The following is a 72089-nucleotide window of genomic DNA, read 5'->3' on the forward strand; positions in this document are numbered from 1 at the left end:
GATTATTGCTTCCTGTTATATTCATACGTGGATGTGTTATGTTTGTGTGCTTTTCTTCTCTTTGTTTTGTTGCCAAAACGATTAGTTTCTTGCCTCTTCTTGGGTATAGCTTGCCTCCTTATGTTGGGCTTTACCATTTATTATCCTTTGTAGTGCTGGATTTGTAGAAGATATTGTGTAAATTTGGTTTTGTCATGGAATATCTTGGTTTCTCCATCTATGTTAATTGAGAGTTTTGCAGGATACAGTAGCCTGGGCTGGCATTTGTGTTCTCTTAGGGTCTGTATGACATCAGTCCAGGATCTTCTGGCCTTCATAGTTTCTGGCGAAAAGTCTGGTGTGATTCTGATAGGTCTGCCTTTATATGTTATTGACCTTTTTCCCTTACTGCTTTTAATATTCTTTCCTTATTTTGTGCGTTTGGTGTGTTGACTATTATGTGACGGGAGGTGTTTCTTTTCTGGTCCAATCTATTTGGAGTTCTGTAGGCTTCTTGTATGCCTATGGGTATCTCTTTTTTTAGGTTAGGGAAGTTTTCTTCTATGATTTTGTTGAAGATATGTACTGGTCCTTTGAGCTGGGAGTCTTCACTCTCTTCTATACCTATTATCCTTAGGTTTGATCTTCTCATTGAGTCCTGGATTTCCTGTATGTTTTGGACCAGTAGCTTTTTCCGCTTTACATTATCTTTGACAGTTGAGTCAATGATTTCTATGGAATCTTCTGCTCCTGAGATTCTCTCTTCCATCTCTTGTATTCTGTTGGTAAAGCTTGTATCTACAGCTCCTTGTCTCTTCTTTTGGTTTTCTATATCCAGGGTTGTTTCCATGTGTTCTTTCTTGATTGCTTCTATTTCCATTTTTAATTCCTTCCACTGTTTGATTGTGTTTTCCTTTAATTCTTTCAGGGATTTTTTGTGTCTCCTCTCTATGGGCTTCTACTTGTTTATTTATGTTTTCCTGGAATTCTTTCATGCATTTTTTGCGATTCCTCTCTGTAGGCTTCTACTTGTTCTCTAAGGAGTTCATCATGTCTTTCTTGAAGTTCTCCAGCATCATGATCAAATATGATTTTGAATCTAGATCTTGCTTTTCTGGTGTGTTTGGATATTCCATGTTTGTTTTGATGGGAGAATTGGGCTCCGATGGTGCCATGTAGTCTTGGTTTCTGTTGCTTGGGTTCCTGCGCTTGCCTCTCGCCATCAAATTATCTCTAGTGTTACTTTGTTCTGCTATTTCTGACAGTGGCTAAACTGTCCTATAGGCCTGTGTGTCAGGAGTGCTGTAGACCTGTTTTCCTCTCTTTCAGTCAGTTATGGGGACAGAGTGTTCTGCTTTCGGGCGTGTAGTTTTTCCTTTCTACAGGTCTTCAGCTGTTCCTGTGGACCTGTGCCTTGAGTTCACCAGGCAGGTCACTTGCAGCAGAAAAGTTGGTCTTACCTGTGGCCCCGAGGCTCAAGTTCGCTCGTGGGGTTCTGCCCACGGGCTCTCCCTGATGGCAGCGACCAGGAAGATCTCGCAGCCTCTTCCGGGAGCCTCCGTGCCCAGGGTTCCAGATGGCCTCGGTGTTTTCCTCTGGAATCAGTAATGTGTGCAGAGAGCAGTCTCTTCTGGTTTCACAGGCGTGTCTGCCTCTCTGAAGGTTTAGCTCTCCCTCCCACGGGATTTGGGTGCAGAGAACTGTTTATCCGGTCTGTTTCCTTCAGGTTCCGGCAGTGTCTCAGGCAGGGCTCCTGCTGCTCCTGGGCCCTCCCCCACAGGAACCCAGAGGCCTTGTACAGTTTCCTCTTGGGTCAGGGATGTGGGCAGGGGTGGGCAGTGTTGGTGGTCTCTTCCGCTCTGCAGCCTCAGGAGTGCCCACCCGACCAGGCAGTAAGGTATCTCTCCCACGGGTTCTGGGAGCAGAGAGCTGCTGCGGGCCGGGATCCGCGGGTGTGGGCTGTAGTTCTTTATCTAGGGGTGGAACCATGCAGTATTTTCTCTGCTTGCATTGAATGTCAACTGGTGTTGTCATTTATTCTGGTTTTGTTCAAATGACCAAGAGATGGAGTAGTTCAGAGATATACAATTAGTCAATGTGCAGAAAATAATTGACTGTTGGGGTACCCAACCTCAACTGATATAGATGCACTGCAACTCTTACATTTAAGGCTCAGAGAAAATCATAAAAGAGTGGATAGAAAGATTATAAGAGCCAGATGCTAAGAACATTTGTTGATTTATCATATCCAATGAATATTACAGGGAAAATGCTTCCATGAACTTCCTAGTTTTAAATAATTTTTTATTGGATATTTTATTTACATTTCAAAAGTTATCCCCTCTCCTGGTTTCCCCTCTGCAAACCCTTATCCTATTCCCCCTCACCCCTGCTTCTATGAGGGTACTCTTTCACCCACCCACCCACCCACTTCTTTTTTTTTTTTTTTTTTTTTATCTTTATTAACTTGAGAATTTCTTATTTACATTTCCATTGTTATTCCCCTTCCTGGTTTCCAGGTCAACATCCCTCTAACCTCTCCTCCTCCCCTTCTATATGGGCTTCCCCTCCCCATCCTTCCCCCCTTACCACCTTCCCCCCAACATTCATTGGGGGTTCAGTCTTGGCAGGACCAAGGGCTTCCCCTTCCACTGGTGCTCTTACTAGGCTATTCATTGCTACCTATGAGGTTGGAGCCCATGGTCAGTCCATGTATAGTCTTTGGGTAGTGGCTTAGTCCCTGGAAGCTTTGGTTGGTTGGCATTGCTGTTCATATGGGGTCTCTATATGAACCCCCTTCAAGCTCTTCCAGTCCTTTCTCTGATTTCTTCAACAGGGGTCCCGTTCTCAGTTCAGTGGATTGCTGCTGGCATTCGCCTATGTATTTGCTGTATTCTGGCTGTCTCTCTCAGGAGATCTACATCCAGTTCCTGTCGGCCTGCACTTCTTTTCTTCACCCATCTTATCTAGTTTGGTGGCTGTATATGTATGGGCCACATGTGGGGCAGGCTCTGAATGGGTGTTCCTTCTGCCACCGTTCTAAACTTTGCCTCCCTATTCCCTCCCAAGGGTATTCTTGTTCCCCTTTTAAAGAAGAAGTGAAGCATTCTCATTTTGGTCATCCTTCTTGAGTTTCATGTGTTCTGTGCATCTAGGGTAATTCGAGCATTTGGGCTAATAGCCTTATCAATGAGTGCATACCATGTGCGTTTTTCTGTGATTGGGTTACCTCACTCAGGATGATATTTTCCAGTTCCATCTATTTGCCTATGAATTTCATAAAGTCATTGTTTTTGTTAGCCTAGTAATATTCCATTGTGTAGATGTACCACATTTTCTGTATCCATTCCTCTGTTGAAGGGCATCTGGGTTCTTTCCAGCTTCTGGCTATTATAAATAAGGTTGCTATGAACATAGTGGAGCATGTGTTTTTGTTATATGTTGGGGCATCTTTTGGGTATATGCCCAAGAGAGGTATAGGTGAGTCCTCAGGTAGTTCAATGTCCAATTTTCTGAGGAACCTCCAGACTGATTTCCAGAATGGTTGTACCAGTCTGCAATCCCACCAACAATGGAGGAGGAGCATTGGGCCTTCACAGAACCAAGGGCCTCCTCTCCCATTGATGCCAGATAAGGCCATTCTCTGTTACATATGCAGCTGGAGCTATGGGTCCTTCCATGTGTATTCTTTGGTTGGGGGTTTAGCCCCGCGAGCTCTGGGGGGGGGGGTGGTCTGGTGGTTGATATTGTTGCAAACCCCTTCAGCTTCTCAGTCCTTCCCCTAACTCCTTCAATGAGGTCTCCTAGCTTAGTCCAATGTTTGGCTGCAAGCATCTGCATTTGTATTGGTAAGGCTCTGTCAGCGTGTCTCACGAGACAGCTATGTCAGGCTCCTGTCAGCAAGCACTTCTTGGTATCAGCAATAGTGTCCGGGTTTGGTGGCCTCATATGGGATGGATCCCTTGGTGGTGGGGCAGTTTCTGAATGGCCTCTTCTTCAGTCTCTACTCTACTCTTTGTCCCTGTATTTCCCTTAGACAGGAGCAATTCTGGGTTAATATTTTTGAGATGGATGGGTGGCACCATCCCTCAAACAGGAGCCATGCCTAACCTCTGGATATGGTCTCTTCAGATTCTCCCTCTCTTTTGTTGGGTATTTCAGGTAATGTCATCCCTGTTGGATCTTGGGAGCCTCCTGTTTTCTGGCATCTGGAACTTTCTGGTGGCTACCCCCAGTTCCCCATCGCACCACTGTTACACAAATCTGTTCAATTTCCTGACCCTCTATACATTTCCCCTGGCTCCTTCCTGTTCCCTTTTCCCCATCCCCATCCTCCCTTCCTCCCAAGTTCCTCCCACCCTCTACCTTTCATGATTATTTTGTTCCGTCTTCTAAGTAGTACTGACACATCCACACTTTGGTCTTCCTTCTTGAGCTTCATATGATCTTTTAGTTGTATCATGAATATGCTGAGCTTTTTCCCTAATACCCACTTAACAGTTAGTGCATACATATGTGTTCTTTTGTGACTGGATTACCTCACTCAGGATATTTTCTAGTTCCATCCATTTGCCTGTGAATTTCATGAAGTCACTGTTTTTAATAGTTGAATAGTACTCCATTGTGTACATGTACCACATTTTCTCTATCCATTCCTCTGTTGAGGGACATCTGGGCTCTTTCCAGCTTCTGGCTATTATAAATAAGGCTGCTATGAACATAGTGGAGCATGTGTCCTTGTTATATGTTGGAGCATCTTTTGGGTATATACCCAGTATAGCTGGGTCCTCAGATAGTACTATGTCCAATTTTCTGAGGAACCTCCAGACTGATTTCCAGAGTGGTTGTACCAGCTTGCAATACCACCAACAATGGAGGAGAGTTCCTCTTCCCCTACATCCTCCCTATTATCTGATGACACCAGAGTTTTTTATCTTAGCCATTCTGACCGATGTGAGGTACAATCTTAGGGTTGTTTTGATTTGCATTCCCCTGATGACTAAGGATGTTGAACATTTCTTTATATGCTTCTTTGCCATTTGAGATTTCTCATTTGAGAATTCTTTAGCTCTGTATTCCATTTTTTAATAGGGTTATTTGGTTCTCTGGAGTCTAACTTCTTGAGTTCTTTGTATATATTGGATATTAGTTCTCTGTCACATGTAGTATTGGTCAAGATTTTTTCCCAATCTCTAGGTTTCCATTTTGTCTTGATGATAATGTCTGTTGCCTTACAGAAGATTTTTAATTTTTGAGATTCCATTTGTCTATAGTTGATTTTAGAATCTGGATCATTGGTGTTCTGGTCAGGAAATTATCTCCTGTTCCGTTGTGCTCGAGGCTCTTTACAAATTTCTCTTATAATAGATTCAGTGTCTCTGGTTTTGTGTGGAGGTCTTTGATCCACTTGGACTAAAGCTTTGTACAAGGAGATAAGAATGGGTCAATTTACATTCTTCTACATGCAGAAGAGGGGGATTGGAACCATGAAGATTGGCCCAAGGAAGCATGGAATGAACCTCATGGAGCTGTGAGCAAGATTTTTTATTTCCTAAGTTATTCTGTCAGCACCTGGTGACGGTGACAAGACAAGTTAACCAACACAGTCTTTAACGATCACCCCCACCTACACACCATCACCACGACCACCATTAACATTCTTATTGTCACATGCATTGTACTACACCTATCATTGCCACCATTATCACCATAACCATCACTACCCTCGCTAACACATCAGTATTGCCACTATGACAGCACACCTGTAATCAGTGTCACTACTACTATCACCACTACCACATCATCATCATTATGGCTATGGTCATCATTCACAGATCCATAGTGTGAATTTAAAATGGTAGATCGTATGTGCTATTCCATTTGAATATCTCACTCTTGAAATCAGGACAACTTGTTTGGTACTCACTATGTGCCTATTGCCATAGTGGGTATCAAGTGTGAAGGTCAGGCATGCTCATTTACTTCTAATATTAAAATTGAATAATTGAAAAAAATAGTGTATTGGATATTATAATTGTTTTCAACACTTGTAAAACCTTAAGACTATGCCATAAATCCCAGAAAGCATCATTGGTGGAGGTCACTGAGTCATAGTGTGAAAGACCACACAGAGTTCAGTGTAGAACAATTTTACATCTAGGTAAAGTTAATATTTGAAAATTTGAGTAATTTTTTGAGAACTATGTAATGCCTGCATCCAATATTTAACTGTCAAGAAATAAGACCAGATCATGAAAGATACTATTATCTAAGCAGAGGAACTTACAGCCATATTTAAGGCACAAAAATTCCCTGAATTATATGACAGAGGGGAGAACAAAGCAAAAGCTTTTTCATTAATTAATTTTACATCCCGGTTGCTGCCCCCTTCCAGGTTCCCCTCTCATTCAATTCCTCCTCCTACTCCCCCTCCCCTTCTGTGAGAGTGTGAGCCTCCCACCCTGGATATCTCTTGACCCTGGCTCATCAAGTCTCCAAAGCAGAACTTTTATGTTAACAAGAGTTTATAATTTTTGAACCTTATATACTTTGCAAAGCTTCTTACATGGATGAAGTAATATGAATTTTCACACCATCTTACAGAGGCTCAGTTTATTCTTTTGAGTACCTCATATCCCTACATACCTCTCCTGGCATCATGAGTATGTTCTGATGTGTGCAGTTTGAGCATAAGATAGAATTGCTTCTGGAAAACCAGAAAAGCATAATTCATCCAATAAAGAAAAGGGGAAAAAAAAGATGCTTACCACAAGGGAAATCATCCTGTATTTGGTATTGTTGTCAAGTTTGACTTACTTTTTTTCTAATATTAAATTCTTTGCCAATAAATTCTGTGGACTTTAATATTTAGCAATTTACAGAGTTCTGAATCATTGTTTTAAAATAAAACTGTAGTGGATCTTTTCATAAGTCTTCTAGTTGTGTTATTTCTGATTTTCTGTAATGATTATGATTTGCCCTGGCTGGCCTTGAACTCACTATATAGACAACATGGCCTTGAACTTACACAGAGATCTGGCTGCCTCTACCTCCCAAGTGCTGGGATTAAAGACGTGTGTCACCATGCTTGGTTCCTGTTTTCCTATTTTTTAACTGATACTAGAACAAATTGTTCCTGTTGTCATTAAAAGATGTTTCAGCAGAAGATTGGAGCTCTTTGTTTGTTAGGATGTCTTAATGAACTTGACATTTGAAGTTCAAAGCGCAGAAACTCTCATCTTAATATTTGAAAGTCTTTCTCTTAGTCTGTTTCTTGTTTCATTCAGATTAAGTTATTTGTTATTTACTGGTTCATCACTGTTGTGTTTTGAGTCATTTTTCTTGAAGTTGGCTTGGGGGCCCCATTGGAGACCCTGAGTTTCTTCTGAGGATCTATGATATCAATATTACTTTCATACTATCAAAACATTATTTGCTTTATGTATTGCATTCTTCGAAATGTGGACAGTAGAATTTCCCAGAAACTACGTAATCTCCTATATCCTAAGAGGTTGAATTCAGAAGTTGAGATGAGAATTTAGTTATCTACTAAGTCAGATATTAAAGAAATCCACAGAAATATGACAACCACACTCTCCTAAGCTTTAAAAAAATAACAAAATTTCACTAAAATGCCTATTTCTATTAACAAATAATCATGTAACAGTATAAAGTACTGATTTAAAATTTTAATGTAGAAATTTAATAAATTAATAAATGTGGCATTTATTAATTACTATAATCTACATAAAAAGTTTCTTTGGGTCCCTTAGAAATGATAAAAACATAACAGAGTTTTGAGGCTAACATGTTTGAGAAAAGTGGTTTAGGGAATTCACTGTAGACAATTCCTCATTGAGTTTAACAGGAGAGATATATATTTTGATAAGCCTGTTTTCCTGGCCATATTTTCAGAAAGAAAAAAGGGGAAAAAACCCAGGTACACTAGAAATTCATGTGTGCCGGGTCCTTGGTCTCCTGGTGTTGAGTACTGCTGTTGCACATCTGTTTCCATGGTAACTAAACTTAGCTGACACCTGTGGCCCATTAACAACCTTCCTTAGCTCTAGCAATTCCTTAGGGCAATGAGCGTCTGGGAATAATTAGGGAAGTTGGCAAGGAAGTTTCCTTGAGCAGGAAATTGGTTCCTCTGGAACTTGTTAAACATTAACTCTATAGCCAAAATCATGAAAACACTTACTGGAATTAACAATAGTGTTCAAGTCTTCTGGGAACACTTATGAAGAGCAAACAGTGTCAGGAATTAGGGACTTAGAGTTTATTCTTATAGGTTTAGACATCATCTTTAAGTCATGGTGAGGGAGCAATTAGTTTAAAACGATGTCTGACTTTTTAACAAAGACACACTCTCAAGTTTCTCCCTGGGGCTAACGTGGGTCTAGAGTAAGTATGAGAGACATAATTAAGGTCCATGTTAAATCCATATGTTCATGCAGTTTCTTTGGCCACAGTAATATTTACAAAGGCTTGCCAAGCCTGGAGAAGTGGGTCAGATTTACAGTCTTAGCCAGTTGAGAATGTCTAACACCTTAATCAGACTCAACTCAGTAAAGGTGATAGATATTTGCTCTAAGCCTTGAGCAGTATTAACATGTGAGTCTAAAGTAAAACAAAACAAATTTATAAACAAGCACAGAATATATTTCATTTTTTCTGAAAATAAAAACACTGAGGATTTAGAGAGAAAGAACATCCAAGCCAGAAGTCTCCACCACATTGATGCACCACACAGGCCATAGGTGAGCTCTCTACCCAGCAGGACAGTTTGGATCCCAGCTCTACAGTAGGCTAAGTCTAGCCCTACCTCTTGCAAACTGGTCTGTCTGTCAGACAGGGTGTTGATGCTCCAATTTCCTACGCACTTCAAATGGCAAACAGCTTCAGTTCTATCTGGAGGGTAAACGAACAGCTTACATCCAGTAGAACACAGGCGGATGCAGGAAATGCTTACGTGTGAAAACTCTGTAAGAAAGAGAGAAAATGCAAAAGCACAGAAATTAAGTAACGGGGCATCTGAGCATATATGGCATATGAGGGAGCACTTGGATGAGCACCTTGTGTCCCAACTCAGTGCTTGTCTCAGTGTTATAGTCTGGAGACTGTTCATTTTCATCATGAGGAAACTATGAGGTGAAGTGACAAAAATGGATATGGGATCATTTTCCTTTTAATTCCAAGCTTTCCCTGCCACAGCTGGTGCCCACCAAGTATTATTTTCTTCTTCAGCTAACATAGAAAAGGTATCATTTTATGTTAGACCTTAAAGAAGGGCCCCAGAATTGACATTGATCTTAACCTCTGTAGGATACTAGTAAAGAGCAAAAGCTCATAAAGAGCAAAAATCATGTAAGCAAGCACTCAAGACAGCATAAGTGTTTGAAGGTATATCATAAATCAATGGCTATATCGATGTACCTATGTACTACCTATTATATGTGTGCCTCTATCTGTCTGCCTATCTATCTATCTATCTATCTATCTATCTATCTATCTATCTATCTATCTATCTATCTATCATCTATCTATCCATCCATCCATTCATCTACCTAACTTCTCCAATCTATTTTGGCCTTAGGCTTGATAAGTAAAAATAAGAATATTTAAAAAAGTGGTATTTATATTAACCCTTGTAATTTGAATAGAAGGTTTACAGAGAGTGGGTGGCAAAGTCCTGGGTAAAAGCAAATGATTTCATGAAGAATAGAAAGGAATTTGAGATGGAGAACTTGGTAAGAGTATGGCACCAGAGAGGTATTACAACCAGATGTATTAGATCTTAGTAAGTCATTATGGGAACTACAGGAAAGGTTACATGGAAAGCCTAGAGAGATGACTGAGTGATTAAGAGTGCATTCATACTGCAGATGACTGGGGTTTAATTTTCAGCACCCATGACATATTGCTCACAACCACTTCTAACTCCAGCTCCAGGGGATGCAAGGTCTACTTTGTTGCCTACTTATAAAAAAACTTATAGAAGGCCATACTTTCTGTAACATATTTAATCAAATTTTTTCTATGTGTTCTGATTAAATGTTTAATTACATAAACCATTCTCATTTAAACATAAACATCAAGGATACAATTTCCAATTTATCTCCTCAAATAGGAAAAATTACTTGCCTTTATTTGATGACAGTAACTTATTTCTAATTATGCCACAAAAGGAGGTTCTATTAAAACGTCACGATATTGGGCTTGAGAGATGGCTTAGCAGTAAGAGCATTGACTGCTCTTCCAGAAGTCCTGAGTTCAATTCCCTGAAACCACATGGTGGCTCACAACCTTCTGTAATGGGATCTGCTGTTCTCTGGTATGAAGACAGCTACAGTGTACTCATATAAGTAAAATAAATAAATCTTAAAACCAGTAAGAGTCGAGTAATTTATAAGATTTTCTATTTTTTAGAAATATTGATTTTTAAGTGATTAAGAGTCTTTGTACTTTGTGTTATTTTAATTTATGGTTTTTGTTTACTTTGGTAAAATACTGCTCTACATGATTTCTACCTTTTCATGTTTAGTGTGGATAACGGATACTCTGTCACCTCTTCTTTTGAAAGTTTGAAAACAAGGTGTTTTTCTTCCTTCCTTTTTAAGGTCTGCTTATTTATTTGTTATTCTCAAAGACAGTTTTGACTAGACCAAGATTTAGAACTATAAATTCTCAGTGAGGACAGTCAATATCTTTAGGCAATTAGTTACAGGTACTTTTCTTTGGCTTCTTTCATTCTCTTGGACCAAAAGTTTAGTATAATTTGCAGCCTCTGCCTCATTTTTCTTGAACATGTCATTTCTTCAGCAGCAACTTCTGTGGCCATGGCTTCTCATAGAAAGTAGGAAGCTTGTGTTCATCATTCACTTTGGTGAATATATATATATATAATATATATATAAAATCTGAACTTTCCTAATGCTGTAGCCCTTTAATATAGTATATATATGCATATATAGGTGTATATATATATAGTATACATAATATATGTATATATAGTGTATATATATGTCTTAGTCAGGGTTTCTATTCCCGCACAGAGAAGCAAGTTGGGGAGGAAAGGGTTTATTCAGCTTACTTCCACGTTGCTGTTTCATCACCAAAGGAAGTCAGGACTGGAACTCAAGCAGGTCAGGAATCAGGAGCTGATGCAGAGGCCATGGAGGGATGTTACTTACTGGCTTGCTTCCCCTGGCTTGCTCAGCTTGCTCTCTTATAGAACCCACGGCCACCAGCCCAGGGACGGCACCACCCACAATCAGCTGGGTCCTCCCACCTTGATCACTAGTTGAGAAAATGCCTTACAGCTGGATCTCATGAAGGCATTTCCACAACCGAGGCTCCTTTCTGTGATAACTCCAGCTTGTGTCAAGTTGACACACAAAACTAGGCAGTACATCTACTATATTAAAGGGTTGCAGCATTAGGAAGATTGAGAATATATACATGCATATATATGTGTATATATATATATATATAACATATACATTATACATATACTATATTAATGGGTCACAATATTAAAAGGGTTGAGAACCACTCACCTAGAAGGTACCATGATAAAAAGTGAAGTGTTTTTCTTTTGCTCAGTCTCTACCTGGGATAGTTTCTGGGTTTGGTCCCTGACTGACATCCTTTAAGACAGTACGTAAATGTTCAGTTTAGTGAGGTTTCCTCCTGTAGCTGGTAACATCTCACAGAAACACAAGATGCTTCATGAATTTTCACGTCAACCTTGTGCTGTAGAGGGCACATTAACCTCTGGCATTTCAGTGAGCACTGATTGCTGTCATTTGAAATTTAGTGTGATTTCTTCTGTAGCCTAATGTGTGACTATTTCTGCAAGTGTGGTACCTCAAACTGAGCACACGCGCGCGCGCGCACACACACACACACACACACACACACAGACTTCATGTACTCATCTACTTTCTGTTTGTCACAGGGTCCATCAATGCACTTGATCATCTGGCAGTAGTTCCCCTTCTCCTTCTTCTGGCTATAGACCTCCAGTCTATCTGTTCCTCTTGACTGATCCAGGATGTCATCCTTGGCTGTTTCCACCTAGGCAAGGTCTGATTGTTGCTGAAACTTGGATAGTCTGGGTGATTCAAAACAAACAAACAAACATAACATTCAAGCAATATTAAAATTGGTAAAACAATATTTAATAGGCATGGAACTTTCAAAAGGGGAATTAAAAATAATAAATTACTACTATTATGAATCCTGACAGCTCATGAAAATACTACTTCTGAAAGTTCCTTTAAAGTTGATTTTCATGGGCATAGTTGTGCCATAACTTTGTTCTTTTCTATTTTTAAAGCTTCTTAAGTCTGTTGATGGCCATAATTCCAGTGACTTTTCTCAAGGATTTAGGAATGTTCAATGAGACCCAGGTTACAATAAACTCTGTGTCCCAGAGTTTCTTGTGCATTGGGACTATGCATTATCATCTAAATATGGCTGGTGCACAGGGACCACTTCTAAAGGAGATGCAAATGGGGAGACAGACATAGTATCTCTCTGAAAGATCACTCTGGATAGGCTGCATTTCTTACTAAGAAGGTGTGGTCTCTCTTGTTTCTCCACTCTCTTCTCAATCAGGAACTGCAGGAAATAGAAGGCACACTTGCAAAGATTGTAGGAGCCAAAGGAATCCAGAATAATAGGAGAACACAGTCCACAGAATCAACTAAGCAGGGTTCATAGGGGCTCACAGAGACTGAAGGAACAATCATGGAACCTGCATGGGTCTGACCTATGACCTCCCCGTACATGCTGTGGTTGTTTAGCGTGGTGTTTCTTGGAGACTTCTAACAGTGGGAGTGGGTGCTGCTCTGATTCTTTTGCTTGCTCTTGGGAACTTTTCCTTCTTCTGAGTTGCCTCATCCAGCCTTAATATAAGGGTCTGTGCCTAATCTTATTGCATCAGGTTATGCCATGTTTGGTTGATATCCCTGGGAGACCTGCTCTTTTCTGAAGGGAAATAGAGGAGGAGAAGTGACTCTAGTGGGGAGGAGAGATGGGGCAACTGGGAGGAGTGGAGGGAGAGAAGATTGTGGTTAGGAGACACTGTATGAGATAAGGATAAATAAAAAGAAAAGATGTTAAAAATGAAGGCACAATTGAAGGGATTTTGGAGATGATATTTACAAATCCTTTCCACCAGGGTACAGTAACTCCCATCTTCTGAGGGGGATCCAGAGGGGAGGTAGAGGCACTCAGAAATTAGAAACAGCATTAGCCAAAAGCGAATGCTAACTCATTTGATCTGAAATGGAAAAGAGGAATGAATGCTACCACAGACAAGGAATCACAGCAGAGAGTTGCCTGACAAGATCAGCCGTGGCAAAGGAGCCAGCCCCTGGTAGAACCATGATGTAAGGAAGGACAGGGAGAAAGTCAGACAACACCTACTTTGATCTCTGGCCTCCCTCTAATCTCCTGTAGGTGTCATAAGTGTGATGGATACAACTGGCAGGGAGAGGCTTAGGAGTCTAGGTGGCACTCTTTGTATACATACAAACAGGCATGTGTGTATGTATGAGTGTATGTGCATTCATTTCCCCACGAGCCACTGTGACACAGAGAACCGGTCAGAGGAAGGCAAAGAAAACTTTAGGTTTAGGAGAATAACGAGCACATGCCCAAGATCTGTTCTAAACAACTGAAGCCTGGTGTCAGGTGAGTTTTAAAATCATAGCAGAAGAATCCACCAGGAACAGCTGGCTTGTGGGAATTGTTGGTATGAATGACACTGGCCACTGCAGATATAGTCACAGTTGTATTTATGTTTTGTGAGGACTCTGTGTTTTGGGGGCATTTACACTTTTCATTATTTAGCATATAGAATGTTTTTAATTGTGCTATTAAATCTGTGATATTTTATTTTGTTGACACTGCCTTTGTAGCCATAGTTAAAAAGTTTCTTGTCCTTAATGATTTAAGTTTTAATAAATGATGTGATGTTACATGAGTTTCCTGAACTGTGTAGAAATATCCATACATTTCTATGTGTGTGTGTATACACAATAAGCAGCCCATAACAATGGAATCTCAGATTCCCCCTGGCTTTCTGATGCGCTTAAACCATTTAGCTAAGAAAAAATAAGTGCTAGGAAGTGGGCTTGAACTAAATTATGTAGGGCAAGTGGGACTGCTTCTCCACAATGGAGGTAGGAAGATTATGTCTGGAGTAGGAGATCCTTTAGTGCATCTCGTGGTACCACCATGTTTTATGATTGAAGTCAATAGGAAACTCCAACGACCTAATCTAGATGGGTCACTCCTCCGGGAAAAGAATCAAGATCTGAGGTGCTTGTGGAGGGTAGAGGAAGAACATAATGAGTAGTAGAAGAAGGTGGTTATAAATACTAGCCAAGGCCCCATGATAAATTGTCAGAATGGGGATTATAACTGACATGAGTGTTTCTGTCATATTTTATTAGTAATGTGTTCGTACAGATATTTGTGTTTCCTTTTCTCAAATTCTTTATCTTGAAATGTAGCATCAGTAAGGAGAATATCATTGGTTATCATATTTGAATTGAGACACTAAAACAGAATGTCCTTTAGGAAGCATTGCCACCTATTTTAGAATTTGTGGTAGTGCATGGGATAGTCATATCATGTTAAGGGTAACTGTGACCTTATTATTGACATGGAAATCAAGCATGACATAAGGACATATGATTGAGTATCAAGTTGACCAGGGGTGGATTTTGGATAGCCATTCTTTGTGGTCAACTTGACTGCTAAAACTCAAATGGCTGTGTACACTTGTGAGGGAATTTTCTTTTTCTTTCTTTTTTTTCTTTATTAACTTGAATATTTCTTATTTACATTTTGATTGTTATTCCCTTTTCCGGTTTCTGGGCCAACATCCCCCTAACCTCTCCCTCTCCCCTTCTATATGGGTGTTCCCCTCCCCATTCTCCCCCCATTACCGCCCTCCTCTCAACAATCACGTTCACTGGGGGTTCAGTCTTAGCAGGACCAAGGGCTTCCCTTTCCCCTGGTGCTCTTACTAGGCTAGAGGGAATTTTCTTAATCAAATCATTTTAAGTGGGAAGACTCACCTTTAATCCAGATATTCAGAGGGGAGGATCCACCATTAGTTTGGGCCATACTTTCTGTATAAAGGATATGGAAGAAGGGAGCTTTTGCCCTTTACCTGTTTGTCCTGACTCTCTCTGAAAAATTCATTCCTTCACTGTTGTTAGAGCCTACTTTTCAGGGATTCTGGCATATACTGAATATCAGCTGAGATATCCAGTTTTATGAGCTGGATTATTGGACTTTCTATTGGTAGACAGCCATTGTTGGAATAGCTGGACTGCAGCCAGAAAATCCTTTTACTATATAATACATACATACAGACATATATACATACAAACATACATACACACAGGTATGTGTATTTATACCCCCACCTACGTGTATTCACTATATTAGTTCTGTTCCTTTGGATAACCCTAATACAGCTAAATGTGTATATATAAAATGTTTATATTTTTTCATATATGTAGTATCGTTGCAATGTGTTATTTTAACTGCTACATTACTATTATGATGTATCCTGAATCTAATAAGGGAAATCATTCCATTGTCCATTTTTACTGCTTAAAATCGTAACTCTTTTAAAGTTAACAGAGAAATTTGTGTAAATTATTTGTAAAAGCTATGATGTGAAGATTAGTAATAAATACACTGGGAATACCTGTACTTCTTTCAGTTAGACAAGTGGCAACCATGCCTATTTTGTTTATAATATTAAATTGTATGCACAATATTTTTTGCATTAATTCATACGCACTGCTAAGAATTCTTTCTTTACATTTTAGTAAAGTACCATGGACATCTTTTCATTCAAACACAGAAAATATTCCAATGTATGATGGCCCTGCATTTATTTATATGCTTTTCTTTTGATGAACAATTAGTGGTTTTTAGTTTTCCCCATTGTTAGATAGTATCATGAGATGAATATCCTTTAAGTTGTATAATTCATTTCCTTAGAAAAAGTTCATTTTTTGGGGTAAAAAGAAATTATATTTTAACTTTGATAAAGGTTGCCAGATAACTCTTCCGGAAAGACTTATTTCTCTGTGTCTGACATTGTCTTTCCCTTTCTCATCTTCAGCTCCTGGGGATTTCCATTATTACTAATGAATTTCCATTAGCTAACTTGAAGGGTGAAAATAATACTTCACTATGATTTTGTTTGTGTTTTGTTGCTCATGAATAAAAAGTTAAACTCCTGATCACATATGCACTGTATGCTTATATATATTTAGTGTACACTTATCTTCATTCTATGACACACACACACACACACACACACACACTTGCTTTTGTGTTTACATTTAGTAGGTATAGTGTTTCAAATGTTCCCCATGTTGTGGCAGTATTTCATATTGTTTTATATCTCACTAACCCACTATATAGATACACTGCGTTTTGCTTATGTATTGATCAACTGATAAATATTTAGGTTTTAAAATCTTTGTTATACTCTACTTCACTCACTGTAATATGTTAAAACTATTAGACTATTAAATATTACATACACACATGCATGGGTTGAAACCCATTTTTATATTTGTGGGTACTTTAATGAAAAATAAATACATAGTTACACAGGTTTAAACTACTTTATTTACTTGCTTTTCCTGGTTTTTTCAACATATCATGTACATATTTGAACGATTTATGTTATCATGTTCCCAGATGAATTTTAGTTTTGACATAATTTTAAGAGAAATCTTCGTAACATACAACTTCTAGAACACAGTTTTAAATTTTTCTATAGACTCATTCATACTTAGCTATGGTATAAGATAGAAATCTTTTCTCCCATAATGAACAATTGCTAGTCTTGTGCTACTTCTGAATAACATTTATTTTTTGCAATAGTGTCAAATATGTTCTTTACTTACATCAATTTCCAAAATATGCATTGGTTTGTAGATTGGTTCTATTTTATTTCATCAGTTGGTTTGTAAAGTCATTCTATTTTATTTTATCAACCTACTTTTCTGTGTCTGGGATAATACCATACATTTGATAATGCTGGTTAATTATATATTAGTTATAAACCAGACAAGATATTATTAGGTGAGATTAAATATGTAATTGCCTGTTACATATGAATTATTTCAATAAATATTAAGGACTATTTCATTAGGATTTTTTCAATTGGAGTATAATTTACATACCTCAATATTATCCTTTTAAGGTACTAGCCATCACTCTAATCAATTTCTGGAATAATTTTTAATAGTGTACAAGAACTCAACTCTTCATTTGCTGTTCTTGCCAACCCTGGATAAACACAAGTCCACTTTCTGTTTCTATGGACATTTATGCTCTGAATATTTCATTTAAACAGAACCAAACAATAAATTTTTGTTCTTATATTTGTTTTGAGATAAGTTCTTGCTGTTTAGTCCATGTTGTCTTCAAATTTGTGATCTTCCTGTCTCACCTTCCTGAGTAATAGGATTGGAGGCAGGCACCATCACATTTGGCTATTATAAGAGTGGCTTTTTCTTTATTTCACTTAGTATAGTGTTTTCCAAGTTTTCCCATGTTGTGAAAATACTTATATTGTCTTACATCTGAATAACTAATATATGTATATACTGCATTTTGATTATATGTTAATCAGCTGACACACAATTGGATTTTAAAATGTATGTTATACTATACTTCACCCACTGTAATACATTTGAATAATCAGACTATTAAATGAATGCCTGGATAATACTTTGAAGAGAAGACTGACCTTCATCCTGGTGAAATACTTCATAACTATTGTAGTCTATGGCTGTCCCAACACTTAGGAACTCTTGCTGTTCTTGTAGAGGAGCTGACTTCTGTTTTCAATATCCACGTCTGGTGGATTACAACACAGGTAACTCCGGCTCTAGGGAGTTTTCTTGTTTTCACAGGCACCTGCACTCAGACATGCAAATTCACACATGTGCACTGGCACAGGCACACAGACGTTTAAAAATGAAGCAAATCTTTAACAATATTATAGTCTACATAAAACGATGTGAACAGAATTATAAATAAATTGAATTTAATTTTTCAGAAGCAACAAAGCCCCAATTTCAGTAGGAATGGTCAGTTGTACTGCTGGAAACTCAATTTTCCAGTTGATAATTTCTTGCAAAGCAAACTGCATAACATAGTGACAAAGAGTCGTGTGCTGGAGGATGGAATGACCTTGCAAACTCTGGAATGTGATGTTGTAGAGAAATGATGGGAGTGGGCAGGGAGAGATTCAATGGGAAAGTATCTGGAGCTTAAAATCAATTGATATTGGTATGTTAAAAGATTATGCTGTTTTATCTCAATTTGGGCTGTCACTGGACCTCCTTTGCCTCAGGCTCTTCTCCATTTTTGTTCCTACAGTTCTTTCAGACAGGAACAATTCTGGGTCAGAGTTTTTGACTATGGGATGGCAACCTCATTCCTCCACTTGATGCCCTGTCTTTTTACTGGAGTTGGACTCTACAAGTTTCCTCTCCCCACTGTAGGGCATTTCCTCTAAGGTCCCTCCCTTTGAGTTCTGAGAGTCGCTCACTTCCCAGGTCTCTGGTACATTCTAGGGGGTCCCCTCCACCTCCTACCTCCTGAGGTCGCCTGTTTCCATTCTTTCTGCTGGCCCTCAGTGCTTCAGTCCTGTTCCCCCAACCCAATACCTGATCTTATTTCCCTCTTCCCCTCCCTGTTGCCTTTCCCAGCCAGGTCCCTTCCTCCATCTCCCCCTTCTGTGGTTGCTTTCTTCTCCCTCCCAAGTGGGATTGAAGCATCCTCACTTGGTCCCTTCGGCTTGTTAGCCTCCTTGGGCCCTAAGGCCTGACACTATCACTGATGCTATGGTCTGCTTACAAATAGGGTCCTATCATGACTGCCTACCGAAAGGCCCAACAAGCAGCTGAAAGAGTCAAATGCAGATATTTACACCCAACCAATGGACAGAAGCTGGTGACCTCTGTGGCTGAATTTGGAAAAATGTGGAAGAAGCTGAGGAGGAGGGCGACCCCATAAGAAGACCAGCAGTCTCAACTGACCTGGACCCCATGATCTCTCAGACACTGAACCACCATCCAGGCAGCATCCACCAGTTGATATGAGGCCTCCGACACATACACAGCAGAGGTCTTCCAGGTCTGGACTCAGTCAGAGAAGATGCACCTAACCCTTGAGAGACTTGGGGCCTCAGGGAGTGGGCAGGTGTGGGGACATCCTTTTGGAGACAGGGTTGGGGAGGAGGTGTGGGATATGGAATAGTTGGAGGGTGGACCAGGAGAGGGACAAAGTCTGGACTGTAAAAAAATAAAAGATTAGAGACATCAGCGAAGAGAACAAAGAGTTGGCAGGGACAGATCTTAAGACCAGAGAATGGTAGGTGAACAGAAACCCTCAAATAACCTCTTGGTGCAGCTTATTTTATTAGCCAAAGGTACTAGTGGCTCAGCCCTCACCACTCTCATAAGCCGGGTGCTGGAGGCTCCTGAAGTTCATGTTTCTGGAGAACTGCTGGAGCTGGCCAATGTTCAGGAGCTTGCAGAAGGAGCCAATGCTGCATATTTGCAGTTGCTGAACCTGCTTGCCTGCGGTACATACCTGGATTTCATAGCCAACAAGGAGAGCCTGCCAGAACTGAGTGCAGCCCAGTGGAAGCATCTTATCATCATGAGTTTTTCATCAAGAGTGAAGTGTATCCCCTATTCTGTGCTGCTGAAGGACCGGGAGATGAGGAACCTCAGGGAACTAGAAGACTTTATCATTGAGGCTGTCTACACTGACATCATCCAGGGCAAGCCAGACTAGCGAAATCAGCTCCTAGAAGTGGATTTCTGCACTGGCGGTGACATCCGGAAGAAAGATATCAATAATATTGTCAAGACCTTGCATGAATGGTGTGACAGCTGTGAGGCAGTTCTCTTGGGCACTGAGCAGCAAGTTCTCGAGCCAACCAGTACAAAGAGAACCACTAGACTCAGCGGCAGGTGGAAGCCGAGGTTAGCAATATTAAGAAGCCACTCAAAGCAGCAGCATCCTCCTCAGCTCAGGAAATGGAGCAGCAACTGGCTGAAGGGGAGTGTCTCCCCATACTGAGCAGAGGCAACCCACAAGGAAGGTGTCCAAAGTGAAAGGTCTGGTCTCCAGCCGCCACTAGGGCCGGCTGGGGCAGCTGGCACCCAGCAGGCCTGCGTCAGGTCAGGAGGGGACACCAGGGCCTATTTCTTCCCCTCTCTAACTGCAGTGAGTTCCAGATTTGCCCACCCCTCACCAGTACCTCCCCATCCATTGCAGAAAATGATTGCTCCTTCCATGCCTCCTTTCCTAGTTGTTCCCTTCAGACTCAGGGGCTCGATGGATGCCATCTTAACATTGTCCAACACTGCCGGGCTTCCCTGCAGGGTCCTCGTGTCGGTGATGGGCTACCTCCCTCCCAGTTGTTCTTGGCCCCTGTTATTTTGTCAGGCTGGTCCTAAGCTGGAGGCAGTTTACTGAGCTCTGTGGGGTGACTGTGGAAGTGGCTCCTCCCTGAGTGAAGAGGGTGCCTTGCTTCTCCAGCCCCATGTACCACAGTACTCACAATGGTGAGGTGTCTGGTGCTGGGCTATGTTTACTAAACCTTTGGATTTTCAGCCTCTTAAGCCCAGCTAGGATCTCTCATTGAGTTGGGCTCTAGGTTGACCAACCTCTGGTGTCTGATGCCAGTGGAGGGTGCTTGGGTCTGTGGACGGCAGAAGGTGTTTCTCCTATCTTGGTGTCCTCTGCTGGCTACTCTTCCTGCTGCTTCTGACTGCTCAGCCCTGATTTGGCATTTAGGCCCAGCTGCCCACCAGGATTGTCTGCCAACATTTGCTCTCCCCAAATCTTTCAGGCCTCCTGGCTGCCTCTGGGGTAGAAGTGGTGGTGCCAAAGCCCCTCAGACTGGTGAAGGACTATTGCTGCTTCTTTCTCCTTCCTTCCCGCCCCTCCTTGGTTGGCAACCCAGAGTATGACATCGTACTCTACCCCAGCCAGAGAAAAGGACTTGTCTAGACTTTCTGAACTTGAACAGTTTCAGGTTATATTTCAACTGTTTTTGTACAGGTTGGTTCTAATACATTTCAACATGCTGTTTTTCTAAAAAAAATTAAAGAATTAAAAAAAACCTGTAAAACAAAAGAAATTATGCTGTTTTATAATAAAACCCTCACACCAAACTCAAGATTTTGGTACCTCCGTGACTTTTTATGGATGTGACTGAACAAACACCTACTTAGTCCAGACTTACCACCCATTGGCAGACCAAAGGTGTGAGACTAGACTCGTGAATGAATGAGAGTTTTGGGGTTACTTACGGGAGAATGGGGGAGGGATTACTTGTAGGAGCATACTTGACCCAAAGGCAGCTGTAACACTGACAAATCCAGCCCAGCATGGATGACAACTCACGAAAGATGTATCCCTGGAGCTGTCTGTCCATCTGTCACCTTGCAAGTTCCACAATGGGGCCCCAATGTTTTTCAGGGTCAGAGCATGAGGTCTGGTGCAGCCTCATTCTCCTCTCCAGAATGCAGCAGCTCTCAGTCTCACCTGAAGCACTAGCCTCAGTGCTTCTGTTCTACAACACTCTGGAGGCTCTTTGCTTTGGGCTCTAGGTAATGTGCATTGCAGCTGCCTATGGAACAAACATGGCCTCCTCTAACATACATTTATTTATTTATTTAAGATTTTATTGTGGGATTCCCCAACATACCTTATTCTTTTTGTGTGTGATTATTTATTAGATATATTTCTTTATTTACATTTCAAACGTTATTCTCTTTCCTGGTTTCCTGTCCGTAAGTTCCCTATCCCTTCCCCTCCCCCATATGGTTGTTCCCCCCTCCATCCATCCCCCTTACCGCCCCCCCTCCCCAACATTTCCCTGTACTGGGGATCCAACCTTGGCAGGACCAAGGGCTTCCCCTTCCACTGTTGCCCCAACAAGGCCATCCTGTGCTACATATGCACTTGGAGCCCTTGGTCAGTCCATGTGCAGTCCCTGAGTAGTGGTTTAGTCACTGGAAGCTCTGGTTGGTTGGCATTGTTGTTCTTATAGGGTTGCAAACCTCCTCAGCTCCTTCAATCCTTCCTCCAACTCCCCCAAATTGGGTCCCATTCTCAGTTCGGTGGTTTGCTGCTAGCATTGACCTCTGTATTGGACATGCTCTGGATGTGTCTCTCAGGAGAGATCTATATCCGGTCCCTTTCAGCATGCACTCTTTAGCTTCATCAATCTTATCTAGTTTTGGTGGCTGTATATGTATGGGCCACATGTGGGGCAGGCTCTGAATGGCCGTTCCTTTAGTCTTTGTTCTAAACTTTGCCTCCATATTCCCTCCTATGGACATTTTTGTCCCCCCTTTTTGTTTTTGTTTTTTTTTTTTGTTTTGTTTTGTTTGTTTTTTCTTTCTACATTTTATTATTTCAAATCATGTGAACAATTCCATAAAACATGTGAAAAAAGCAAGGAAGTGTTCAAAGCTGGAGGTCCCGGACCTGGGGCCAGGGCGTGAGAGGCCTTACCCCCAGCAGTGGTTCCTAGATTAGCGCTAAAGAGTTACATTTAGGTTAATGGAACCTGGGCCCAGGGCTTCAGGGTAGGACCCTCAGTGGCATTGGCAGTTGTTTGGAACAGCCCTTTGAATCCAATTCCATGGAGGGCAGGGCAGGGAGCCGCCCAAAGAGGGATGGGTGTAAACAGGCAGACACACTCAAGGCATGGAATCTCTGGAAAGGGGTTGGGGGTAGGGGCAGGGGTGCTGGTCAGGACATGACAGTTTTAAATAGGTTTCTCTAAAATGTTTTCTAGATTTGCAGTTTTTCTTTTTCTTTTCTCCTTTCCTTCCTTTTTCTTTTTATTAAAGCTATGAGAATGAGCAGGTGACTTTGTCTCCAGTAATGGTAGTGTCTCTCACACTTCTTGTGCTTTTTCCATTGGGGCCTCCGAGTCACAGAGAGTCAGGTAGGCAGGAAGCTCCCTGTAAACATTTGGACTTGGGTCAAGGCTGGTGTTGGGACAAAGTCAGGGGTCTAGGCTGGAGGAGTTGGTACCTCTCCAGACATAGGCCTTGGGAAACTCTGCATGAGCTCCCCGCTCACCCCAATGAACAAGACAATGGTTAGAAATCCAAATGGGTGCCCAGAAAGGATGTACCATGGCCACTCCTGGCACCTCAGACAAAGGTGGGTTTTAGACGACAGGGAGGCCTGTGGCAATCCATCCCCTAAGTCTAGAGCTGAGGGAAGGGACAGGGAAGCTGAGAACAGAGAGAAGAGATGGGAGAAGCAACTGGGGAAACAGGCAAGGAGCATGGTCTTCTTGCCCCCATCTTCCTCATGAGTAGTGGGGAGCAGAGTCGGTGGTGGCCCGTCCTGCCAGATCCACTGCCCCTCAGAAGAAGCCACAGTCCTTCAGGTTGTTCTTGATGATGACGTCAGTGGTGGCATCAAACACAAACTGCACGTTCTTGGTGTTGGTGGCATACGTGAAATGCGTGAAGATCTCCTTGGTGTCTTTGCATTTATTCAAGTCCTCAAACTTGCTCTGGATGTAGCTGGCTGCCTCGTCATACTTGTTAGCCCCTGTGTACTCAGGGAAACAGATGGTCAGGGGCTCTGTGTGATCAGGTCCTTCTTGTTGAGGATGATGGAGGTGTCTGTGAATCACTTGTTACTGCAGATGCTATCAAACAGCTTCACGCTCTCATGCAGGTGATTCATCTCCTCATCCTAGCCAGCCCCAAGTCATAGGCGCTCAAGGCAACACAGAAGATAATGGTCGTGACACCCTCAAAGCAGTGTATCCACTTCTTCCGCTCAGATGGCTGACCACCCACATCAAACATCTTAAAGTGTAAGTCCTTGAAGGTGAAGTATGTTTCAACGATGCCTGTGGTCTTCACACGGGTCCGCAGCACATCCTGCTGCATAGGGATATAGTCACTGTGCAATGCGCTCCAGGTCATTTAGGCAGTAAGTGGCTGAGTCCTTGAGCTGGTATTCCGGTGAGCGGCCAAAGCAGGTTTGCACACCATGGTCAGCCCAGAGCCTCTGGATGACGCCCGACAGGTCTTCAGGAAGCATACCTTGCTCCGCAGCAGCACAGGACAGTGCAAACAGCTGCCTGGCGTCATCTGCACACTCGGGGTCAGCAAAGTCGATCTGCAGGTTGCCCATGGGCTTGACGATGGCCATGATAGATTGGACGGAGTTGCTGTAGACAACTGCATGGTACTGCCCGCACTCCTCCTCTGAGTAACCGTTCTCATAGATGATCTTCATCGGCTTGAAGATGGTGCTCTTTCCCGATTCTCCAGCACCCAACAGAAACAACTTCATCTTCCATTCTGCCTTCTCTCCATCCTCACGTAGGTTTTTGTTCATCATCTTAGAGTGCTTGGCTGCCACCTTGTCCTCTGCGCTCACGGTGCAGCCTATCCTGCTGTCCACTGGCCTGGACTGGCCCCCACAGGGCCCACAACCTGGTTCTGCCCCGCCGGACTCACTCTGCTCCCACCACCAGCCCTCTGTAGGAAGCTCTCAGGTCCTCAGGTACTAGCAACTGCCTTTGTTCCCCCTTTTAAGAAGGAGTGGGAGCATCCACATTTTGGTCGTCCTTCTTCTTGTGCTTCCTGTATTCTCTGGATTGCATCTTGGGTAATTCGAGCTCTTGGGCTAATATTCATTTATCAATGAGTGCATACCAAGTATGATTTCTGTAATTGGGTTACCTCACTCAGGATGATATTTTCTAGTTCCATCCATTTACCTATAAATTTCATGAAGTCATCGTTTTTTATAGCTGAGCAGTATTCCATTGTGTAGATGTACCACATTTTTTGAATCCATTCCTCTGTTGAAGGGCATCTGGGTTCTTTCCAGCTTCTGGCTATTATAAATAAGGCTGCTATGAACGTAGTCGAGCATGTGTCTTTGTTGTATGTTGGAGCATCTTTTGGGTATATGCCCAAGAGAGGTATAGCTGGGTCCTCAGGTAGTGGAATGTCCAATTTTCTGAGGAACCTCCAGACTGATTCCAGAGTGGTTGTACCAGTTTACAATCCCACCAACAATGGAGGAGTGTTCCCCTTTCGCAACATCTTCTCCAGCATCTACTGTCACCTGATTTTTTTTATCTTGGGCATTCTGACTGGTATGAGGTAGAATCTCAGGGTTGTTTTTATTTGCATTTCCCTGATGACTAAGGATGTTGAACATTTCTTTAGGTGCTTTTTGGCCATTCAATAATCCCCATCTGAGAATGTTTTGTTTAGTTCTGTACCCCATATGTTAATAGGGTGATTTGGCTCTCTGGAGTCTAACTTCTTAAGTTCTTTGTATATTTTGGATATTAGCCCTCTATCAGATGTAGGATTGGTAAAGATCTTTTCCCAATCTGTTGGTTGCCATTTTGTCCTAATGACAGTGTCTTTTGCCTTACAGAAGCTTTGCAGTTTTATGAGGTTCCATTTGTCGATTTTGATCATAGAGCATGAGCCATTGGTGTTTTGTTCAGGAAATTTTCCCCAGTGCCTATGTGTTTGAGATTCTTTCCCACTTTTTCTTCTGTTAGTTTGAGTGTATCTGGTTTGATGTGGAGGTCCTTGATATACTTGGACTTAAGCTTTGTACATGGTGATAAGAATGGATCGATTTGCATTCTTCTACATGCTGACCTCCAGTTGAACCAACACCATTTGCTGAAAATGCTATCTTTTTTCCATTGGATGGTTTTGGCTCCTTTGTCAAGTATCAAGTGACCATAGGTGTGTGGGTTCATTTCTGAGTCTTCAATTCTATTCCACTGGTCAATCTGTCTGTCTCTGTACCAATACCATGCAGTTTTTATCACTATTGCTCTGTAATACTGCTTGAGTTCAGGGATAGTGATTCCCCTGAAAGTCCTTTTATTGTTGAGGATAGTTTTAGCTATCCTGGGTTTTTTGTTATTCCAGATGAATTTGCAAAATGTTCTGTCTAACTCTCTGAAGAATTGGATTGGTATTTTGATGGGGATTGCATTGAATCTGTAGATCACTTTTGGTAAAATGGCCATTTTTACTATATTAATCCTGCCAATCCATGAGCATGGGAGATCTTTCCATCTTCTGAGATCTTCTTCAATTTCTTTCTTCAGAGGCTTGAAGTTCTTATCATACAGATCTTTCATTTACTTGGTTAAAGTCACACTGAGGTATTTTATATTATTTGGGAGTATAATGAAGGGTGTCATTTCCCTAATTTCTTTCTCTGCTTGTTTATCCTTTGAGTGGAGGAAGACTACTGATTTGTTTGAGTTAATTTTCTTCCCTGACACTTTGCTGAAGTTGTTTATCAGGTTAAGTAGTTCTCTGGTGGAACTTTTGGGGTCACTTAAGTACACTATCATATCATCTGCAAATAGTGATGTTTTGATTTCTTCCCTTCCAATTTGTATCCCTTTGACCTCCTTTGGTTGTCTGATTGCTTTATCTAGGACTTCGAAAACTATATTGAATAAGTAGGGAGAGTGGGCAGCCTTGTCTAGTCCCTGATTTTAGTGGGATTGCTTCAAGTTTCTCTCCATTTAGTTTTATGCTGGCTACTGGTTTGCTGTATATTGTTTTTACTATTTTAGGTATGGGCCTTTTATTCCTGATCTTTTCTGGACTTTTATGACGAATGGGTGTTGAATTTTGTCAAATGCTTTCTCAGCATCTAATGAAATGATCATGTGGCTCTTACCTTGAATTATCTTGTGGATTATGTTGATGGATTTCCATATATTAAACCATCCCTGCATCCCTGCGATGAAGCCTACTTGATCATGATGGATGATGTTTGTGTGTGTGTGTGTGTGTGTGTGTGTGTGTGTGTGTGTTCTTGGATTTGGTTTGCAAGAAGTGTATTGAGTAATTTTGCATCAATATTCATAAAGGAAATTGGTCTGAAGTTGTCTTTCTTTGTTTGGTCTTTGTATGGTTTCAGTATAAGAGTAATTGTGACTTCATAGAAGGAATTTGATAGTGCTCTGTCTGTTTCAATTTTGTGGAATAGTTTGAATAGTATTTGGTTTGAGGTCTTCTATGAAGGTCTGATAGAATTTGGCACTAAACTCATCTGGTCCTGGGCTCTTTTTGGTTGGGAAACTTTTAATAACTGCTTCTACAATTTTAGGAGTTATGGGGTTCTTTATATGGTTTATTTGTTCCTGATTTAACCTTGGTATCTGGTGTCTGTCTAGAAAGTTGTCCATTTTCTTCGGTTTTTCCATTTTTGTTGAATATAGGCTTTTGTAGTAGGATCTGATGATGTTTTTAATTCCTCAGATTCTGTTTTTTTTTTTTTTTTCCGGAGCTGGGGACCCGAACCTGGGGCCTTGGCGCTTGCTAGGCAAGCTCTACCACTGAGCTAAATCCCCAACCCTCAGATTCTGTTTTTATGTCTGTCTTTTCATATCTGATTTTGTTAATTTGTATATGCTCCCTGTGACCTCAGGTTAGTCTGGGTAAGGGTTTATCTGTCCTGTTGACTTTCTCAAAGAACCAGCTACTGGTTTTGTTGATTCTTTGTATAGTCCTTTTCATTTCTACTTGGTTGATTTTCACCCCCGTGTTTGATTATTTCCTGCCTTCTACTCCTCCTGGGTGTGTTTGCTTCTTTTTGTTTGAGAACTTTTAGGTGTTGTCAAGCTGCTGACATATGCTCTCTCCTGTTTCTTTCTTTCTTTTTTTTCCTCTTTATTAACTTGAGTATTTCTTATTTACATTTTGATTGTTATTCCCTTTCCCGGTTTCTGGGCAACATCCCCCTAACCCCTTCCCCTCCCCTTTTTTATGAGTGCTCCCTTTCCCATCCTCCCCCCATTACCGCCCTCCCCCCAACAATCCCGTTCACTGGGGGTTCAGTCTTGGCAGGACCAAGGGCTTCCCCTTCCGCTGGTGATCTTACTAGGCTATTCATTGCTACCTATGAGGTCAGAGTCCAGGGTCAGTCCATGTATAGTCTTTGGGTAGTGGCTTAGTCCTTGGAAACTCTGGTTGGTTGGCATTGTTGTTCATATGGGGTCTCAAGCCCCTTCAAGCTCTTCTAGTCCTTTCTCTGATTCCTTCAACGGGGGTCCCGTTCTCAGTTCAGTGGTTTGCTACTGGCATTCGCCTATGTATTTGCCGTATTCTGGGTGTGTCTCTCAGGAGAGATCTACATCCGGTTCCATGGTGATCTGATGGGATGCATGGGATTATTTCTATCTTCCTGTATCTGTTGAGGTCTGTTTTGTGACTGATTATAGGGTCAGTTTTGGAGAAGGTACCATGAGGTGCTGAGAAGAAGGTATATCCTTTTGTTTTAGGATGGAATGTTCTATAAATATCTGTTAAATCCATTTGGTTCATAACTTCTGTTAGTTTCTCTGTGTCTCTGTTTAATTTCTGTTTTGATGATCTGTCCATTGATGAGAGTGTGGTTTTGAAATCTTCTACTATTACTGTGTGAGATGCAATATGTTATTTAGCTTTAGTAAGGTTTCTTTTATGAATGTAGGTACCCTTGCATTTGGAGCATAGATATTTAGGGTTGAGAGTTCATCTTGGATTTTTCCTTTGAGAAATATGAAGTGTCCTTCCTTATCCTTTTTGATAACTTTTGGTTGAAAGTCAATTGCATTAGATATTAGAATGGCAACTCCAGCTTGTTTCTTTGGGCCATTTGCTTGGAAAGTTGGTTTTCCAGCCTTTTACTCTGAGGTGGTGTCTGTCTTTGTCTCTGACGTGTGTTTCCTGTATGCAGCAAAATGCTGGGTCCTCTTTACATATTCAGTCTTAACAGACTATGTCTTTTTTGGGGGGGAATTGAGTCTGTTGATGTTGAGAGCTATTAAGTAATAGTGATTTTTACTTCCTGTTATTTTCGTCGTTGGAGGTGGAATTGTGTTTGTGTGTCTCTCTTTTGGTTTCATTGTAAGGAGATTTCATTCTTGCTTTTTGTTCAGCATAATTTCTCTTTTTGTGTTGGAGTTTTCCATCTATTATCCTTTGTAGGGCTGGATTTGTAGAAAGATATTATGTAAATTTGGTTTTGTCATGGAATATCTTCGTTTCTCCATCTATGTTAATTGAGATTTTTGCTGGATATAGTAGCCTGGGCTGGTATTTGTGTTCTGTTAGGGTCTGTATGACATCTGTCCAGGACCTTCTGGCTTTCATAGTCTCTGGTGAGAAGTTTGGTGTAATTCTTATAGGTCTGCCTTTATATGTCACTTCACCTTTTCCCCTTACTGCTTTTAAAATTCTTTCTTTGTTTTGTGCATTTGGTGTCTTGAGTATTATGTGATGGGTGGAATTTCTCTTCTGGTCCAGTCTATTTGGAGTTCTGTACGCTTCTTGTATGTTCATGGGCATCTCTTTCTTTAGGTTAGGGAAGTTTTATTCTATAATTTTGTTGAAGATACTTATTGGCCCTTTAACTCTCTTCTATACCTATTTTCCTCAGGTTTGATCTTCTCATTGTGTCCTGGATTTCCTGGATGTTTTGGGCTAGGAGCTTTATGTGTTTTACATTATCTTTGATGGTTGTGTCAATGTTTTCTATGGTATCTTCTGCCCCTGAGATTCTCTCTTCTATCTCCTGTATTCTGTTGGTGATACTTGTATCTATGACTCCTGGTCTCTTCCTTAGGTTTTCTAGCTCCAGGGTTGCCTCCCTTTGTGCTTTCTTTATTGTTTCTATTTCCTTTGTAAAATCCTGGATGGTTTTTTTCAATTCCTTCACCTGTTTGGTTGGGTTTTCCTGTAATTCTTTCAGGGATTTTTGTGTTTCTTCTTTAAGGGCTTCTACTTGTTTACTTGTGTTGTCCTTTATTTCTTTAAGGGAGTTATTTATGTCCTTTTCAAAGTCCTCCATCATTATCATAAAATGTGATTTTAAATCTATGTCTTGCTTTTCCAGCATGTGTATATGTCCAGTATTTTCTGTTAGGAAAACTGGGCTCTGATGAAGAAAAGCGTTATTATTTTCTATTGCTTAAGTTCCTCTAGCTCATTGGGTTGTCTCTGGTGTTTGGTTGTCTTGCTGTTTCTGACAGTGACTTGACCCTCCTATAGGCCTCTGTGTCAGGACTCCAGCAGAAGTCTTTTCTGTTTTCTTTCAGCTGTTTCTGTGAAAAGATGCTCTAATCTTAGTTGTGTAGGCATTTCTGCTGACTGTCTTTCAGCTCTCGGCATGGGCAGGAATCAGAAGTGTCGTGCCCCTAACTGCTCTTAGGTCCTTGCACCCAGGGGGCACAGCTGGCACTAGGTGATTCCCTCTTGGGTCGGGAATGTGGGCAGAGGGTAGTCTTCTCTGATTTCTCAGGAGTTTCAGTGTGTCTGAGGGTGCAGCTCTCTCCCACATGGGATTTGTGTGCAGGGAGCTGTTTGACTGGTTCAGTTCAGTTCTGGGTGCAGACTAGAACTGCAGGTACTTGTGACTGACTGTTCCTATATTCCTGTGTCCAGCAGCACTGTGCAGTTTCCCCTTGGACCAGGGATGTGGGCAGAGGTGTGGAGAAGTGGCAGTCTGTCCTGCGGTTTTAGGATGTCTGCACTTCTGGGTGTTCAGCTTTCTTCCCCACCAACATACCTTATTCTTATTTGAATCTATTCCCCACTCTGTCACCCATGCCTTACTTCCTTCTGGCCTCTTTCCTTTTGGTCCCTTGCCTCCCCTAAAGCAATGCATTTTCTCTCCCTCCCATATGATAAGAGCCCTTCTACTCCCCTCAAGGTCTCCTTTCTTGTTTCATGACCTAAACCTGTACCATATGCATGTGAATACACACACACACACACACACACACACACACGCACACACACACACACATGCACATACATGCATACACATACAACTAAAATCTAAAATTAATATATGAGAGAGAACATATATCACTTAAAATATTTTATTTGTTATGTATGTACATGTGAAGTATGTATGTATGTATGTATGTATGTATGTATTTATTTATTTATTTATTTATTTATTTATTTATTTAATGTGTGTGCTGGCTAATTTTATGCCAACTTGACACAAGCTAGAATTTTTTGAAAGGAGAGAACCTCAATTAAAAAAATGCCTTTATAAGATCCTCTTGTAGGGCATTTTGTTTAATTAATGATTGATATGGTAGAGCCCAGCCTATTGTGAGTGGTGCAGTCCCTGGGCTGGTGGTCCGGGGTTCTATAAGAAAGCAGGCTGAGCAAGCCAAGGGGAGTATGCCAGTAAGCAGCACCCTTTCATGGCCTCTGTCTTAGAACCTGCTTCCAGGTTCCTGTCAAAATTAGTTCATCTGGTTTGCATCACCAGGTAGCTGAGCTACCTGCCACCCTTATTTATTATTTACTTTTTATGTGTGTTTGTAATTTGATCCCTAGTGCAAAATAATGGAAAACAAAAACAAAAATGTGTGAAATTATGGAAATGAAAATATACTGTCAGAAAAATATAATGCTGACCAACTGTTATAGTTATTGAAACACATGTAAATATTTTGCATTATTTGAAGCTAAGTATCCTATAACTTCACCAAAAGAAAAATGTAAACATAAGCTGTTTACTAAAGGACTTAAGTCAAACATATGTTAGAAATGAATTGATGGTGAGGGCATGGTAGGTAAATCCTGAACAATAAAAGAACTTCTGAAGGAATCACCATCCCTGACCTCAAGCTGTACTACAGAGCAATGTAAATCAACCAATCAATCAATCAATAAATACTGCATGACATTGGTGCAGAGGACAAGCTGGTCGATGAATGGAATATAATCAAAAACCGTGAAGTAAACCCACACACCTACTGGACACTTGATCTTTGACAAAGAAGCCATAAACAAAGTGGATAAAAGAAAGCATCTTCAATAAACAGTGCTGGTCTAGCTGGCAGTCTGCATGTAGAAGAATGCAAATCGATTCATAATTATCACTGCACAAAGCTCAAAGTCCAAGTGGATGAAGAATGTCCACATAAAACCAGACACACTGACTTGAATAGAAGAGAAAGTTTGAAAGAGCCTCAAATGCAATGGCACAGGGAAAAAATTCCTGAACAGAACATCCATGGCTCAGATTCTAAGATCGCCAATTAATAAATGGGACCTCCTGAAACTGAAAAACTTCTATAAGGCAAAGGACACTGTCAGTAGGACAAAGTGGCAGGTTGGGAAAAGATCTTCACTAACCCTACATCCAATAGAGAGCTAATATCCAAAACGCATAAAGAACCCAAGAAGTTAAGACTCTAAAAACCCAAATAACCCAATTAAAAAATGGGGTACAGAGCTAAACAGGGAATTCTCAGGAGAGGATCTTGAATGGCCAAGAAGCACTTAAAGAAATGTTCAGAATCTGTATTCATCAGGGAAATGCAAATAAAAAATGACCCAGAGATTACACCTTACACCAGTCAGAATGGCTAAGATAAAAAACTCAAGTGACAGCAGATGCTGGCAAGGATGTGGAGAAAGAGGAACCCTTCTTCATAGCTGGTGGGATCACAAACTTGTACAACCCTTCTGAAAATAAATCAGGCAGTTCTCTAAAAAATAAAAATAGTTCTACCTGAAGACCCAGCTGTACTCTTCCTGGGAATATACCCAAAGGTGCTCCACAATATCACTAGGACACATTTTCTACTAAGTTGATAGCAACCTTATTCTTAATAGCCAGAAGCTAGAAGCAAGCCAGATACCTCTCAAACGAAGAATGGATACAGAAAATGGGGTTTCTTTACACAAAGGAATACTACTCAGCTATTAAAATCAAGGACACCATTCATTTTGCAGGCAAATGGATGGACTAGAAAATGTTATTCTGGGTGAGATAACCCAGATCCAAAAAGACATGCATGGTATGTAGTCTCTGATAAATGGATAGTATCCAGAAGATACAGAATACCCATGATATACTCCATACATCCTAAGGAAGGCCCAAGTGAAGATGCTTCAATCTCACTTAGAAGGGGGAACAAAATAATCATGGGAGGTAGAGGGAGGGAGCAACGTGGGTGAAAGAGGGAAAGGAGAGGGGGAAAAGGGGGATCAGGTATGCAGGGAAACAAAAGAGAAGCCCAGAGGTCCCTGTATGCAGCTGCCAGGGGTAGGGGGTTGAGGGTACCTATAGAATGTCCCTGAGGCAATCAGAGAAAGAACTGGAAGAGCTTGAAGGGGCTCGAGACCCCATATGAACAACAATGCCAAGCAACCAGAGCTTCCAGGGACTAAGCCACTACCTAAAGACTATACATGGACTGACCCTGGACTCTGACCTCATAGGTAGCATTGAATATCCTAGTAAGAGCACCAGTGGAAGGGAAGCCCTGGGTCCTGCTAAGACTGAGCGTGATTGTTGGGGGGGGCGGCAATGGGGGAGGATGGGAGGAACACACATAAGAAGGGGAGGGGTAGGGATTAGGAGGATGTTGGCCGGAAACCGGAAAGGGAATAACCTTTCGAAATGTAAATAAAAATACTCAAGTTAAAATAAATACATAAATAAATAAATAAATAAATATAAATAAATAAAAAAAAACATTATAACAAAAAAAATGTCCCTGAGACCTGGTATAGTAGAGGTTATCAGGACTCAGTGTAGATGACCTTAGCCAAAATACCCAACAGTGGGGATATGGAACCTGAAGAGACCACCTTCAGTAGTTAGATAGGGGTGTCAGTGGTGGGATGGGGACACCAAGCTACCTTCAAAAATTTCGACACCAAATTGTTCCTGCATCAAAGAAATGCAGGGACAAAAATGGAGAAGAAACTGAAGGAATGGCTGACCATGATTGGCCCAGGTTGGGATCCATTCCATGTGCAGGCCACCAAACCCCTAACACTATTACTGATGCTATGTTGTGCTTGTGACAGGAAATTAGTATAGCTGTCCTGTAGAAAGGCCCTACCAGCAACTGACTGGGAGAGATGCAGATAATCACAGCTAAGCATTTCACTGAGGTCAAGTACCCCATTGAGGAATTAGGGGAATATTGAAGAAACCTAAGGGGATGGCAACCACACAGGGAAGACCAACAGTGTCAACTAACTGAGACCCCTTTGGGCTCTCAGAGTCTATGCCACCAACCAAAGAGCACACATGGTGTCCAGGGTCCCCAGCACATATGTAGCAGAGGATTGTCTTGTTTGGCTTCAGTGGGAGAGGATACAACTAATCCTAAATAGGGCTTGATTCCCCAAAATTGGGGATTGCTTGGGGGACCCTCTTAGAAGCAAAGGGAGAGGAGATGGGGAAGAACTCTGTAAGAGGGGGCTGGGAGGGGCAACATTTGGGATATAACATAAAATAATAGTAATAGATTAAAAATACAATCAGAAATGTTTTTGTAGATTAGATGTATCACTTTATAATAAAATCATAAAATTTCAGTACATAAAGGATAGAAAAATAATCTTTACTATATAGACAGGAAAAATTAAAAAAAAAAACTTCTTAAAAGAACACAGATGTTGCCCTGTCCCACTGCACTCTATCTTCTGGTCCACACCTCTAACCATAATCTGAAAAGTCTGCAGTAATCAGGGACCATCAGGTGAGACCTCCTACTCCAATTCCCTGACTTCAAGACCTTCTGGGAAAACCCTGGAGCTAAACCTCTGCTGTGCATGCTCTGCACTCCATTTCTGGGGCCTTAACCCTGTTTGCATCCGTGGAGGTCTGCTGCCATCTGTACAATAAGCTTTAACTGCAGTCTCCGAGGCCTACTGACATTGGGGACTAACAGGACTGCTACTCATACTAGGCTCAACCAGATGGTTAAAGCCTAGCATAAAACCCAATCAACAAAAAGCCAGGGCAATGTGGCATTATCAGAACCCAGTTATCCTACTACAGCAAGCCCTGGATATCCTAACACACGAATCACAAGAAGATGACCTTAAATCTAATCCTGTGAAAATGATAGAGGCTTTTAAAGAAGAAATGAATAAATTCATTAAAAAACACAAGAATATAATCAAACAGGTAGAGGCCCTTAAAAAGTAAATGAACAAATATAAAAAAGAAATACAGGAAAATATAGTAAAAAAAGGTGAAGAAAAGGAATAAAAACTGTTCAAGACCTGAAAATGAAAATATAAGCAATAAGACAAACAAACAAACAAACAAACAAACAAACAAACTGAGGCAGTCCTGGACATGGGGAAACCCAGTAAAGAGAACAGGAACTACAGACACAAGCATCACCAACAGAGCATAAAAAGATGGAAGAGAAAATCTGTAGAAGATACCATAGAAGAAATTGATACACCAGTCAAAGAAAATGTTAAAGCTAAAAAGGAAAGACTTTTAGGTGGATATTAGCCATAAAATATTACAATCAAAGACCCAAAGAAGCCAAATAACAAAAAGAGGGCCCAAGGAAGGATACTTGAATTTTACTCAGAGGGGAAACAAAATAGACACAGGAGGGAACTGAGAGAGGGGATGGGGAGGGAACAGGGCAGGAAGATCAGGTATAAGAGAGTGTGGGGCGAAAAAATGAAATCGGTGGTGGGTGGTGAGAGGGCATCTTTAGGATATAATAGAGATCTGATATGGGGATGCTCAAGAATTTCTATGGAGGTGACTCCAGCTGAGACTCTCAACAGCTATGGATATGGAGCTTGAAGTGAATACCTCCTATAGCCAGGAAGTACTCCCAGTGGAGGGATAAGGATACCAACTCACCCTCAAATCCTTTGGCCCAAAAGGTGTCCTGCCTACAAGATATTCAAGGACAAATATAGAGCAGAGACTGAGGAATGGCCAACAAATGACTGTCCCAATTTGAGACCCATCCCATGAGCAAGAACAAATTCCTGATACTGTTAATGATACTCTGTTATGTTTGCAGACAGGAGCCTAGCATAACTGTCCTCTGAGAGCTCTACCCAGCAGCTGATGAAACAGATGCAGAGATCCTACAACCAAACATTAGATGGAGCTTGGAGAGTCTTGTGGAAGAGTTGGGGGACGGATTAAGGATCCTGGAGGGTTAAAGACTCCATAAGAAGACCAATAGAGTCAACTAACCTGGACCCTTGGGGGCTCCAAGAAACTGACCCATCAACAGGCGGCAAGGATGGCCTGGACCTAGGCCCACCACATATGTAACAGGTTGATCTTCATGTTGGTCCCCCAACAACTGGAGCAGGGGTTGTTCCTGAATCTGTTGCCTGCCTGCGGATCCTGCTCCCTAACTGGGCTACCTTATTTGGCCTCAGTGGGAGAGGATGCACCCAGTCCTACAGTAACTTGATGTGCCAGGGTGGGCTGATACCCAGAGGGTCCTCTCCCTTCTCAGAAGATTAGGAGAAGAGGGATAAAGGGTGGACCTGTTTGAGGAATGGACTGGGAGGAGAGAGGGTGCTGAGATTGAGATGTAAAATGAATAAACAAATTAATGAAAAACAAATGCCTCTTGTAGAGGACCTCAGGTCACTTCTCTGCACCTATGATGTCTGGCTCACGGCCTGTTGTAATTCCAGCTCCAGGTGATCCAACATCCTTTTCTGGCCCTCACAGGCACAGACCTAGACGCAGACCCAAACATAGCTATAAATAATAAAACAAAGAAACAAACAAACCAAACCAACGAGATAGTGGTCTCTGGAACATCATAGAATAAAGTTTTCACATTTAGGAGGGAAGATAATTTCTCATCTCTAACGGATTTTCTCCCTAAAGTGTTAATAAAGAATAACATTATAATGTTATAAGATGTACAAGAATACAGCCCCGGCAGTGGTGGTGCATGTCTTTAGTTCCAGCATTCAGGAAGTAGAGGCAGGTGTGCGTTTAAGGCAGCCTGGTTTACAGAGTGAATTCCACAGCAGCCAGGGCTACACAGAGAAACCCTGTCTTACAAAACAAAACAAAACAAAGGAAAGGAAAGCAAAACAAAGCAAAACAAAACAAACAATGTGCAAGAACTCATATGAATGGAGGTTTTACTTCATTAAAGGGAACTGAAGAAATGATAGAGCAAAATGGTGGAAAACATGGAGAACAAGGAGGAAGTTAGAGCTCCAAGAGAGCGCATTAATAATCTCTCCTAGAACAAAGGATTTGCTTATTCTCCTTTGAGATTTTTGAAGTTGGAAATCTAATTCAACCGTACTGATTTATCGTTTAATCTGGGGCTACCGAGAGGGCAAAAGAGAACACTTTGAGGAGTAAAGCTACCAGTTCAAGGAACCAGCCTGTGAGTTCATCACTGTCCAACAATCTGGTCTTCAGTCTTCTGTGCAGCAACAGTTTTAGTCTCTGCCTCAGAGCTGCTTCATGTATTCCAAGTGTCCCATAAAGTTCCCAATTGACTAATGATTAAGGCCAGATATCTCTTAGTCAATTACAAAATGAAATATTAGAAGTTTAAGTTCAACTGACCTTGAAACTCCTACCCACTCAGTCTGTGAAGCTGGACTCAATAGTGATGTAATGCTGAAAGCCAACTGGTTGTGCATCTTGGTGTGTCCCTTCTCCATGTCAATTGGTGGTGGTGGTGGTGGTGGTGGTGGTGGTGGTGGGGTACGTTCGTGGTGGACCCATAGGCTCCCTTTCCCATGCAGAATTGTAATTGGTACTAGGTGCTCCCTTTGCTGACCTTCCTACTACTTCTGCTGACATGTTCCTGGTCTGGATGGTGCTTAGATTCTGAAGCATGTACCAGGGATATAGCACATGATCAGAGGAAGAACTCCATTCTTAGAAAAACAGGCAAAGTGGAGCATCCAAAGGACAAAGATGCCCTCTTTCCTCAAGGAATTTAGTATATAAACAACTGCCATCAACACAAGCAGTGGGTGGGGACAGTAGGGGACACCTGTGGAAGACATGTAATTTCCTTTTCTCTTAGCTTAATGTCTTGATTTTGTTGTTGTTTCACTGCCACTTGTTATTTTCAGGAGGACACTGTATTTAAGACCAAGAAAGATGTGCAAACCAAAACTATCTGCTAGAGTAAGAATAATGTGCGAATCATGCAGTTTGCATAGGAGCAGAAGGCTGGATGTGCACACAATGCACTTGTGTTGTAGGGGGTTCACGTTAAGTAACTTTCCTAATAATATCCTTGTAATTTTCTCAATAACAGGATTAGTAGTAAACCCCGGGGGAAGGTTGCAAGAACCCATTTTCTCAAGTTATTTAAAACTCAGATTCAACAAACTCCCCTCATTTATAGCATGGCTTAAACCTTGTAACAGACTTTCGAAATAGCAAGGATGTGCAAGTAAGTGGCTTCCAGCAGGAATGTCTTTTTTTTTTTTTTTTAAAGAGTTATGTTAACTCACAGGTATTACATTTGACTTTAGCAAATTTTGAGAAATGAGGCTTGAATTCATCAGCATATGTAATGTGTCTGCCAGTTTAGTTCAAATTGACCCTTCAAATGAACATTTTCCTAAAATGGGCTTGAATTGTGCCAAGCTTTTAAGGGTATAATAATTTAGAACTTAAAATCCTGCTTTGAAGTATCCTGATGAAAATGCTCCTTCCAAATCGTAAGGAGTTGCCGGGGCTTTTTTGCTATTCTCAGCTCCTTTACTAAACACTCAAAGGTTTGTAGGTCTGACAGGCCCTTCTTCTCTTTCTCTTTTTTAAAATTCTTATTATTTTATAATTTAGGCAATTATTAGGTCCACAAATATCACATCTCAAAACTTAGTTTTCACTGAAAAACTGAGAGATTCAGATGGGATTTAAATTGTCAAAAAAATCGGGTCCACTCTAGTGCATTTTAAACCATGACAGTAACTCGATCCTGTGGCTTAAGAATACTGAGATGGAATATAAAGGAACTGAAGGGTTCAGGCGTCCACTCTGAAGTGAGTTATTCCTCAGAATGGCTCATGGGAAGCAAGTTACCATTTGTCATAAAGAGCCTCGGTGTGTTCTTTGGAGAGAAATCTAGGAAGGCTGCGTAAATCTGTGGAGATGCTTTCTTTCGCTCCTTCTTACATTTTCATGGCTGCGAACTGGCTTCCAGGTGCATGGGCAGGTAGAGTGTGACAGGCTTTGCTATGCGTGACAATTCTGAGAGCAGCTGAGGTCCAGGACAGCTGTACTTTCTCAGATAAAAACAGCAGGAAATCATTCTTACCCCATGGACCACCACACTGCACGGAGAAGTGGTTTGCAGCCCCAACCACTCCCAATCATAGCTTTACAACTTGAAACTGGGGTCTTCCGCTACATGAAGTCTCCACTCCAGCAACATGCGTTCCAGGGCAATGTGTTTCCCATTCTTTTCTTTTGTTGTTGGCTTTTTTTTTTGATATTTAATTGAAACAAAGATTTTAATGTAGCTGAGATGTGTGGTGTGATGATGTGAGTATTTATGGAACACATAGTGAAGAAAAGGGAAGAGTTTAAGTGGAACTGTATATTTCGATAGGGTCTACACTGCTATGCTATCAGAGGCTGGGAGGCAATCCCTGCTTCCGTTTAGGTTTGAATCTGAACTCTTTACCATCGCACACTGAATGGTTTAGGATAATTCACTTTAATCTAAGCTCTAATTTGCTCACATGTTTTATATGTAGTAATAATTGTGTTTGCTACTGCAATGATGAAGGGAGATACATTCGCGTGTAAGGAGTGCTGAGCACAGCACTAGAAGCCCAGAGCATGCAAAGTGCAGAACCTAAGACTCTTTAGAGAAGCCCGAACTGTTTGCATTTAAACCTGGGGAAATTCTGAACAGATTCCTTCCTGTATTCTGTATACCAGACAAGACTAAATCAAAACAAAAAAGGAAAATATATCTGTGGCAAGCTCAGACAAGGGCAGAGTCCTGAAGACTCTTAGGTACCAGCTTGATCCCCGGTAATCAGGGCAGTTTGAAAACATTAGGTCTTTGCTTCTTTCTTTCTTGAGTCTGGAAGTCAGTGGAAACATCTCTGAGAAATGGTTGTCAAGTTTCTGTGCAGAGAACAAGAGGACTCCTTGATAGAGGAGGGGCGAGGGACTTGCCTAGAAACCGAAAGCGAGTCTAAAGCCACCTTGTCTTACTGCTTCATATTGCTTCTCTAGGTACGGTCTTGGAATCTGCTAAACACATCTGGGTAAAGCGTAGAAACAACTCACCTTACCAATCTACAGAACTTCACCTTCTATTAAGAATTACTGAGTGATGGCTGTTTCCAACGTGGTGTGTGGTGTGTCTAAAGATCCGGGATTCCTCTGTTAAACCTTTTCTCCTTTGGGTTTCCAGTGAGAGGCAGGAAATATCAACAGCATCGTAACTCGTCTGCCTTCTCTTCCCTTCTGTTCCAACAGCACTCACTCTTTATATATCTAGGTAAGATCCTATCTTTGTTCACTTGATTCCTGCCTCCAGGTATGGCCCTGAGTACTGGGAAGAAATTGAAGTTGATTCTGTATAATAGCATCTTGATTAAGGGCTTAAAAATCTTTTGCACATTTATTATGAGCTTTTTCAGGAAAATGAGATATCAATAGTATCATTTTATCTGTGATATTATATACTGTTATATCATAAAATATTTTACTTAGCCATTCCTTCATTAGAACATATTTATTACTGCTGCTTTTTTAACTGTCACAAAAATTATTAAATACATACATATTTGTGAATGTGTGTTGTATTCTTATGAAATGAACCATTGCAAAGGAAATTACTGAATCAAATAACGGTTAATTGCAAAATTTTAGTAATTATTGTCAAATCACTGTTTAGAAATTTTATGTCAATGTGTACACCCAAAGCATATCCACATGTGCCTCCTCTGTTTCTCTACTGTCATCACCCTGGCCAGTAAGAACTTTCAATATCTTTGCCAGTCTAAAATATGAAAAGGGATTACATTATTGAAATAATTCTCACAGTGTTGATTACTAATATCATTGAATGTATTTTGCATATTTTAGGGCACCTTTATTTCTTATTTTGTACATTTGTGTGTTTATATCTTGGCCATATACTTTTATTAATAAGCCTTTCTAACATTAAGCCTGTTGAGAACATTTTCCCAGTGAATGTGTTTGGATTTATAATAGAAATTCTAAGTTTCGAGTTGATCAAATCTGTCATATTTTTATTTTTTCAATTTCTGGCCTTAACGCTTTCCTTAAAATAGGTCAGCAACCCAAATAAATTAACAAACAACCAAACCAAACAACAACAATAACAAAAGAATAAATTTACAAGAAAGCAAAAATACAAAAAAAAGTAGGCCAGCACATATTCACTTATGTTCTTTTTACTTTAAGGTTTCAGTTACTACATTAGTATATGAATCACTCTTGGATTTACATAGCTGTGAAGTGTAAGATATGTATATGTTCATGTTAATATTTGCTATTTAGTTAACTGTTAATTCATCTTTAATTGATCTGCAATGCTGTTATTATCATATAGTATCCTAGTGAGGATATAAATCTACCAAATATCTTTGTAATGGGGAGATTAAAATCAGATATGTCAGGGAGGGCTAGGTGGAAATAACTACACCACCATTGAATGGAAGACAAGAGTATTAGTACAAGAATACATTAACGCATAGGTGAATAACTGAGTAACTGGGTAAATTTTGTCTTCTAGTTGAAATGCCAGGGTTATAGAGTGAAGAAACTAGGGAAGATGTCATCTGCGAAAATGGAAAAGAAAAAGCAGACTACAAAGTAAATGATAATCAGTTTCCTCAACTTAACTTTTAAAATTTTTGATTTTTTAAAAAACCAGGAGCTAGATGATTCAGCTAGTAAAAGCAACAGCCTTCAAGCTTGATTATTGGAGTTCAATCCTCGGAATCCACATGGTGGGAGGAGAGAACCGATTCCCACTTTATTCTATGACCTGTGCATGCATAGTGTGGCAAGTGTTTATGCAGACACACACACACACACACACACACACACACACACTCTACAGATATGTGTAACATGAATCAATCCATAAATACAAATTTGAGCTTGTGGTTTCAGCCTGATTATCTGAAATGTAATTTTGTTCTATTACAATGTTTGAAATGCAGTTTAGCACACTCTATACCAGTCAATCCTTATCGTAACTCAATGAGATAATACTTGCTGTGGTTTTCAGATGAAAACATCAAGGCTCAGAGGGGACAAGCAGCTTGGCTGAGATCATGGCTCAGGGCAGACCTAACTCAAACTCTGACCCCGAGGCTCTTGTCTGGGCCCCCTCCTCCTCATTGCTCTCTCCACAGGCCTGCTTTTTAAAAGGCATGTTTGCTACGAAAGGCGTGTTAATCTCCTTAGCAAGACATGGTTTTCAGGCCCACACTTTTCAAATACAGATTTGTGATGCTACTAAGAATCAGAGATCAGGCCATATAGATTAAGACTTCTTTTTGAGAAACTTAATGGTTCAATGTACAGGGAAATAGTCATAGGAAACAAGCACCTACTAGATAGAGTTTTGACAATTAATTCAAAAAGAGCAGGGAGACTACTCCTAGACTGAAGTGAATGGAGTTGCCAGCTTATGCCTGTGGCCACTTCTGGACCCATTTGTGATCTGTAGTGAATGTAAGAAGGAAAGATAACCTCCCATTTTAAAAGGTGAATTCAACCTTTTTTCATAAAAATGACTACTTCTCTGCACAAACACCGTTCAGTAGTTTCCTAACTAATGCATTATTATAATTGACACTTTTTAAATTCTGCATTGGAAAGGTTTCTCTAGAAAGCTAGTTGCTAGATCTACCAGGGAAAATGATAAATAAAGTATTATTTATTGTAAAAAATTTCAAATAAAACAAAATGATAGGGAGAAGAGAAAAGACAGTAGGAGCAGAACAAAAGGGGAGTAGGAGATGGACTGGCTCTCCCAGCTCCCTCCTGTCCAGGCCTGAGAACCATAAGGTCACAGAGCATCCGGAGATTAGATTTGCATGAGGTTTGCAAACCACTTGAGCCTGGCTGAGTCACAACACCCAGTGAGGAGTGGAAACTGCAGGCTACCAGACTGATTGATGTTTAGGGTCCTGTGGTCAACACACTCAAACATAGAATGGAAGCTTGTGGGAACAAGACAATTTTATCTTTTCAGACCATAGAGTAATAGCTTTTGGAAACTGATAGGACAGTGAAATGCTTCAAAGCTGTAAAACATCATATCTATCTATCTATCTATCTATCTATCTATCTATCTATCTATCTATCTATCTATCTATCTATCTATCCATCTATCTCTATTCTTTTCTCTGTTATGCCCTATCTTATATGAGTTGGAAATTCTGATTACTCATAAAATGTTAACATTTTTAACATTTTTATAGAAGGCTGGATGGAAGAGCAGGAGAAGTCTGTCAGCTTTTCAGGAGCTGGCACTCCCAAAGTTCTGAGCACCTTGGTTCCCTGTCTGGTGGTTGCTCTGCTTAACTGCTGTTTGTCTGCACTGAGTTAGTCCTTTCTTTCTCTGCCAGAGGTGAACATCCAGGGCTCAGATGATAATATGGGGCAAAGAATTTTGGACATCTAAGTGAGTTAGAGTTAGATCAATAATGTGAAGGGAAGTGGAAGAGACAGGTTGTTGACATTCTTGAGTTTCTTTTCTGTGGTTGAGTTAAAAGAAATCACTTTGATGTATATATAGGTATGGCAAATAAATGGATAAATAAATGTTGGGAAATAAGAAAAATCTGTCCTTATTGAAAAGGTTAGTGATTTATGTGTAAAGAAGTATACATTTATACTTACATGAGCAGACGTAACACATTGGTTACATATTAGTCTTGGAAAGATGCTGGTAAAATGCTGGGAATTCTGGTTAAAATGCTGGAAAGATGTGGTAAAAGATGACAAATAGAAGCCATTTTAGAATTACCATGAGGAAAAAATGAACTTATGTTTTATTTAAATAATAGAACATTTTTATTATTGATTTCAAGAAAATATTACATTTTTAAGAAGTCCAGGCAATTGCTAGGCATTAGTGCATGTCTTTAATCATAGCACTTGGGAGACAGAGGCAGGCGAATCTCTGTGAGTTCAAGGCCAACCTGGTCTACAGAGTAAGTTCCAGGACGGCTGAAGCTATACAAAGAAACCCTATCTTGAAAAAACAAACCAACCAGCCAGCCAGCCAACTAAATCCAGTCAATTACCATCACTTTGGTCATAGTTTTATTTTCAGAAGACATTTACTTAGGGCTTAGAGAAGTCAGGAGAGGTTCCATGAACTACTTTCAGTTTTCTGAGAATTTGTTTATGTAGAATATTACTTTGAAAAGCTGAGTATAATTAATTTGCTGGGAGGCATTAAAACATGGGGATAAATATTTTCTTTTTGTAAGTTCAACTGACCTGAAGATAGCTTGAGGTTAAAAAATAAAGTAGGAAATAATTGTAGTTTTTGATTCAATACAGCTTTCCACCCAGCATCGGTGCCTGTTCACCTTTATCTCCACCAGTCACATTTTTCCTCAGCAAAGGCCCTTGTGTCATGGTCTACAACTAATGCAGCTCCTGGACCACCATCCCATCATCAGCCTCCCAAGCGCATCCCTTTCTGCTTTCATGTTGTGTAGTCATTTTTTATGTTTTAGTGCCTTTTAGACATTAGACATTTTGGGAGGATGTTATAAAACAGCCTTCCTGACTGAACTAACAATCTCCTTTCCCATCTCAATTCCTCACTAGACCTTCCTTTAGAATTAGGGTAAACCCCGAAGAGTTCAGGTATAGCTGTCCAGATTCAGGAACTGTGGTAGGTATGTATGGAGGTGAAAAGGGAAGATTGCCTGCCTCTTTTTCAGGAGCTCCTGGCCTTTGATCCAACCTCCGGGTGAGCCTTGCTTACTCCCTCCTTGTCAGCCTCTATGTTGCTTCTTGCTTTTTGGGTTATGTTCTGCCCTCTCTCCGTGTGTTCTGTTATCAAACCAATGTTTTTCTTTGTAACTTAGCCAGTTCGATGTGTAAATCAATTCTTAGGTAGACTTCCGAACTAAAGAAAATAAATTTAAAGTAGTCAATTAATTTTATTACCTAAATTACTTAGTCACAAGCAACAATGAAACAGAGATCATATATATGTATTATTATCTGAGGAGTTAATTGGGCACAACCAGGACCCCCTTAGTTTCTTGATTAATTTAAAAATTACTTATAATTAATTGGTGAGTTATTTTTAGTAGTTTGAAAGTTACATCACAGTAATCATCTTTGAAAACAGCACATGGGACCATTTATAAGTTCAGGGCAAATACATCTGCCTTAAGAATTATTTTGAAAGAAGTATTAGAGTTTAGTCTTGGAACAATCATATTTTGCCTGGAGAAAAGACAAAGATATTATTTCACCTACTCCCAGAAACACCAAGATATTACAAAGCTTATCTTTAAGAAATTTGAATTTCATATCTTCTGGAACAAAAAATTCAGAAAGTGTTATAAAACTAAAATACTTCTCTGCACCAACACAATGGTTTCATTTCTCAGAAACATCCAACCCCTACTCTAGTTTCCTGAGGATGCTCTGCTTTTCTTTCACTGACTCCCAAAGCAAGAAAGAAATCTAGGGGAAAAGTAGGGAAGAAAGAATGAAAAAAGCAAAAAAATAAAAAAGCCACTGTAGATGTGCTTCCCAGAGTCAAAAAATATTAAACATAATTGTTAAATAATGACTACTTTTAATATTAAAAATTCCCTAACCCCACCCTTATCTCCTCTAATTAAACTTTTCTTTTTCCTAAACACATCCCACATCTAGCTGAATCCTATTTTTCCTCTCTTAGTGCTCAGCTAACATTTTCATTGCTTGTTTAAAGCACAGAAGATTACAACTACATTTGATGTAAATAAGATTTTTCTGAGATGTTCTTGAAGTGTAACCACCACCTACAGCAGTATATAATGAAAGAGTATGTTTTAAGATTAATATATAGCTTGCTGTGATATAGATAGCATTAAGCTGGAAAATTCTTAATAACAGATGTTTGTGGGGCATTATAACCATCATTAGTAATAATGCATTCTATTGTTATTCTATCCAGAATGTGAGCTTTGAAGATTTTTATAACTGCAGAGCTCAAATTGTTATGAGTAGTCAGCCACTACCTCTTTTTAACACATGAAGGACATACATAATTACTGACATAATTATTCTAGCTGGCAAATGCATTCTAATTAGTTCGTTACAATTGCTTGGATTAATTATTACTTATGTCCACCAGGAGGATCATTATTTTGGGCCATGGAAATCTTCAATTCGATTAACTACTTCCTAACTGGGTAGTTGGCCTGCTTTGTTCCTATCCTCTTGGTTTCTACTGCTGCCTACAGTGCTACATCCTAGTACCCTGCTCACTATGAAGCTTTGCCCTCCAGCATTTTCTTCAGGGTATCCTTTACCTCCGTGTTTCTCAGGCTATAGATGAGAGGGTTAAGCATGGGAATCACAAGACTATAAAACACAGAGATCACTTTGCTATATCTCCACGAATTCCCTGTTTTTGGTTGCCGCATGTACATGAAAAATAACGTTCCATAGAAGATGGTGACCACAGTGAGGTGGGAGGCACAGGTGGAGAATGCCTTACATTTGCCCTGGGAAGACTCGATTTTTATGATGGACAGTAGGATGCAAATGTAAGAGATGAGGACAGTCATGAGGGATCCAGTGAGATTCACTGCCGAGAAGATCAGAAGCTGCCTCTCTTTGTTGTGGGTGTCAGAGCAGGAGAGTGCAAGGAGAGGGGGGTCAGCACAGTAGAAGTGGTGGATCACATTGGAGTTGCAGAAAGACAGTTGGAAAGTCAGGACTGTCTGTATCACAGAGTTCAGGAAGCCGTAGGTGTAGACTCCTATCACGAGCTCCTTGCAGACCCGCTGTGTCATGATGGCTGTGTAGGTCAGGGGATTACAGATGGCCATGTAACGGTCATAGGCCATTGTGGCCAAGAGGAAGCATTCAGTAGTGACAAAAGCACTGGAGAAGTATAACTGAGCAAAACAGCCTGAAAAGGAGATGGTTTTCTTCTTCACCAATAAATTTTGCAGCATTTTTGGCCCAATGGAAGATGAATAACAGAGATCAACGAAAGCCAGGTGACTGAGGAAATAGTACATGGGTGTGTGAAGCCGGGAGTCTGCCTTGATGAGCAAGATCATGCCGAGGTTTCCCACCAGGGTAATGAGATAAATCATCAGGAACACCACAAAGAGGGGGAGCTGAAGCTCAGGGCGATCTGTGAATCCCATGAGGACAAATTCTGTTACTGTGGTACGATTGCTTCTTGCCATTTTGTTCTCTTACCTGGTGTGAAGAGAAGAGATATGCTTAAAAATAATCAGATGCTTAAAAACACAAGCCTCTCGTGTCTCCATTCTAGAGGCAGATGACAAAAATTAGGCATTTCATACAGATCCAAATAGTTGGAGCTGATTTCTTTTAAGAGGCACAGAATGAGTTTCCTCGGCTCTACTTTCAAGTTTACAGTAGTCTTCAGTTTAATTCTAGGGCCAGACAGCATATCTGATTCTGGGATGAAGAGTGGGTACCACATTTCTCTTGCTTTTGGGGGGTCTACTGCAAGGACTAACAAAGCATCATGACTATGGACTTATGGACCTATGGACGATTAGAGATGGATTGAGTACTTAGGGCGCAGGTGGGAGAGACTGAATGTGAAAGGTGGGAACAGGAGATGATTCATTCATTGGTTGACCCACTAGCCAAATGTCTGCTGCCAATCATTGTTATTCCAGACACTATGCAAAATGAAGTTGCCATGAAGATGAATGAAAGTAAGTCTGCTGAGAGGATGCTCACAGGCTGGCAGGAAAAACAGGTATGTAAATAATTAGTCACAATTCAGTGTGAGTAGTGCTTTTCTTCATTAGGGTTTCTGTTGCTGTGACAAAACATTATGTCTAAAAGCAACTTGTGGAAGAAAGAGTTTATTGCATCTTACAGATTGCAATTCATCACCAAGAGAAGTCAGGGCAGTAACCGGAATCAGGAACTGATGCAGAGGCCATGGAAGAATACTGTTTACTGACTTGACTTCCATGGCTTGCTCTGTTTGCTATCTTATACCATCTAGGATCATCAGCCCAGGGAAGGCACTGCACACAGTAGACTGGGCCCTCCACATTAATCATTAGTCAAAAAAATGCCTCACAGTTCCATAAAGGGAATAACATCTTACATCAACTTGCCTTCTGAAAGAGTATTATGTAAAGGGAGGATCAATAGTCTTGGGAATTATCCCCAACATCAGGATGGATATTAACACAATATAACATTGCAACATTGGTGAACTCTTCATAGCAGAGAGGGCTATAAATGAAAAAACAAAAACCACAGCCTGTTTTCTGCTTTATTGTTAATGTAACTGCTTAATGATGCTCACAGATGGATATGAATGCACACATATCTCTTTGTGCACAGATGAGATCATGATTTTATGCTTCTTTACAAACTCAACAATTATGTCATGCCATTTCTTTTCATAGCTATGTTGTGATTTAATTAATTGCCTCTTACTAGAAATATTTTCACTAAATTTAGTATCTATACACTTCTGGGCTCCACTTAGGACCATGTAGCATGCCTGGTACTGGGATGAAAGACTTAAATTTTGCAATTTACAAGTTCTTTCATTATTCTATTTCAAGTAAAGTTGGGGTTATGGATAAATCATGACCACTGGTAGTGAATTTGGGTCAAAATGTGCATATTTTTCTATCTTTTGATGGTGACAGACAAATTAATTTAACTCCTTGATATACATATAAAGCTTTTGCAGTGTTCTGAAAACTTGTATTTTAAAGTTGCTACATTATTTTCTTTGTGTGACAAAGTCACAAATAAAAGTCATACACAAGTTTAAATAGTATATGCCAAATCTTTTTCATTTCGAATTCTGATTTTTGTGACATGGTTTATGAACATTTCCTAATTTGATATTACTAAACTTATCTCTTGCTTTAAGACTCTACATCTTTGTCAGATTTCATTTTAAACTACAATCTTTGACATGCTTATAATTAAATTTTGATATGGGAATGAGGTTATTAGTTCTTTTTTGTTTTTCCAAATGGCTGTGGGGTTCTACTATGACTGATTGTTAAGTTACTTTTGGTGACTCTGTTGGTTTGAAGATCAAGCCTATGGCATACTAAAATCCCATTCACTGCGTATATCAGTTTCCATTTTTCAGCATCTTCTAGAACTAAGACTAAATATAAAATCTCATAGAGTTCATTTTGGTGTCTAGTAACACAATTTCTGGCTTGCTCATACATAAATGAATTTTAGTATGAGTTTTTTTATCAAGTAAAAAACCTTATTTGCACTCAGATGCCTTTGGCAGAACAGACATGTTAATTTGGGAAGAACAGATGTTTTTGTGAGAAGATCTTCTTTTCTGAAGGTAGGCTATTTATTGCATTCATCAAAGGTTTTGACAATAGGGTTTTAATGACTCAAACATTCCAAATACATTCCTTTAAATTCTATTCTTAGAATTCTATTCTTTTTGGTCACTTTTGTAAATGAAATATTATTTTTCATTCTGTGGCTTATTTAACTATTATTTACATATAGGCAAGCTATTTATTTTTGTGAATTAATTTTATACCTATTCTCTTTAACTTATCAATTACAAATCAATTTTAGTTGAGTCTTCTGAGATTTCCAAATACACATTCACATACTATGAAAAAGATACGACTTCTCCCTTGTTTGCTGCAGACTGTCTCTCCTTTCCTGTGTCCTCTTGTACCTTCACAGTGGTGCTAAAAAGTAGTGACAATGGTAGCAATTTCCATCCTCTCTAAGAGTGATTCAGAATTACAAAGTATAATCCCTGGCACTGTAGACAGGAGGAATTACCAGCATAAAACTATCCAGTTAAGAAGGACCACACATCAGGAACTTCAACGTCAAAGTTAAGAGCATGCTTTCTGGGAGCAAGCTGGCCTTTGACTTTTGCAGAGCTAAGGCATGCATAACAAGTGCAGGCCCACATAACTGCCTATAACAAAGCACTGGAAGGTGTTGACAGAGGCCAGAGATTGTGGATCCTCCTAGGGTTACAGGTTGTTGTGAACTACTTGAATGGGTCTTAGCACTGAACTTTGGCTGTATTCAGGAGCTCTTAACCTCTGATCCTATCACTCAATTCACTAAATATCCCATTTTAAAGATTTCGGTTTATAACCTGTAGTTGTAGGCAGCTTTTAATATTAACTTTTACAATTAATTGTCAAGAAGATACAAAGAGCCCTAGAGAAAGGGTAGATTAAAGGGAAGTATATTAAGTAGAGGAAAAACTGAATTTGGTTGGAACCTAACTTGTTCCAAATACTCCGAGCATGTTTAGGAGACAAGGGACATCTTTTTGGAAGGAATAAACTCATATCGATGAGATAGTGGGTGGCAACCTGGATGTTTAGGAGTGTGGCGTATTGAAACCATGAAAGCCAAGAAAGTCAATAACTCAGTAAGCAGTGAATATGGACTCATTGAACATGTGCACTGTGGAAATTACTTAGCATTATTCTGTGCTCCAGAGATTCAACTGGCATTGCATGAATGGATTGGAGGAGGAAGGATGATAACTATCAGCAGGACACAGCTTGGATACCTTCTATGTAAGAGCCAAGGATTTAAAATGGGGCAATGATAGAAATGAAGAAAGAAGGCAATGAAAGATGGCTCAAAATAGAGTCTATTATCTCTTGGCAATTTACTGACACAGTTTAATTTTACCATATTAATTTCCCTAAGGAGATCTTATACATTGAAAATACACACACACACACACACACACACACACACACACACACACACACACACTGCTATTTCCACAAACTCACTAACTCAAAAGGGTAGAAAAATGTGATTGAGAGATGGAGGAAGCAGATGCCACTGTATACTGCATCTATCATGTTGCTGTAGATAGTTATAGTAGAGCAGAAATCTATGGTTGTAGTGAATTCCAGAGAAAGAATGTTGGATGCAGTGTGAGGGGGAAGGAGATGACCCTGTAGTCACAGTTGATGATGCTGGTAGAGAAGGAGTCAGTGAAGTTTAAGATGGATTAAGACATGAATGGTTGAAATCACACAGGAGAAAGAAATGGTAAAAACAGATTAATAAAGGAAAGAGAAATAAAATTTGAGGGACAATTTTGTCTTTATAGTTGACCAGAAGAGTAGGCAGGTGAAAACCTTCCCCAAGATCCTCAAGGTAGTGCCTATCCTGGAATAGTAGAGAGCTCTTTGAACACAGGTAACCTGATATCGCTGGCTTAGGGTAGTTGAATTTGTGATCTCTGTACTGTAATTATAGCTTCAATTGAAATTAAAATAAACTTGGGATCATCAGGTATCACATTTAACCTATCTTATGCTGCTGTACAAAAATGCTTGTTGAGAATTCTGTTGCAGTAACAAAAGCGTCTGTTTGAATTCATTTCTGGAGTTGATCAAATTTTTCCACTGGGATCTAAACTAAACAGGGCCTACTCCAAACAGATATAATGGGGTTTAGAACTCTCAAAAGAGACCAAAGAGGTAAAATAGACTACAGCTTTATTTAATGCTTCCTGCGTGACCAGATTTTATACTATTGACTATGAATATGACATACTGCTTTCCTATAGAGTTTCACAGATCGTCTAAGGCATAGCAGCAGAGGTTTTAAAGCCCTATTAAGCTGCAGTATTTATTAATCATTAGTTGGTAAATATTTGTTCTCACTTGCAAACTTCACTTAAATTAATATTTAAATTTGAGAATTACTGATAGCATCAACTTTTAGTCTACCAGTGTTTAGATTATAGATGGACCTGATGATAAATTTCAGAAATAAAAAAAGTAACCAATATCAATAGTAAATATTTGAACTTTTAATTTTTTTCTAAGAGAAAATTTGTAGTTTTAAGAAGAAAATATTGATGAGATTCAATTAATAGTCAAACTTGATAATAACTAGTGATTTATTTGAAACCTTTGACCTACAAGTCATTTTCTTTTTTCTTTTTAATTAAACATTATAAATTATGTATCTGTGTAGTAGAGTATGTGTGTGTGTGTGTGTGTGTGTGTGTGTGTGTGTGTGTGTGTGTGTCTGTGTGCATGTGCATAGTATGGTTTTTGTGTGGAATCAGAGAACAACTTGCAGGGCTGATTATTTCTACCATGTCAGTCCCTTATATTATGCCTGAACTCAGGTTGGCAGGCTTGTTGGCAAGCACCTTTACTCATAGTATCTCACTGCTCTCAGGTGTTTGTTTGTATCATTTTATTTAAACAAACTTGTTGTCTTTTTTTCAGTTTCTCAAAAAAGAAGCTGTGTAGCAATGTCATTAGTTTTCCAAATTCACAAAGTGATGAAGCCAAATTTCAAAGCAGTTTGGCCAGTTTGGCACCCCCTCTGCCTAAAGGACACAGACTCCCTGTTTGTGAGTCCCACCTATTTATTTATTTCCAGAACGTTTTCCTTATAAAAGTTAGACTCCTATGATAATATTTTAGGCATGCTGGGGTGGCTCAACAACATTTCTTTAAAGTTTGTACAGACTTAACTATTGTGTTTATCAAAATAATCAACATTTGGCAATTTAGATGCTTTGTCATCATTCATTGTGATGATTAAAACAGCCAATTAAAACAACTGTGTTGATTAAACCAGGAAGTATTCTTAGTATTAGGAGAGGGACAGGTAGGTAGAAATACTCTGGGAATCTGATGAAAGCTAAATTTTCTGTTCTGGAGAAGTTTTGCTTGTATGAAAATTTGGAATGTGATTTGGGTGGGTTCTTGAGTTTATAAGGTCCTGCCATGCTCTCCTTATAAAAAATAACACACTAACCAAACAACAAACAAACAAACAAACAAAACCAGGCAAACAAAAAAACAAATCAATGAAGTAGGTTAGAGTCTAGTCTTTCTCCTCCATTTCTGGTAGGAAAAAAAAAAAAACAAAACCCTCTTCCTTGCCCTTGCCCCACACCCTCTCCTTTGCTGCTCCATAGTCTTTCTACTTCCCAACCTAAGCAGTAAGTACAACTTACAAGCACCTATCAGACAGTTAGGGTTGCCAAATATCTGGAAATATTCACTGAATGTAGGCCTCTTCATGTCTGTCTGCTTCTACTGCTTGGTGACTATATTCCACCTCAGGAAGCTGTGACTGTTTTATAATGTGCAAATGAGTCTATTTATCTCCTGTTCTGGATTTTCCTGTGTCTCAAGGGATAATTTCTGTGATGTATTCTGCATCTATTCGTCACCTTTAGGAACGAAAAATTCCTGAATCATTCTAGTAGCTAATGATGACTCAGGTTGCCATGCTTTAATTGCCAGCTCTCAGGATGTGTTTAAAGTCAGGCTTTTTGGTATGATGTTAAGATGAAGCCTTCCTTACCTTGCCAGGACATCCCGGTCGTTTTTCCTTGAAATCACTGCAATGAAGTCTTGTGAATGCTTTGTGGGGAGATAATTAAGACTGTGAAAATGTTAGATGATCAAGATCGTGCTAGCCACTTGTCTACAAAAAAGGATAGTCTTGGTTTCCATATTTATTGTAAGATACTATAAGAGAAAAAGCAATACCTTATTTTATTGCTATGCATTTTCCACTGAATAATCCCACAACACACAGGTGGCTCTGATTAAACTCTTTGGGTCTAAAACAATCAAAAAAAGATCAATGTAGGAAAGGGGCTTTATAAGGAAGGAGATGGGAAGTCGGGGGGATGATTAAAAGATAGTGATCAGAATGTCTCATGTAAATTGTCAAGAACACATTTAAAATACTTTTTGGTAGAAAAATTCAATTTTTAGTAGATGCATTTCTCTTAAAGACACAGAAGGCACTTGGATAGTCTAAGGAAAGGAAAATTAGCACCCCAAGTGGTCATTGTGAATTTTAATTTTATTTTGTAGGAAGGAGTTGTACTAAAGGAAGGTTCATTCCCAGTTGACAGGGCTAGCTATGGCTCCTCATTGAATATCCTCCAGAGTCTGAGGATTTGGGTGTAATATCTCCTCTAGTCAAGTTATTAGAAAAACAGTTTATTCTACACCATCATAGTTATATGGATCTGATGATTGTTTTTATTTTAATTTCTTGTTTTCCATTAATTTGTACATCTCTGCATCCCTCTCCCTCATCTCCTCTCATCCGCACCCTCCCAAATCCCTTCACCCATTACTCCTTTTCCTTCTCATCAGAAGGGAATTCTTGAGTGCCAGCCTGCCCCTAGGACATCCAGACAGTAGGACTAAAGTCATCCTCTCTTACTGAGGCCTGGACAAGGCAGTCCAGCTAGAGAAGGAATCAATAGCAGTCAACAGAGTTAGTCCAATTGTTAGGGTCCCTTAAGACAATGCACATCTGCTACAAATGTTAGGGGACCTAGGTCCAGCTCCTGCACACTCTTTGCTTTGTTGCTCCAGTCTCTGTGGACTTGTGGGCCTACATTAGCTGATTCTGTAGTGTGTTGACTCTTTGGCACTCAATCCTATTCCCTATTCTTTTACAAGACTTCCTAAACTCTGCCTGATGTTAGTCTGTGGAGGTCTCTGCAGACCTGGATAGGGCTTCTCAGAAGACGGTTTTTAGGCTCCTCTCTGCAATCATAGAAGAGCATCACTAATAGTGTTGGAGTTGGCTCTGCTTCCATGGGATGGGTCTCAAGTTGGGTTAGTCATTGGTTAGCCACTCTATCAATCTCTGCTCTATCTTTATCTCTGCATCTAGATTAGGACAAATTTGGGTATTTTTGTAGGTAGGTTGATGTTCTCTGCCTTCTACTGGCTGCAGGGTGGCCACTTCAGTCTCTATGTTCCCTGCTGCTAGGATTTCATGGTAGAGTCACCTATATAGACTCCCAGGAGCCTCTCCTGTCCCAGGTCTTTGTCTGGTTCCCAGAGATATCCACTAATTTTCTATTCTCTCCTGGCACCGTCTCTCTATATATCTGATGATAGCCTACTGAATGGAAAAAGATCTTCTAACTCTATATCCAAGAGGGACTAATATCAAAAAATACATAGGGAACCAGAAATTATACATAACAAAATAATAACTCAATTAAAAATGGGGTGCAGACTAACAGAAATTCTTAACAGAATCCTCTAATAACAGAGAAAGCATGAAATATTTCAATATCTTTAGTCATCGGAAATGCAAATCAATGACTCTGAGATTCCATCCTCTACCCATCAGAATTGCTGAATCAAAAACTCAAGGGACAGCACATACTTTTCGAGGTTGTAAACAAGGGAACATTCCTCCATTGCTAGTGGGGAGTACAGACTAGTACAACCACTTGGAAATAAATTTGGCAGTTTCTTAGAAAACTTAAAATTAAAGAATAAGTTCTACCCCAAGACCCAGATATATCACTCCGGGCATAAACTCAAAAAGATACCACAAACTTGCTCAACTATGCTCATACCAGCCTTAGTAAGTAATAGCCAGAAGCTGGAAACATCTAGATGTACTCAACTGGATAAGAATGAATAAAAAAACGTGGTACATCTACATAATGGAATTTTACTCAGCTGTTAAAAATAAAGACATCATGAATTTTGCAGGCAAATGGATGGAACTAGAAAATGTCATCCCGGGTGAGTAGGCCCAGAAAGACAATCTTGGTATGTACTCACTTGCAAATGGACATTAGCTATGAATTGCAGGATAACCATGTTGCAATCCACAAACCTAAAACCCAAGTAATGAGGTCCAAGGAGGAAATCTGAATCTCTCACTCAGAGGAAATAACATGGACATGTCGGAGGTAGACCAGATGGGGCACTGAGTGGGAGGGGTGAAGGAGAACAGGGATGGGATCTTATAATTCTTCTTCCACAAGACTGCAAGTTGTTAGATTCTCTTAATTACTGTGTTTGCCTGGAATGTGAAAGGGCTTTTAATGTTTGTTTTTCAGGTGTGAATAACTTTATTATAAAAAATAAGATAGTAAGTAATTTGATATCTTTTTTGATAAGAGCTATCAGTACAAAAGATTTTTAAAATTAGGGTTAAAATATATTTTTCTTAACAGGGATGGGGGACATGGTTCCAGTTGTTAAGAGCACTTCTTACTCTTGCAGAAATCTGTTTTATTCCCAGTACCATTTAGTTGTGTTGGGTTTGTAACTAAATGCAATTCCATTGCAGGAAATCCAATGTCCTCTTCTGGCTTCTCAAACTTTATAGATGACTTGAAAATATCATCTGATTCTATAGCTTACCCCACCTAAGAAAACAGAATAGTTAGATTTCATTCATATATCAATATCAGGCTTGAGGTAAGTTCATCTACATTCTGACAAATGTGAAAATGGAAGATTCTAAAAGTGGTAAAGGCAGGATTCTAGCAAACGATTCAGATTCGACAATAGTGAAGCTAAGTACTATGAATGAGACAAGAAAGTACTTTTTTATTTTGTGTATGACTATTTTATATGTATGTATGTATGTATGTATGTATGTATGTATGTATGTATGTATAATGTATGTATGTGAAGCAGGGAATGCTTGTGTGTGCATACATATGTACACACATGCATATGTCTGCATGTGTACATATAGAGCTTTTTCCTATCTTTTTTGGTTTTTGTATCCATGAATTCAGTCAATTATAAATTGTTTTTTTCTTAGTACTGGATACTGAACCCAGAAGTCCTTATGCATGTAATGTGGAGTTAGAGTTAACATTGGCTAAAACACCAATCTTAATGATTAATTAACACTTATATTTGTACTGCTCAACCATAGATCTCTTTTATTTCCTAAACAATAATTTGTGTATTTATATTGTATTAGGTATTATATAAGTAGTATAAAATGATTTAAAGTACATAAGCTGCATTTAAATTTTATACAAATACTACATGGTTTATAAGGTACATAAACATCCATAGTATTTGCTATCCATGGAAGATCATAAAATTAACTCCCATGGATACCAAGAGATGAAGAATTAATGCTATTCTCCATTTCTCTGATCTGGGGATAGGTGTGACATGAAACTGCAACAACCTGACTTCTGAAAGAGATAATATGTCACCTGCAAGTCCCCTGGGGCTTTGATTTCAATGCTGTGCTCCATTTTCAGTTCTAAATACAGGCACTATGAATTAAGGCCTAATTCCTAAACTCAGTATCCCCTCTAAAACTGACTATGAGCAAATTGCTGTTCCCTGAGGCGTCATTAAGGCATCTGCTCTGAGGCAATCAATGCAAGCTGAAAGTCTAGTTTCAGATAAACAACATTCAGGTCAAAGGCAAATAATTAACCTGGTAAACATGAAAATGTATTTGGTTATGATTGCATTGTAAACTCCTTTAGGATCAGAGCCAGCGTACTGGTAGACTGGAATAGTAATGTTAAAAAACATAAGAGCAGCAGTAATTGGTAAGTAAATAATAGTAATACTTGAGTATTGTGGTTAGAGGTGAAAACTGAGTCCACAATACCAGGATTGGGATAGAGGTTCATGTACAGTTCTCAGTCGGTTGTCAGAAACATTAACTGAATTAAAAATTAAGATATTCTTGTCTTCTTTCTTCATGATACTGTTATATAATGTTTAATGAGGATGTTTTCTGTGTTAAACATCATTCTAAGTTCTTCATATATTATTCTGTTAAATCAGCAATGTTCCTCTACATTTACATGGACTAGGGACTTGAATAATGTGACCATGGTCACAATGTGAGTAAAAGGAATTGAAATAGGCAGCCTGAGTCCAGAGCTCAAATTTATCCTAATACTGTTGTGCTTCTTAACAATTATAAGATATATTCAAATCATGTCACTTGCAGTATGCCTATTTATACTATCATACTTCAATAGTTAACATCTAATAAATGAAAATGTGTATATATAAATAAGTGTATAAATGAATGAGAGCCATCTAAAGAAAAACTCTCATCCACATGGCTTTTCTCCACTGATCAATGCTGCTTTTTTGTGTGCCTGTTGACTTTTAAAATTGTTAATAAGAATATGTGCATTTCAATCATAGAGGGTCTTCAGTTGCAAGCAATGAGAACAGATTTTGGAATATTGTCAGAGAACCAAGAGTCCACATGAAGATTATAAGACCATGCTTAGTGTTCTTCCTTTCTATGAGAAATGGATAGATGAGAATCTCACTGGAGCTGATAAGAAGGACCAGTGGCTATAGACCATTATTACCCCAAGAGCTGTCACTTACTGTGGCATGATAGACACCAAGGAAACCCAGATCAATCATAATGTCTTTGCTACAAAATGCTGCTCAATACAGCTCATAAGTTCTCTTGAAATGGCTAAAATTCATAGTTATTTCCCAAGATGAACATTAGACTTAACTTTTTTGAAGATGTAAAGAAAATTATGTCTTTGTTACTATAAAATAACTTGTTGTAACTTTCAGAGAATGGTTGATTTAATAGTTGAATTTTCACTTAAATACACTTAACTACAGCACACTTCAATGTATTACTGAGATTTTTTTTTGTACACAGTGGTATAGTAAATAAAATTTGGTTTTCTCCAATAAAGTCTCGCTGGGAAAGAAACCACTCTTAAAGGTAGGCTCATGCCCAGCAGTGGATGGCTAATAGAAAGTGAACTCAAGCCATCTTTGGATCTTCCTTGTCTCATAATAGAAAGGTGGATCTGGAGAGGAGGGGAGGTAGAAAAGAACTGGAGTAGACATGGAAAACTATAGTCTCAATATATTGTGTGAGAAAAAGCTTTATTTTCAATAAAATAAAAATTCTCAAAGATTAATAAAATATCTTTTAAAATTGGAAATAGTTCTGTTTCAGTGCCAAAGATATTTTAACTGCATGACTTAACTTTCTTTCTCCATTAGGAGGCACTCTTTTAAAGACAGAGAAGCCAGAGGGCACCAGGGATTTGTTTTCTTCATAGCACTGCTTATTTAGGATCTTGACTGATAGTTTATGTTAGTTACAACTTCTATTGCTTTGATGAATCATCCTATCAACATATAGCTTGGGCTTCTGGTTAGCATCTATGTCCAGGAGTGGATCCTGTGCTCCAGGCTCTCCCCACACTCCCCCACCCCCTACCCCCATACACACCCAGAGACAGCTTTACACTCAGGAGTTCAGACTCCCTTGGGCTTTCAGGTGAGTCACCAACCTTTGATGCAATACCTGACCTAACTGCCTCCCACCCCCACCCCCTCAGGGCACAGAGGATATAGGACCACATACCCTACTGGAGACACAACTTCCTTCTCCTTCACATTTGTGTCTAGAAGCAGATCCTGTGCTCCAGCCCTCCTCCCCATCCTGTTCACAGCCAGAGACAGCTTAATCCCCAGGAGTTCTGACATGGTCAGGGTCACAAATCAGGGTCTCTAGACCTGCTCCCACATCCAAAGACAGCCTGACACAAGGAGGCCCAGCATGACCAGGTTCACAGGAGGGAAAGGGTTCAGCCCGAGACAGCAAAGTCAGTTAGTTAACAGCAGGGATAACCAGATGATGAGAGGCAAGAGCAAGAATATAAACAACAGAAACTAGTGCTACTTGGCAAGACCAGAATCCACTTTTCCCACCACAGCAAGCCCTAGATACCCTAATACAACTGAGAAGCAAGATTGTGATATAAAATCCCATGTCATGAAGATGATAGAGGACCTTGAGGAGGACATAAAAAACTAGCTTAAAGAAATACAGGGGAGGGCTGGAGAGATGGCTCAGCGGTTAAGAGCACCCGACTACTCTTCCAGAGGTCCTGAGTTCAATTCCCAGCAACCACATGGTGGCTCACAACCATCTGTAAAGAGATCTGATGCCCTCTTCTGGTGTGTCTGAAGACAACTACAGTGTACTTATATATAATAAATGAATAAATCTTTAAAAAAATTAGAAATGCAGGGGAGGGGTTGGGGATTTAGCTCAGTGGTAGAGCGCTTGCATAGCAAGCGCAAGGCCCTGGGTTCGGACCCAGCTCAAAAAAAAAAAAAAAAGAAAAGAAAAAAAGAAACACAGGGGAACACATGTAAAGAAGTAGAAGTCCTTGAAGAGAAAACACACAAATCTCTTAAAGAAATACAGGTTAGCACAATCAACAGGTGAAGGAACTGAGCAGAACCATCCAGCATCTAAAAATGGAAACAGAAACAATAAAGAAATCACAAAGGGAGACAGCCCTGGAGATAGAAAATCTAGGAAAGACATCTGGAGCCAATGATGCAAGGATCACCAATAGAATACAAGAGATAGAAGAGAGAATGTCAGGCATAGAAGATACCATAGACGACGATAACACAATGGTTAAAAAAAATACATAGTGCAAAATGCCCCTAACCCAAAACATCCAGGAAACTCAGGACACAATGAAAAACCAAACCAAAGAATAATAGGTATAGAAGAGAGCAAAGATTCACAAATCAAAGGGTCAGGAAACATCTTCAACAAAATTATAGACACAAACTTTCCTAACCTAAAAAAAGACATGATCATAAACATACAAAAAGATTACAGAATGCCACATAGATTGTACCAGAAAATAAATTCCTCCCATCACATAATAATCAAAACATCAATTGCACAGAAAAAAGAAAGAATATTAAAAACAGTAAGGAAAAAAGGTAAAGTAACACATAAAGGCTGACCTATCAGAATTACACCAGACTTCTTAATGGAGATTCTAATAGCCAGAAGATCTTGAGAACATGTCATACAGACCTTAATAGAACACAAATGGCAGCCTAGTCTACTATACCCAGCAAAACTCTCAATTAACATTGGTGGAGAAACTAAGATATTACATGAAAAAAACAAATTTGAACAATATCCTTCCACTAAACCAGCCCAACAGAGGATAATAGAAGGAAAACTCCAACACAAGGAATTCATTGATGTAATATATAAACACACTCAAGGAAAAAAGTCACATGATCATCTCATTAGCTGTTGATAAACACTGTGACAAAATACAACACCTCTTCAAGTTAAAGTCTTGGAGAACCCCTAAATACAAAAATAACAGGAAACAATAATCATATTCCTTAATATCTCTCAACACCCCAGTAAAAAGACGTAGACTAAAAGACTAGATACATAAAGAGGACCCATCATTTTGCTGCATACAGGAAACACACCTCAGAGGCAAAGACAGACACTACCTCAGAGTAAAAGGCTGGAAAACAACTTTCAGAGCAAATGATTCGAAGGAACAAGCTGGAATAGCCATTCTAATATGGAATAAAATTGACTTTCAACCAAATTCATCAAAAAAGATAAGGAAAAACTTCATATTTATCATAGGAAAAATTCATCAAGATGAACTCTCAATCCTAAATATTATGCTCCAAATGCAGGGGCATCTATACTCATAAAAGAAACCTTACTAAAGCTCAAACCACACATTGTACCTCACACAATAACAGTAGGAGATTTCAGTACCCTACTCTCATCAATGGTCAGATCATGGAAAAATTAAACAGAGACACAGAGAAACTAACAGAAGTTTTGAAGCAAATGGACTTAACAGATATTTATAGAACATTTCACCTTAAAGAAAAGGATATACATTCTTCTCAGTACCTCATGATACCTTCTCCAAAATTGACCATATAATCAGTCACAAAACAGGCCTTCACAGATACAGGAAGAGAAATAATTCCATGCATCCTATCAGTTTACCACAGAATAAGACTGGTCTTCAATAACAGCAATAACCACAGAAAGCCCACATATACATGGAAGTTGAACAATGGAGGTGAAAGGGGGCTTATGGACAGAAACTGGGCAAGGGAATAACTTTTGAAATGTAAATAAAGAAGTATCCAATAGTAATAAAAATGTCTTGGAGTGTTCAGGTATTCATGGCACATACCTAAACATAGTAAATGCAACATAGAGCATACCACCAGGTAATATCAAATTAAATGGATACCAGAAACAATTTCACTAAAATCAGGGACATGACAAGGTTGCCTACTCTTTCCCTATCTATTTTAGGCAAAGAAATTAGACAACAAATGGAAACCAAGGTGATATAAACTGGAAAGAACGAAGTCAAAGTATCACTATTTGCAGATGACATGATAGTATATATAAATGACCTCCAGAATTTTACCAAAGAACTCCTACAGCTGATAAACAACTTCAGCAACATGGCTGCATATAAAATTATCTCATGCAAATCAGTAGCCTTCCTTTACATTGATGATAAACAGGCCGAGAAAGAAATTAGGGAAAGAACAACCTTCAAAACAGCCACAAATAGTATAAATTATTTTGGTTTAACTCTTACCAAGCAAATGAAACATATGTACAACATGTTCAAATCCCTGAAAAAGAAAATCAAAGAAGATCTCAGAAGATGGAAAATCCCCTATGTTCATGGACAGGAAGGATTAACATAGTTAAAGTGGCCATCTTATCAAAAGCAATCTATAGATTCAGTGCAATCTCTATCAAAACTCCAACACAATTCCTCATAGGCATGGAAAGAGCAATTCTCAATTTTATATGACAAAAACCTCCAGGACAGCCAAAACAACTCTTAACAATAAAAGACCTTCTGGGGGAATCATCATCCCTGACCCCAAGACATACTACAGAGCAATAGTGATATAAACTGCATGATATTGGTACAGAGACAGACAGGTTGGTCAATGCAATAGAATTGAAAAACCACACCCACACACTTATGGACACTGATCTTTGACAAAGAAGCCAAAAATATACAATAGAAAAAAGAAAGCATCTTCAATAAATGGTGCTGATCTAACTGTCAGTCAGTATGTGGAAAAATGAAAATATCCATATGTGTCACCTTGCACAAAGTTCAAGTTCAAGTGGATCAAGGACCTCAACATAAAACCAGGTACACTGAATCTAACCGAAGAGAAAGTGGGAAAGAACCTTGAACTCATGGGCACGGGGAGAATTTCCTAAAGAGAACTCCAGTGGCATAGGCACTCAGATCAAGAATTAATAAATGGGACCTCATGAAACTAGGTCCCATTTTGTACAGGACTTAGTTTCTAGAAAGCTTTTGTATAGCAAAGTACATAGTTGCTAGGACAAATCAGCAACCTACAGATTGAGCAAATAATCTTCAAAACCCCACATCTGTTAGAGGGCTAGTATCCAAAATATGTAAAGAACTCTAGAAGCTAACTTCCAAGAAACCAAACAACCCAATCAAAACATGGGGTATAGAACTAAACAGAGAATTCACAACAGAGGAATCTCGAAGGGCTGAGAAACACAATGGAGTACTATTCAGCTATTAAAAACAATGACTACATGAAATTCATAGGCAAATGGATAGAACTAGAAAATAGCATCCTGAGTGAGGTAACCCAGTCACAAAAGAACACACATGATATGCTCTCACTGGTAAGTGGATACTAGCCCAAAAGATCAGAATACCCAAGATATAATTTACAGACCATATGAAGCTCAAGAAGAAGGAAGACCAAAATGTGGATGCTTCAGTACTTCTTAGAAAAGGGAACAAAATACTCACTAGAGGAAATACAGGGACAAAGATTGGAGCAGAGACTGAAGGAAAGGCCACCCAGAGACTGCCCCACCTAGGGATTCACCTCATATTCAGTCACCAAACCCAGATACTATTGTGGATGCCAAGAAGTGAGTGCATGCTGACAAGAGCAGGATATAGCTGTCACCTGAGAGTCTCTGCCAGAGCCTGACAAGTACAGAGGCAGATGCTTACAGCCAAACGTTGGACTGAGTACAGGGACCCCAGGGGAGGAGTTAGAGAAAGGACTGAAGGAGCTGAAGGGATTTGCAACCCCATAGGAAGAACAACAGTATCAACCAACCAGATGACCCAGAGCTCCCAGGGACTAAACCACTAAACAAAGAGTACACATGGAGCGACCCATGGCTCCAGTCACATATGTAACTAACAGAGGATAACATTGGCATCAATAGTTCAAGAAGCCCTTGGTCCTGTGAAGGTTTTTTTCTCCATTGTAGGGTAATGCTAGGGTGCTGAGGTGGGAGTGGGTGGATGGGAGGGGGAGCATCTTCATAGAAGCAGGGGGAAGGGGGATGAGAGAGGGGGAACCAGGGCAGGGGACAACATTTGAAATGTAAATACATAAACTATTCAATAAGAAAAGAAGGGGAAACTAAATACTCACAGGAGGTAGAGTGTGGGAGGGACTTGGGAGGAAGACAGGAGGGGGAGAGGGAAGAGGGGGGCAGTATTAGGTATGGGAGGAGATGGGAGTTATATACAGAGGGGAAATTTGAACAGAGGTGTGTAACAATAGGGGATGGGGAACTGAAGGTAATTACTAGAAAGTCCCCAATACCAGGAAAGCAAGAGCCTCCCAGGACCCAAAAGGGATGGGATTAGCTAAAATGTCCAACAAAGTGGTTGGATAACCTATATAGACCATATCCAGAGGTTAGACAAGGCCCCAGGTTGGTTGGTGGGGCCACCCACTCATCTCCAAATTTTCAACCCCAGAGTAACTCCTGTCTAAAGGAAATACGAAGATGAACCGTGGAGCAGAAACTGAAGGAAAGGCCATTCAGAGACTGCCCCACCTGGGGAATCCATCCTGTATACAGACACAAAATCCAGATACAATTGCAGATTCCAAGAAGTTCTTGCTGCCAGGGGCCTGTTATAGCTGTTTCCTAAGAGACTATGCCAGAGCCAAACAAACACAGACAGAGGCAGATGCTCACAGCCAATCATTGAACTGAGTGTGGGGACCTCAATGGAGGAGTTAGAGAAAGGACTGAAGGAGCTGAAGGGGTTTGCAACCCCATAGGAAGAACAAAAATGTCAACCAACCAGACCCCTCAGAGCTCCCAGGGACTAACCACCAACCAAAGAGGGATGCATGGCTCCTGTCAGTCACATGTGTAGCAGAGGATGGCATTGTCTGACATCAATGGGAGGGAGGTCCCTTGGTCCTGTGAAGGCTCTATTCTCCAGTTAGAGGAATGCCAAGACCATGAGGTAGGAGTGGGTGGATGGGTGGGGGAGCACCCTCATAGAAGCAGGGGGAGAAGGGTACAGAATGAGGGGTTTTGGAGGGGAAACTGGGAAAGGGGATAACATTTGAAATGTAAATGCATAAAATATTCAATAAAAGTACTAAGTCTCCCAATACAAAAAAAGCCCAAGACCAGATGGTTTTAGGGCAGAATTCTATCAGACCTTCAAAAAAGACCTAATACCAATACTCTTCAAACTATTCAACAAAATAGAAATAGAAGGAATACCACCTAAACTCGTTCTATGAAACCATGAATATGCTGATACCAAAACCACACAAAGACCAAAGAAAGAGAACTTCAGACCAGTTTCCCTCATGAATATTGATGCAAAAATACTCCATAAAATTCTTGCAAACCAAATCCAAAACCACATCCAAACGACCATTCACCATGATCAAGAAGGCTTCATCCCAGGGAGGCAGGGAAGCTTCACTATAGAGAAATCCATCAACGTAATCCACTATATAAACAAACTCAAAGAAAAAAACCTGCATGATCATCTCATTAGACAAAATTCAACACCCCTTCATGGTAAAAGCCTTGGGAAGATCAGGAAATCAAGCCCATACCTCAACAAAAAGCAACATGCAGCAAAACAGTAGCTAACATCAAAGTAAATGGAGAGAGACTTGAAGCAATCCCACGAAAATCAGGGATTAGAAAAGGCTGACCTTTCTCTCCCTATTTATTCAATTTAGTACTCAAACTTCTAGCCAGAGCGATTGGCAACCAAAGGAGGTCAAAGGGATACAAATTGGATAGGAAGAAGTCCAAATATCACTATTTGCAGATGATATGAAAGTACCTTAATTGACCCTCAAAATTCCACAAGAGAATTTTAACTTCAGCAAAGTAGCTGGATATGAAATTAACTTAAACAAGTCAGTAGCGAAATGATACCCTTCACAGTAGTCACAAATAATATAAAAGATCTTAGTGTGACTCTAACCAAGCAAGTGAAAGATCTATATGAAAAGAAGCTCAAGCCTCTGAAGAAAGAAATTGAAGAAAACCTCAGAAAATGGAAAGATCTCCCATGCTCATGAACTGGGAGGACTAAGATAGTAAAAATGGCCATCTCACCAAAAGCAATCTTCAGATTCAATGCAATACCCACCAAAATTCCAACTCAATTCTTCACAGAGATAGAAAGAGCAATTCTCATTTGATCAACTTAAAAAGCCACAGATAGAGAAACAATTCTTATCAATAAGAGAATTTGGGGGAATCACCATCCCTAATGTCAAGCCACCACAGAGGATAGTGATAAAAGTATGGTATTGGTACAGAGACAGCAGGGTAGATCAATGAAATAGAATTGAAGACCCAGAACACCTAAGATCACTTGATCTTTGATGAAGCAAACCCAGTGGAAAAAGCATATTCAAGAAATGGTGCTGGCTTACAGGTCTACACGTAAAAAGGAAAATTGACACATTATCTCCTTTTATAAAGTTCAAGTCCAAGTAATTGACTTCCAAATAAAAACCAGACACACTGAACCTCTTAGAAGAGAAATTAGAAAGAGCATCAAACAAATCAGCACCAGGCGGAAAATTTTCTGAAACAGAATACCCAACGGCCCAGGCTCTCAGATCAATTGGCAGACAAAATGGGATCTCATAAACTGAAAATCTCTTTAAGGCAAGGAACTGTCATAATGACAAAGTGGCAAGTTTTCACAGATTGGGAAAAAGATCTTAGCAACCTACATCCGATAGATGACTAATATCCAATATATAAAAGAACTTAAGAAGGAGAGACCTCAAAAGAACCAAACAACCCTATTAAAAAATGGGGAACACAGCTAAACAGAGAGCTTGACTAAGGAAAATCAAATGTATTGAGCAGCACCTAAAGAAATGTTCAACATCCTTAGTCATCAGGGGGAAATGTAAATCAAAAACAATTCCCTGAGATTCTAATTTTTTACACCAGCTCAATGGCTAAGATCAAATTTTAGAAAAGGATACTGAAGAGGATGTGAGAAAGAGGTTAGGGTTAGGTTAGGGTTTCATTGTTGGTGGGACTGCAAAAATTCTGATACAACCACTGTGGAAAATGAGTTTATAGCCTTCTGTGAAAATCGTACACAGTACTACTTCCTGAGGACCCAGCTATACCATTCTGGGATATAACCAAAAGATTCTCCAACATATAACAAGCGACATATAACACTATGTTCATAATAGTCCCATTTCTAATAGCTAGAAGCTGAATGAACCCACCTCTAAACAGAGGAATGTATACAGAAAATGTATATTTTATATAACGGAGTGGCTCACTCAGCTATTAAAAACAATGACTTCTGGTGCACCACAGGCAAATGGATGCAACTCAGAAATTTAAATTTGTCACAAAAAGAAATTGTCACACATAGTAGACATCACTGATAAGTGGATAGGAAAGATATCAGAATACCCACTTACAACCTACAGAGTATATGAAGCTCAAGAAGAAGGAAGACCAAAGGAGAATACCAATTTACTTAGAAGGGGAACAAAAATAATCAAGGAGGTAGAGGGAGGGAGAGAGGGAGGAGAAATTTTGGGAGAAAGATAGGAGGGGGAGGAAAAGGAGGGTAGCACCATGTGTGGGAGGAGATTGTGAGAGGGAAAAAGGGTCAGAAATTGAACTGAGAGGTGAAGCATAGAATGGGAATGGGATAGGCCCAGTAAGTCCCAGATGCCAGGAAAACAAGAGCTCCTAGAACCCAACAGGGATGATATTAGCTGAAATACCCAACAAAAAAAGAGAACTCAGAAAATCTATATATCCAGAGGGTTAGACCCAGCCTGATGAGTGATGGGGCTACCCATGCACTTTCAAAAATTTAACACAGCACTGTCATGTTTAAAGGAAAACAAGAGAGACAAAGAGGAGGAGAGACTGAAGGCAAGGGCATCCAGAAACAGCTCACATGGAGATACAACCCATATGCAGCCACCAAACCATTCTACTGGCTGCTGATGCCAAGAAGTACTTGTTGATAGGGAGCGTGATATAGCTGTCTCTGAAAGGCTCTGGCCAAAGCCACCCACACAGGCAGATGTTGCAGCACCATCAGATCACGGAGCATCGCACCCTCAGGGAACTGAAGGGGTTTGTACTTACAAGAAGAGCAATAATATTAACCAACCAGACCCCAAGGTGCCTCCCTGCATTGAAGCAGTGAATCACCTAGAAGAGCACATGGAGGGGACCCATGCACCCAGGTGCATATGTAGCAGGATGGCTTTATCTACATCAATGGAGGTGAGGGGCCCTTGGTTCTATGAAGGCTGATACCCCAGTGTGGGAATTCTAGGCAGTGAGGCAGTAGAGGTTGGTTGAGGTGGAGCATCCTCCTTACAGGAAACAGGGTAGAGGAGGATGGGATAGGGTGTGTGTGGAAAAAAAGCAGGAATAGGGGATAACTTTTGAAATGTAAATGCAATAAAAAATTAAAAAAAAAAAACAGGATATAGTTAATACAATGTTATAACATCCTTGGTCTTATCATTTCAAATTCATAATTATTTCATCTCACATAGAAAATTATTTATTTACTGTTTTAATTTTTTGTAGATCAATATGGGTTTACTAATTAAATGCTATCTGTCGTACAATCAACATGGAAACTATTTTCCTGGAATGTAATAAGACAAAGGTTTTACTAGAATAGAGGTATCGAATGAACTCTTTTGTAAAAGTCAAGTGCCAAGTTTCAGATACCAATTAAATAATAAAACGAAGAAGAATCAAGTATAGAAGTGCCTGATTATATGATCCCTAAGGCCAAAAGGCTGAAAGGTCCAGTTATTCAGAACATCATGTGGGGCTTCGTTAGATGTGTCAGGCAGATTCCTGACAGGAAAGGTACCATGAGACTTGCTAGGGCAACAGAGCCCATGCATCCCAGGACACAGTAGAAGGTACCTCCCCCCTGAACCTTTGTTGCAAGCAATGATGATGTAGCCTCTTGACACCAGCAGCCACCTCCTTATTTCTTCCTGGAACAGTGATCTTGAATGCCTGTACTACTCGTAATTGTCTTGGCCACACCAGAGGGGTGAAACATAATGGTAAATGTAGTCTGCTAAAGTATGCATCTGGCCATACTAGGATGACAATGTAGAGCAAAGAACAGATAAAATAAAATACAGATATGAGTAAGACAGCTGAGAAAGCCATATTGGCCTTGATAAAATGGAGTACCTTGGTGTTTCAAGAAGACATGAAAGGAATAAATGTAAGAGCAGAGAAGCCAATACAGCCAGAGCTATTCTAAGCAAGTCTTTCACATTCCAGAAAGGTTATGTTTTTGAGTGTATTGAATTTGATCTATGGCATACTGATCTTCTCTGAAGACATCACATATTGATCCAAAGTCTAGTCTAGGAAAGTGAAGCAAATTAGACTTAAATTCTTTCTATTAATTAAAGATATTACTAAATTAATGCATTGGAAATTCATAGACAAATTAAACTATATTTTATGTCTTTATGGGTACAATTCAGACCACATGAAGTTTCCAAGAAGAAAGACCAAAGTGTAAATAATAAGCTCAGTCCTTCATAGAAGGGGGGAACAAAATATCACAGGAGGAACACGGAGACAAAATGTGGAGCAGAGACTGAAGGAAAGGCCATCCAAAGACTGCCACACCTGGGGATCCATCCCATATACAACCACCAAACCCAGACACTATTGTGGATGCCAAGAGGTACATGCTGACAGGAGCCTGATAAAGCTGTCTCCTGAGAGGCTCTGCCAGAGCCTGACAAATACAGAGGGCAATGTTCATAGCCAACCACTGGACTAAGAACGGGGTCCCCAAAGGAGGAGTTAGAGAAAGAACTGCAGGAGCTAAAGGAAGTTTGGTAACCCCTGACAGGAAGAACAATGTCAATCAACAGATGTCCCCCTCTCTCTGAGCTCCTAGGGATTAAAACCTCAACCAAAAGAGAGTACACATTGAGATACCCATGGCTTCCGCAAACATATGTGTAATGCAGAGGATAGTCTTGTTGACATCAATGGGAGGAGAGGCCCTTTTGGGTCCTATGAAGGCCTTATGCCCCAGTAGGGAATGCCATGGTGGGGCAAGAAGTGGGTGGTGAGTATAGGGGAGCATCCTCAGAAGCAGGTGGAGGGGGTATGGGATAGGGGATTTCTGGAGGGAAACCCCAGAAAGGGACATTTGAAAAGTAAACATTTGAAAAGAAAATATCCAATAAAATAAAAGAAAAAAGAAATAGATACAAATTCAAGGAATATTGAGAATGGGACAAATTGTCATCTTCAGAGAACACACCAATTATTATTGTTGAATTACAAAATGGTTCTCCCTAAAATGTATAAAGCAATAACATACAGACTGATTAGATTGTACATTTTGTTTTATTTGTATTTCCTTTTATTTTGTTGAATAGTGTTATCTAAATTCATGAGTAAATGTATTCAAATACTCCAATTTCTGACCATCTTAAATGAATTGTATCATGTTGTATTTTGAAGTTTTATAAACATAAGAGAGACAACTTGCTCATTGTAGGTCATACCTGTGGGAAGCACCGTCATAAGCCTTCCTGTAGACCTTACCACTTTCTATTGCCTCAGACACACTTTCAGGGTCTCCCAGAATAAAAGAATTACAAAGTGGAGAGCAGCTTCATTTTAGCCCTGTTCACGCCTCCGATCTCCAGACATCACTTTGCTCCCAGTAATCAGACACCAACACTACTCAAAGTCTCACCCATAAAAACACAGTCAAATAGAAGACCATAAAAAGCAGGCAACATGCAACCAATATATTCTCTGAAAAAACTAGAGAAAATAGAAACCAAGGAACAAAACTTTTTTCAACTAACACAAAAATCGCAGGTAGACTGGTAGACCATCATCCCTCCCAAATGCAGATCCCTAGATTCCAAAAAACCCAGGATAGTTAAAACAATTCTTGAACACTGAAAAATTGAGGAATTACCACCTTGACCCTTTAAGCTGTGGTTCAGAGCACAGATAAAAAAACTGCAGGTATTGTACAGAGAGAGGTCAATCTGGAATAGAATTGATGACCCAGAAATAAACACATACCCATAGATACTTGATATTTGACAAAAAGCCAACCACAGGGATAAAAGAAAAGACAAATGGTGCTAATTAATTGGCACTGAATGTAGAAGAATGCAAATGGATCCATATTTATCACCTTACACAAAAGCTAAGTTCAAGTGGGATTAAGGACTCAACATAAAATCAGATGTTAATTGGAATCAATGAAGAGAAAAATGGAAATAGGATGCATGCATTGCCTTGGGGAAATTTTTCCTGAATAGGAACACCCAGTGGCTCCAGCCTCAAGATCAACAATTGATAAATGGGACCTTTTGGAAAAGAGAAAAACCCACAATACAAAAGCTTCTGTAAGCCAAGGGACACTGTCAGGGGATCAAAACAGCAACCTACAGATTGGGAAAATATCTTTATTAACCCTACTACAAACCATGTGGGTTCTTTTGTGTCTGTATTACTTCAATCAGGATGATATTTTTCTAGTTCCATCCGTTTGTATGTTTTATTGCCATTTAGGTCTAGAGGGTTTGTGCTTCTAGTTGTTCTATTACATTTGATTGGCTTGACGGACATATCTCATACATTATGTTTCATTCTGTTTATTTTTTTATTTTTTTTAGTGTTTGTGATTCAGAGGATAACCCCAGGGCATCATTTATAGGCAAACTCTCTGCCAGTATCTTATTCATAGCCTACTTTTTGTTTTTACATGTAATGGAATTTCCACAGGACCTAAGTCCAAGATTAGCCATTTGGAATGTGACCATATTCACGAAAAGCTCTATAGAATAATATAGTCATTTCCTGCTTTGTCTTCTAAAGTATAAAAATAAGGCAAAAGTGGTTGAATAAATGAGGCTTTATCCACATATGCAACACAAAACAGATACTGAAAAGGATAAATGCAAATAGCAAACAGCCCGGAAAAAGTGTTTGTGTTTCAAAGAGTAAGAGAAAAACCCAGAATACAAAATTTTAATTGTGGACTTGGA

General features: G+C 39.8%; 1 protein-coding gene and 2 pseudogenes across 1 annotated transcript; 1 reads left to right on the top strand and 2 right to left on the bottom strand.

Moving 5' to 3' along the window:
• The first annotated feature begins 19383 nt into the window (after positions 1 to 19383).
• LOC116892769 lies at positions 19384 to 20191 on the top strand (annotated as a pseudogene).
• A 3255-nt stretch (positions 20192 to 23446) lies between these two features.
• Positions 23447 to 24456, bottom strand: LOC116892765 (annotated as a pseudogene).
• Positions 24457 to 46352: 21896 nt separating this feature from the next.
• LOC116892763 (olfactory receptor 1030-like) lies at positions 46353 to 47288 on the bottom strand. Its single transcript, XM_032894642.1, has one exon. The coding sequence runs from the start codon at positions 47286 to 47288 to the stop codon at positions 46353 to 46355; it is 936 nt and encodes a 311-aa protein (XP_032750533.1).
• Between the last annotated feature and the right edge of the window lie 24801 nt (positions 47289 to 72089).

Source organism: Rattus rattus, chromosome 2 (genome assembly GCF_011064425.1).
Source record: "Rattus rattus isolate New Zealand chromosome 2, Rrattus_CSIRO_v1, whole genome shotgun sequence".
Classification (NCBI taxonomy): Eukaryota; Metazoa; Chordata; class Mammalia; order Rodentia; family Muridae; genus Rattus; species Rattus rattus.

What these genes read in the sequence shown, in the direction of transcription:
- LOC116892763 (XM_032894642.1), bottom strand. Translation starts at nt 47,288, where the DNA reads ATGGCAAGAAGCAATCGTACCACAGTAACAGAATTTGTCCTCATGGGA.